General features: G+C 40.2%; 2 protein-coding genes across 4 annotated transcripts in view; one reads left to right on the top strand and one right to left on the bottom strand.

Moving 5' to 3' along the window:
* Positions 1-15,136, top strand: part of LOC131225904 (uncharacterized) — a 23,649-nt gene extending 8,513 nt beyond the window's left edge. For all 3 annotated transcript variants that reach the window (XM_058221515.1, XM_058221516.1, XM_058221514.1), the window contains exons 11-27: positions 1-25; positions 165-235; positions 358-531; positions 689-760; positions 4,488-4,589; positions 4,678-4,767; positions 10,237-10,312; positions 10,393-10,489; positions 10,600-10,669; positions 10,884-11,063; positions 11,540-11,662; positions 11,755-11,838; positions 12,304-12,488; positions 13,476-13,614; positions 13,727-13,786; positions 14,474-14,578; positions 14,727-15,136. The exon at positions 1-25 is cut by the window's left edge and continues 124 nt beyond it. In XM_058221515.1, coding sequence (XP_058077498.1) covers positions 1-25; positions 165-235; positions 358-531; positions 689-760; positions 4,488-4,589; positions 4,678-4,767; positions 10,237-10,312; positions 10,393-10,489; positions 10,600-10,669; positions 10,884-11,063; positions 11,540-11,662; positions 11,755-11,838; positions 12,304-12,488; positions 13,476-13,614; positions 13,727-13,786; positions 14,474-14,578; positions 14,727-14,840 — 1,767 coding nt within the window. In that variant the 3' untranslated portion in view covers positions 14,841-15,136. The remainder of the gene's footprint in view (positions 26-164; positions 236-357; positions 532-688; positions 761-4,487; positions 4,590-4,677; positions 4,768-10,236; positions 10,313-10,392; positions 10,490-10,599; positions 10,670-10,883; positions 11,064-11,539; positions 11,663-11,754; positions 11,839-12,303; positions 12,489-13,475; positions 13,615-13,726; positions 13,787-14,473; positions 14,579-14,726) is intronic.
* Positions 15,137-26,254: 11,118 nt separating this feature from the next.
* On the bottom strand, positions 26,255-70,723 carry LOC131224789 (uncharacterized). The gene is made up of 13 exons (XM_058220159.1): positions 70,381-70,723; positions 42,236-42,419; positions 42,023-42,091; positions 41,855-41,953; positions 41,173-41,252; positions 40,234-41,080; positions 39,402-40,084; positions 28,367-28,451; positions 27,895-27,946; positions 27,764-27,813; positions 27,632-27,679; positions 26,920-27,103; positions 26,255-26,558 (listed from the first exon to the last, which is right to left on the bottom strand). Exons 1-12 carry the CDS (start codon positions 70,629-70,631, stop codon positions 26,927-26,929), a joined length of 2,625 nt encoding a protein of 874 aa, XP_058076142.1. The 5' UTR covers positions 70,632-70,723; the 3' UTR covers positions 26,255-26,558; positions 26,920-26,926.
* Between the last annotated feature and the right edge of the window lie 1,366 nt (positions 70,724-72,089).

Here is a 72,089-nt window from a genome sequence, read left to right as displayed (position 1 = left end):
GAAGATCATGGTTTCTATTGCTCTGGTGATTCCCTTTTCTGAGATGTCCTTTCTTTTCTTTCTAATGAAACGTTTCTTGGCCCCTTCTATTTGTTCTTTTGCATGGTTTAGTTTCTACTTAATGCTGTGTGTTAAAACAATCCATCTTATTTTGTACTTGGCAGCTGATTTACTCCGTCCAGATAGTTCTGGAGGTGATGGTATTGACAAGCTTGCCACTAATGAACTGTTCGAGGTGTGCTCTGTTGTGCCTTTACTGTCCAGATCGTGTGATATTTTTCAGGGTCATTGTTTGTCTCTCTCTCTTTCTCTCTGTTTTTTTTTTTTAAATGTTAATTGCCTTCTTATGCTTCCTAGGTTCTGTCCAGTGAAAGTAAAAGAGGTCCTTTGATATTGTTTATGAAAGACATAGAGAAGTCTATCGCAGGCAATCCAGATGCACATGCAACTTTCAGGAGAAATCTTGAGAATCTACCAGAGGGTGTTGTTGTGATTGGTTCCCATACTCTCATAGACGGCCGTAAGGAGAAGGTGGAGAAGGATACGTTGTCTGCACTTTGTTAATTTGCTTTCAGAATGTTTATTGAAATTCTTTGGCCTTTGTTTTTGGCAAGTTCTTTTGGCGTAGAAGAATATCTTTGTGCCTTCTATTTCTACCCCTTTTTCCTGATACTATTGTATTGTGCAGTCACATCCTGGTGGGCTTCTTTTTACAAAATTGGCAAGCAACCAAACGGCACTGCTTGACTTAGCTTTCCCGGTATTGGCCTAAGATTTTCTTAGCTACTGTTGTTTAATTTTGATCGTTTGGTTGTTTAGCAACTGTGCATCTTATATATATAATTATTACATCATTATATATGATATTTGCATAGTTTCAGATTGGATTCGCTGTGCATTATCTTCTGATTTAATTTCATTCATAAATTTTTGGTACATGAAAAAGTTAAAAAGGGCAAGAAAGACAAACATCCACTGAGATAATGGATGGGCACTTCCTATTGTAAAGCCTATTCCTGCTAAATCTATCTTTAAGAAACGTCATTGCTATGGCATTGGCCTTGCCCATAATATAGCTAAAAGAACCCTTGACAAAGGAAAGCAAGGTCCTGATACTATTTTTGACGGATAAGAGAAATTTTATTAAAATAAGGTCCTCATATTGTTAATTTTTGATGGATAAGAGAAAATTTTATTAAAATAAGGTCCTCATATTGTCAGTCATAAAAATGCATTTCTAAGGAGGGGTGCAAGAATTGGATCCTCACCCTGCTGCATTAGATACCTGCTGATGCCAATGCGCTATTAGAAACAGTGTTTTGAATAGCATCGCTATGTAGTGTTAGCAAATGGCGTAAATCCCTTGTAGTGTACGCTACAAGGGTCATAGCGTAAGCGTAGCATGTGTAGTGTTGTAGCATACGTGTAGTGTATGTAGCGTACGCTACGTTTTTTTACTATATTATATATGATAATTGTATTTTGTACTTAATACTCTTAACCTGTAGGATTTTAATTTCTTTTCATTCTTGGGACTTGTTTTTTCAATTAGACATTATTAATTAAAGTGGTTTGCTTAGAAAGTTATTGATGTGATAATGATTTAATTTGGTTATATATGTGGATTGGCTTTTGATTAATGACAATTAATTACTTGTTTGAACATACTTATACTTGAAAAATGAATAATCTTTTAGGCATTTTTTATTTTTTCCCGCTTTCTCACTATTTATTATATTTTTTCTATTTTTAAATTAAAAAATAGAAGTAGCGTGTAGTGCTACGTGCTAAAGAGGGCTGAGTGCTACACAACACGCTACCGCTATTTACAACACCAATGAGAAACATAGGCTGATCCCCACCAAAATGCCGTAATGGATCCCAACCAGATCTATCTTCCGAGCTTGAGTCCTCGCAACATGTTGCTTAGTATTGCCGAACGTGCATTCAGATAACTATTTTCCATTGAGATAAGACACATTTAAACAGTTTTCCTTCTCATTATTCTTGTGTTCTCTCCTTGTTCTTTCCCTTAAAATGGAGGAAGATGGGCATGGAATCCCTCAACTGCTTTGTGAAATTAAAGAAAGAAGGAAATGGGCTAGAACCACAAAAGCTTCAACTAATAAAAGATCTCTTGCAAGTATTCTTGAGTTTTTACTGATGTATGACAATTAACCATTTGCTCTAAAAGCTTGAATTGATAGAGCATGGTGAATCAATCCCTTTATTTCATAGCCCATGCCCCACACACCATGGGTTAAGACCTCGGCCCCCCTTGTGGGCCCTACTTCACATGTACCACTCACCTCCCACGGGTGGGGCCTGCCTCACACGGGCTGCCCACCCCGAGTGTGCCCCTGTATCCCACAAGTCACCCCACTTGAGCCTGGTGTGAAAATGCCCTTGCATTCATCACCCTCGGTGAGGAGTCTTGAACGCGAGACCTCCCACTCTGACACTACTTCGATGCAGGACAATTAACCACTTGCTCTAAAAGCTCAAATTGATAGAGCATGGTGAATCAATCCCTTTATCTTATAGCCCAGGCGCCACATCCCATGGGTTAGGACTTTGGCCAAACCCCCCTCATGGACCCCACTTCACATGGGTTCCGCTTCACATGAGCCACCACCCTTACACGGGTGAGACTTGCCTCTCACAGGCTGCCCACCCCAAGTGTGCCCATGTATCCCACAGGCCACCCCACTTGAGCCCGGTGTGAAAATTCCCCTGCATTATTTACTCTATAAGTTTGTAATTGGTGTGTATGTATTTGCAACTCTAATCATGTAAAGGATGTGTTCTTCCGTAGTCATATTCCTCGGGTTGGAAAACGCCAACCCAATTTGAATTCAGCTTGGGTGGGGCTTGGGTAAATTCGTGTCGGTTTGGGAATAATCACATGTATTTGGGTTGGGTTGAGGTGAGGTTGGGTTGAGTATAGATGACTTTGGGTTGGCTTCAGGATGGGCACCTTGAGTTGGGTCAGGTTGTGGGTTGAGTCCTCTTAAGGTTGAGTAGTGCTAGGGTTGACTCTCGACCCAACCCAACCTGCCCAAATTGCATCCCTAACTTGGGACCTGTGGGTACCTGATGGACCTAGCCTGATTTTTAAGGGCCCTGAGCTCTCTTTGACCCATTGAGAAATAGGGTTGGGTTCGGGTCTTGCCTTTTTGGACCCGAAGCGAATTTAGGTTCATTTGGGTTCATGTGGGGTATTGTCCATCAACTTGGATCCATTTAAAATTGTGTAGGGTTGGGTCAAGTCGGGTCCAGTTAGTTTTAATAGTTGCTAGTGTGCACAACATTGCACTTATAAGCCATGTGTGTGCATATGAGGGTGCATCATCATATAAGCCTTTTCCTAATTAATTGGGGTTTGCTACATTAATAAATCATCATCATCATATAACCCTTTTCTACTCTATCAATGGCCACACCTTCAGTTAGACCATTGGTCAAGTCTTATCTTCCTACCTCCATCCACGTCCTTTTGGGCCTTCTTGCCCTTTCAGAGCCATCGACTTGTACCAACTCCTAACCGACGCTGTTCTTGGTTTCCATTACATCTTACCGAAACATCCAAGATCATTTCCCCTCGTCTTATTACCGATTGGTGCTACTTGTAAATTCTCTTGAATGCATTCATTTCTAATTCTCTTGCCTCTCATCCATCTCACCATCCTCATATCAGCTACACAGCCTATGAATATGTTGTTCCCAAGGTATTCCATAATGGTAATGGTTGCTGTAATGGCCATCAGCGTTACTGTTACGATATGGGCCATAACGGCTGTTACAGTCTTCTTCTTCTTCTCTATTCTTGATTCGCACCATTACCGTTACATAACGACCCCTACGGCATACCATGGTTGTTCCTCAACTGCCCAACATTCTGTCCTATAAAAGCATTGCTGGTCTTATAGCTATTCTATAAAATTTCTCTTTCAGTTTGAGTGGTGCATGCTGATCAGACGATCACATAAAACTTAGAGGCACTACCAAGTATTCTGAATATATGCCCTAAAAGAAGTTGCAAATTCACAGAGTGCATGCTACATCAAGGAGCTCTGATTGTGTGTAGGACCCAACCAGGCAAGACCCAAACTCATTTAGCTTAGGTACAGGTACTGTAGGACCCTACCGTTCACAGCCCCATTGACATTCCACCCATTACTCATATCCTTTTTGGTTCAGATAGACTTAGCATACTTCATTTTGTCAATCGACCTTTTCCAACTCTTTTCATGATTTTTTTTTTTTTTCCAAATTTGATATTTTTTAATTTAAAGAGTGGTCTAACTCAAAAGTTGTCCCTCAACAACACTTGGTTAGTTGCAGATAGACAGTCACATGCTACTTCTCATCTTTAGAAACTGTGTAACAAATTTACGTGATGCCTACTAACTGAATGCTTAGGATTTTTGATGAGGCTCACTCTCTTTTGAGTACTTGATATTTATATCTGCCTTGGTGTTTTTCAGGATAACTTGAGTAGGCTACACGAGAGAAGTAAAGAAATCCCAAAGACAATGAAGCAACTCACCAAACTTTTTCCAAATAAAGTGACTATACAACCACCACAGGTATGGACATACATTGAATTTTTACTGCTATATTATTGTGTGAATCTCTTGTAGAAAGAAGTTCATGGATTTTGAGGAACTATGGCAGGATGAATCCCTACTTTCAAATTGGAAACAGCAATTGGATCGTGATGTTGAAACTCTTAGGGCAAAGTCGAACATTCTTAACATTCACTCGGTGAGTGGTTGCCAACTGTTGTGCCATGGTATTAGAATCATCATTCCAAGTTTAGATATCTGCTGATGGTATGAAACCTTTTTTTTTTAATGTCTTTTTAAATATTGAAGAAATTCCAGTTGCTTCATGCAATGCATGTGCTAGTTTCCAATTTCACAAAAAGGTTATACGGAAGGCTAGATGAAGTCTAGATCTATTTTTGCAATGAGAGACATTCAGCATCTTAGGAGCCTCAACATGTTCCCATGATCGAATTTAGCTCAGTAAAGATAGACCAACCCTTCTAACCAAAAAAAAAAAAAAAAGATGAGAAAAATAAGGATAATTAAGACTCTTCTATTTACCATCAAATCTAGGGTTGTGAGATGGTGATTTATGTGATGGATCTAAAAAGATGACTATTCTGCAATAAATTGTTTTCGTTTTAAGCATGTCATGCTTTTTCTAGTAGAAATTATGTTTCTCACAGAAGCTCCTCTTGGTTAAGTCTTACACTGTAAAGCATTTGATTTCTTGTTAAATTTTATTCTCTATTACAAAGATATAATCATAAAAGCTTTTCCATGGTTTAGGTCACCTTATGTCATCTTGAGAGTCAAATTTCTGCTTCATTTTCTTGTGTCAGATTTTCATGTTCGTATTTGGCAATGGACATGCAAATGGTTTTTTTTTTTTTAATGGATATGTGCCAAGTTTATTAAAAAACAATGAAGCATTACAGATAGATAAGCAAGCAGCTAAAAAACAGCTAAACAAAACAGAAATAAACAGAAGACCATCTTCTATCACAAAGGTAGAAGATATATTTAGGAACCCCCGGCATAGCTAATATTTTCGCTTCCTCATTTGCTTCTCTTTTATCATGCAAAAAAGAAATTTGGCGATTCGAACACATGGTTTACATTGAATTTTGAGTAATCATGAACAAATATGAGTGTTTCTATGATCATTTTAGTTTCGTTTTTCTTGCAATTTGGAAGTGTTTCATATGGTACAATTGGAATTCAGATGGATTATAACTTTTAATCGGAACTGATTAAATTGTATTGGGATGCCCTTTTCTTCTTCTTTTTAATGGTAATGATAATTTTATTAGAACCAAGGAAAAATAGAAACACGCCGGAGTAAAAGAAGGAAAGAGGATGCTGAGAAGTTGTCCAACACCGTATGAGGCAAAACTCAGCACCCAAGGACCACCAATCTCTCTCTGGTACATCCAGTAGAAACCTCAAGACCCATCCTGATTGACCACTTTTCCCCTGCTCTTTGATAGACTTCTTCTGGCAATTACGACTTGTTGCTTGGTCCATTCCTTTCAAATCAATGGAAGCTGCACCAACAGAGAGTCTTCATAAATCTGTCTCTTCCTCCTACCGACTCCCCAATTCCATGCCTGAAAAAAAGAAAAAGAAAAAAGTGAACAATCTACATTGGCATCACTAGATGGTCTCACACAATGCAAAGAAGTCCATTTCTCTGTGGCAATAAGGTATGCAAAAAGGGTTATGTAACGGCCGTTACGTAACGGTAACGGTGGCCACTGTTACGCGTCATGGGGTCGTAACCGCTTTAATGGTTGTTGCAAAAAAAATGATCCATAACGGCCCCGTATCGGCTGTAACGGCTCCTTAACACTCTGTTATGGGGCCGATACAATTTTTCTTCTTCTTCTTCTTCTTCTTCTTCTTCTCTCTCTCTCTCTCTCTCTCTCTCTCTCTCTCTCTGAAAGAGATTGTAAAGTTGTTACGGCCCGTATCGTAACGGTAACGGTGGTTGCTGTTATGCCAACTGTCACAGTTAAGTAATACCTTATTTGACAAAGAACAACGGGTAGATAGGTCTTCCTCTAATTCTGCATTTCTCAGGCATGCAGTTCAACCATTTGTGATTATTCCTACTTTAGATGATTGATGGAAGAACCTTGTCTTTTCTGACTAGCTGACTAAACCCCAGAACTCTTGGAAAATCTCCATCATCACCTGTCCCTACCAATGACCAATGGAGTCTTAACTTTGAAGAGGCAAGCGACTTATTCAAGACCCTCCATCTGAAAGTTTTCTACAAAAACATGGATTCAACACTACCTTTCTCCCAACCACAAAACCATTGCAAGATCTTCACCTCTATTGTGTCTGATCTGTGCATTGTAGCGACATAGTCTAGCATAAACTTTCTTGTGTCTCATGCAAATGTCTAGAGAAGTGAATTTTGTAGCAATTTTATTAGCTGAGGAGCTTCTAGACTTTCCTTTTCTCTTACTTACCGAAGATTGAGAAGGATTTTCCCCATATAATTTGGACACGGATTGCCAGGAGACCCTGTCACCGGGTATATCCCTGGTGACCTGCCTCTTTGACGCCCACCGTGATATGTGTTTATCCATGCCGTCCATCCATGTTGCTAAATTAGGCAGATCCAAAGCTCAAGTGGATCACACCACAAGAAAAAGTATGGATTGAATGCCTACAGTTGAAAATTTCTTAGGGGCCACAAAAGTTTTGGGTCAATATGATATTTGTGTTTTCCCTTCATCTAGGTCTATGCGACCTGATGAACATGTTGGATGGCAAATAAACATCATGGTGGGCCCTAGAAAGGTTTCGACCGTGGGTATCATTATCCTCATGATTTCTTGTGGTGTGGTTCACTTGAGCTTTGGATCTGGCTCATTTTTGGGCTCATGCCCTAAAATGATCTAGTAAAATGGATGGACGGCGTGGATAAAACACATATATCATGGTGGGCCCCACAAAGTCGTGTCACTGGGGATCTCCCTCGGGACTGCCAGACCGGGCTGGGTCTCTAGGCAATCCGCTCCCATAGAATTCAAGCTGGGTGGGAGAAATGGAGATGTGCCTATGGAGATTTTTTAAAAAAAAACCTTTTAATGCAATTGTCATGTACCACTCAATCTAAAAGGGAAATTTTATAGATAGCTATAAGAGCAGTCATGAGAAAATGTAAAGAACAACATCTTCATAGGATGAGTGTAGTTGAATTGAGGATGTGGAGATAGATGAGTGGCAAGACGAGGTAGGATAGAATTCAAAGTATTCAATAACGGTAACGGTGACCATAATGACCAACTTTATGGGTGTTACAATACGGGCCATAACAGCTGTTGCAACAGTTGTGGTCGATTTATTTTAAAGGGAAAAATGTGTCGGCCTTACATCAGTTTGTTATGGGATTTCCATGAGCCTTTTTTTTTTGGCCCTAATCAGTCATTACGGCCTTGTATCGTGTAACGAGCACCACCTTACCATTATGTAACAGTCGTGACCTAAACCTTTTTGAATTCTATAGGATAGCTATACAGAACCAGCTATGCTTTATGGGACAAAATGTTGGACAATTAAGGAACAACATGTTTGTAAGATGTATAACTGAAATGGGGATTTTGAGATGGATGAGTGGCAAGATGAAGAAGGATAGAACTAGAAAGGAATGCATTTGAGAGAACGTAGAAGCACCCATAGGTAAGAAGATGAGGGATAGTAGATTTAGATGGTTTGGCCATGCACTATGGAGACCAAGAATTGCACCAGTTATTAGAAGTGAGTTGGTACAAGTTGAAGGCTCTAAAAGGGCAAGGAGAATGGCCAAAAGACGTGTGTGGAGGTAGTAAGATAAGCCTTGATGACCTATGGTCTAACTAAAGTTATGGTCATTGACAGAGGCAGAACGGGATTCGTGTAGCCAACCCCAATTAATTGGGATTAGTGTAGTGTGTTGCATAAGGTACATGATACTTCTATGTTCTAATTTAAAAGTAGGAAAATGTGATAAATAGTAAAGAAAAAGAAAGTAAAAAATGATAAAAATGCCTAAGATGTTATTCATGTTTTCAAGTATAAGCATTTTTTTTTTCTTACAAGGTCGACTAATGGGCTGAAATATCTCCCTTCAATGGCCTTTAGGATCGAGGGTATCGAAGAAGGGTTTTGGGTGGAGGGGCTTGTGTTGTATGTACGGTTCAAGAGAGGGTTTTTCGAGATCCTTTTTCTTTTTTAGTTTTAAGATGTTTTTACTGTGTGAGTTTCACACCAAATTTAAAAATGGTTCACCGCCATTTTAAGTGAAAATAAAAGAAGTTTTGGTTCTAACTTTACATTGTCAGTTTTTTTTTTTTTTTTTTTTTTTAAATTATTATTATTACAATGTGAGTTTTACACCATTTAATACAAACAAAAACTTAAAAAAAAACTATACATAGCAGTAGGGGTGTACATCGAGGCGAACCGAGTCGAGCTGGCCTCAGCTCGACTCGGCTCGTCCACTAGCTGACTTCAGCTCGAACTCGGCTTGGCTCAGTCCTCGAGCCTGACTGGCCAGCTCAGCTCAGTTCAGTCAGCGGCTCGGGCCAGTTTGAGCTGAGTTCGAGCCAAGATCGAGCCGAGTTCACCTGTGCAGCATTTTCACAGACACTTGGACTGCACCTTCAAAATCTCACTGTATTTGAGACAGCAGCAATGGTTTTACAGGTATTTTATCAAACACCTTCTTAGCAACATAAAAATCAAGAAAAAATGGGTATTGGTTTCATATACATACCTTCCTTGCCACCAGCCACACTTCGTTGAGTCATTTCATCAAACACTTGGTGAGCAACATCAATATCAAAGTAACCGAGTCACTGAACTGGTTCAATCTGAGTTCGATTTGAGCTGGGTTCAATCCGAGTCGAGTTGAGCCAGGGCCAACTCGAACTCATTTTCGAGCTCAAAAAATCAGCTCGACTCGGCTTGAACTCAGTTTTGAACGGAGTCGAATCGAGCTTTTTCAAGTCGAGTCGAGCGAGCTAACCGAGCTAGCTTGGTTCGTGTACACCTCTACATAGCAGCGTACGTTACATACGCTACACACTATGTAGCTGTAGCATATGCTACAGGGGATTTACGCTATTTAGTAATAATACGTAGCACTACGCTACGTAGTGTATGCTGTCACTACGCTATGACCGCTATTTGAAACAATGATTGGGATAAGACTTAGATGATGATGACAACGATTTGCTATCAGGGAGCTTGTAGGCCTTCTCTTTCCATTACTTAAGAGGTTCTAGAGACCAGAGTTCATATTTCAGTTGCTTACTGGTGCCTTATCCTGGTATTTTACTTTTTAAAATTTTAAATTTAAGCTTAATAAATTGCTTGCAAATTGTTTAGTAAAAGCTGCAGATATAATTAGTTCTGATTGCAACAATTCTCAGTGTCACTCATCCTCTACCCCAGGACCTGACTTATCATGAAAGCAATTAAAATTATTCATAACGACAAAGATAACTAGACTGATGCCCGGAGAACTCTCCACTGTCACCAAATAACACCTCTCAGTCTAATCTGGCATATCTAACCTCTAGTTTAATTTTGTTTCTCAAGATTTTCAGGGTTTGTTGTGGACTTCATGATCATCAGTGAGAGGTCATCTGTAATCATGCTAACTAAACTTATTACTTAATGTTTTCAGGTTCTAAACCGCAATGGATTGGAATGCAGTGACCTTGAAACACTATGCATAAAAGATCAAGCACTCTCAAATGAAAGTCAGTATTATCTTTAATTGGCATTTACTGTTTCTGCCTCATGAAATGCACCAATTTTTAACTGTATGGTTGATTTTTAGGCGTGGAGAAGGTAGTTGGTTGGGCCCTGAGTTATCACCTTATGAACAATACAGAAGTCTCTGCCAAAGATGCCAAGATTGTGATTTCCAGTGAAAGGTTATTATTTTCTTCATGATTGCTGTCATCTAGTGTGTCAAACAACTTCAAAATACACGGACCTCTGAATGCTAGCCTATTAACACTATTCTTGTTGAATTCTGTGGCAGCATTAAGTATGGGCTCAACATTCTACAGGCTATCCACAGTGAGTCTACATGTTTGAAGAAATCACTCAAGGTGAAATTGCTGCTTTATCTTTTTATGGTGCTTTTAATTTGTGCAATGGGAATTTACTTTCATTGATACTTGGCAATTCCATTGAAGAAAAAGGTCATGCTTGTAATTATGTGCTAAATTTTTTCTGCTTTGTTTTCTGAATTGATAGAAACTAATTAAAATCTATTTATTGTGAATTTTGACCTATAGGTTGTCATTCGTCTTTTTCTTTCAGGATGTCATAACTGAGAATGATTTTGAGAAGAGACTTTTGGGTGATGTTATTCCACCTAGTGATATTGGAGTTACCTTTGACGACATCGGAGCCTTAGAAAATGTGAAGGACACATTGAAGGAATTGGTGATGCTTCCTTTGCAGAGGCCAGAATTATTTTGCAAAGGGCAACTGGCTAAGGTATAAACTTTTCTCTGTTTTCAGAGTGCATTTCCTGATGCTTTAGGATATTCTTATGCTCTTGGTAAACGTTCTTATGGCTATAACATATGTAAATCTGTGTCTGTATAAGTAGATTTGGTTTAGGGTTCATTTGGTTGAACGAAGTATCATGTTACTTCATGGTTAATTAATCTAATCAGTCTAATTTGGTGCAAAATTTCATGATAATTCATGAAAGTTGGTGCCGGCAAACACACGCTTAAGTTACCCCCCCGGGTCATCTATCAGAGAAAGAAGAAGACTGCTTATAATCATGATCATGTGCAAAATTTCATGATAATTCATGAAACTTGGTGCAGCCAAAAACAAATACACCCTTAAGTTTATTTATTTATTTACCCCCTGTTATCTATCAGAAAAAAGGAAAAGACTGCACTTTCATTATCTCAAAGCTTAATAAAGTTCTCTCTTTTTCTTTTTCTTTTTTTTCCCAGCCTTGCAAGGGAATATTGCTCTTTGGTCCTCCAGGCACAGGGAAAACAATGCTGGCAAAAGCAGTTGCAACAGAGGCAGGTGCCAATTTTATCAACATATCAATGTCAAGCATTACTTCGAAGGTATTACTGTGAACCTGAATGGCAGCAGTGCATCTTTCAACATGGCTTTGGCTTCCTCTTGTATCTAATTTGCATGGTCATATCTCTGGCAGTGGTTTGGTGAAGGGGAAAAGTATGTCAAGGCAGTTTTTTCTCTAGCAAGTAAAATAGCTCCTAGTGTTGTTTTTGTTGACGAGGTTAGTTATTGTATCATTGCCATTATCTTCACTCTTTGTTGCTTGTTGAGAATTACTTCACTGCTGATGACTCTTGGTGGCTGCAACCAAGGTACTCCGTAACAGTAACGGTGCCGTAACGGCCACTGCATTTACCTTTACGATATGAGCTGTAACGGCCCCCGTAACAGTTGTTGCGCCCTTCTTTTTCTCATTTATTTAAAAAAACCTGAAAAACCTGTATCATCCTCATAATGGGCCTTTATGGGGGACGTAACGGATTGCTATGGCTAATTTTTTCTGTAATGGCCGTTACAACCCCGTAACATGTAATGGTTGCCCCCATTACCTTTACATAATGGCCTTTACGGCCGTTACATCACACCATGGTTGCAACAGTTTACCTTGCTCATCTGATATTCTGTTTGGCTCCAACTTCACGTGCTTCTCTTGATCTCCTGCTCTGGCTGTTTTCCTTTCTTATAGGTTGATAGCATGTTGGGCAGAAGAGAAAATCCTGGAGAGCATGAAGCCATGCGTAAGATGAAAAATGAGTTTATGGTAAATTGGGACGGTCTCCGTACGAAAGATAAGGAACGTGTGTTGGTCCTTGCTGCCACCAATAGGCCTTTCGACCTTGACGAGGCTGTTATAAGGAGACTTCCTCGAAGGTGAACATTTAAACATCTTAAAAGTTCACAGATAGTTCACGTATGCCTTATTATTTGATTTTGATGACACTGTTATAAGGAAAAGAGGTCCTCTGCAAGCAGTGCTGCAGGGGACTTCGTGCCAGCGAAATGGGGGGAGGTCGGTTGAGCTCCACATTGATGTGTATGTGGCATCCACACCGATCATTGGATGTGTCAACTGTTACGTCTAGGGTCCAAAAATCAGGCCCATCCATGATTCAGGTGGGCCACACGATTGGGAACAGTGTACCTGAATCACGATTGGACACCTAGCCTCGAAACTATTTCCTTTTTGCGGCCACCTCAATCACGGATGGGCCTGATTTTTCCCCTGGGCCTAGCTTTGGGTAAGGCATATCCGATAGTGGGAGTGGATGTCACATAAACATCACAGTGGGCCCCGTAAAAAATCAAGGGCAATCATCCCTTTCCCAACTGTTTCCCTTGGTGTGGCCCACATGAATGATGGATCAGCCTGACTTTTGGGTCCTAGGCCCAATGTGCAATGATGCATCTGAAGGTTGGAGTGGGTTTCGCATGCACATAATGGTGGGCGCCATAAAAAATCAAGGGTGAGCATCCCCCTCTCAACTGTTTCCCTCCATGTGGGCCATATTAATCACAGATCAGCCTGATTTTTCGGCACTAGGCCTAACATGGGGTGACACATCCAATGGTCAATGTGGATTTCACATACAAATCACAGTGGGCCCACCAGAGCTGGTCCCCCATTTGCTAGCACCAGGGGTCTTCCACAGCAATGCTCGCAGGAGACCATGACTCCTGTTATGAGGCTTCCTTGAAGGTAAACATCTAAATATTTAAAGTTCCGTAGATCTCATTAATTTGACTTTGATGAGGTGTCCTTGAAGGTAAACATTGGAGTATCTTACAACTTAGTTTCGTGTATATTCTCCGTGCTTAGTATGTCTTCGTTCTGATTAATTTGTTGAATGCATCTTACAGGTTGATGGTAAACTTACCAGATGCCCCAAACAGAGAAACCATTCTTAAAGTAATATTGGCTAAAGAAGATCTGGCACCTGATGTCGATTTGGAAGCTCTGGCAAATATGACAGATGGATATTCTGGAAGTGATTTGAAGGTCATCTTATGTTTCAGTTTAGTTTCTTTTACATTTTTGGTATCTTATCTTTCTACACCATTGGGAATGTTTGCATTTCTGAGGTTTCTGTGCTCCAATCTCTTGGTTTCAGAACCTCTGTGTTGCTGCTGCACACCGTCCCATACGAGAAATTCTGGAGAAGGAAAAGAAGGTATCATGCACTGATATTGTGGAGGTTTTCTTTGATGCTTTGAAATGGTTCTTTTCTAAGTTATATGCTTGTCCCATTCCCACATGAAATCCCCATATGTTATTCTCTTCCAAGTGTGTTAATTGAACCAGTTAAATAATTGCCCATGACAAGTTCGTTTGTGGGTCATTGGACACTGGTAGTCTATTTCCCATGGGATCTGTCAATGGTAGACACTCTGTGTTTCTTTGATGTCATGGGTTCGAGAACCTATGTGGTGTGTGTATTCAACTTTCAAAAAAAAAAAAAAAGGAAAAGAAAAGAAAAGAAAAAGAAATTAACCCATTAATTCCTTTCATGGGCCACTGAAAGCTTTCCCATATGACTAATTTCTTTTATATGGTTCTCTAAAAAAAAAAATTCTTTTATATGGTTAGCTATCTTGGTACGGTTATATTAACGCTAGACTCATTCGTGTGTTCTAGGGTCATTTATCCCATAAGCTAGGATGTAAAGTATTCCAAAAGACCGATAAGAAAAATAAAACTTAAAATGGTTCTCCCTCTGAATTATGTGGTGGCCTATGTGGTCCTCTACAGATATCTGAATTTCAAATGGAGATTTATGCAATCATTTACCGCCCATTATCACATGTGATTTTTTTCCCCTACATTCAGCCAGCCTGAAAGTTTTATGCCTATTTTGCAGGAAAGAAGCTTGGCATTAGCAGAGGACAGGCCACTGCCTGTGCTTCACAGCAGTGCAGATATCCGTGCCTTGAACACGAATGACTTCAGACACGCTCATGAGCAGGTAATTTTCCCAAAGATGTTTTCACATTTCAAGAATGTGAAAAGATTTATAGCAGCATATCTCTCATTTAGACGGCGACATAACGTTTAAAAAATTGTCTTATTGGTCGTTTGTCCATGGCCACTACAACTAAAATCAACATATACAGGTGTGTGCAAGCGTGTCATCAGAGTCTACAAATATGAGTGAACTTCTACAATGGAATGAGCTGTATGGAGAAGGCGGCTCAAGGAAGAAGAGTGCCCTCAGCTACTTCATGTAGGAGGTACCAATTTGTACAGCCCCCCAAACCCTTTTTCTTTTCTTCTTCTTCTTCTTCTCCTTCTTCTTCTTTTTTTTTTTTTTTTTTTTTTTTTTTTTTCCATTTTAAAATTATTTTCTTACACCTTCCTGTGGAGCCCCACCCCTGATAAGTGGTTAATATTGATGGGTATTCCATCTCAGGTTCCCATGTATTATATATATGATCGAGATTTTACTCTTGAGTATTTATATAAAAGAAGAAAAAGATTCTACCTCAGAGTATTTATATATAAAAAAAAAAGTTGACTTATTTCATTGGTGGTGCTGGTAAAAGTATGCTTTTAACTAAGAAGCTTGCTTGCATCCGTAACTGGTTTTTCTTTTCCTGTTTGGCTGGATACCATCAGCTTGTACATGCAATTCAATCAATTCAAATCCCCCCCCCCCCCCAAGTAGCATACAATTCAATCAAAGGGAGTAAGCATCACATTTTTTTTTCACCTTGTTTGGTGAAAAGGTCTTTTATTTTTTCACATTTTTTAAAGTTTTTTCAGATTTTCTTTGGTTTCTTATTGTTGCATTGGATCTTTCAAAAATCAATCCAATGTGCAATGGGGTTTTTAAGTCAACTGTTGAAATAGATATTACCATGCTATGCTGGGCATTGTATCTGTATTCATCATCTTTGACTGCTTATTTTAGAGCTTTGCAGTGTCCATGGCTCAATCTGCCACGTGTTTGCGATATGGACCTTGCATGAGTGGGCCCTAGTGCAGTGACCTGGATCAGATAATTGGGCTGGTCATCTTATAAGTAGCCACGTACGGAAGCATGGATGTTTTGTTTTTGTTGTTGGATGCTCAGTTGACTGAGCCTGATTTTCTGGGCCAGGTTCTCTACACGGCAGGCCCACCAGATGCATGGCTGATGTGTGTGGAGGTGCACATGGGCTTGTCAAGAGGCTTCCAAAGTGGCTGTTGGGTTATTGTCACTTTGTTATTTTGATGGATGGGTTGAGCCATAACAATGAATTCTTGTCCAGTTGTACTAAATACGATGTGGGATATGCTAGGCCAGATTGCATGGAATGCTTCTTTCCATAGGGTGGTTATGCAATGAATACAGTCAGTAATGGCCTGCGTTTGCTGTAACTTTGCTCGATGTTCATCCATTTCTTTTTGAAGCATCTGCTTGGATTTCCTTAGCAAAGCCCCCGCTGGAGTCCACAGTTGGGATGGTCTGAATGTTGTATATGCTTGCATGAATACGATCCACCATCCTCAATAGAGTATCATGCAGACATGATACTCTCAACGTTATTACCTCTCTAATCCCAACTATAGTCGATATGGACCATCCATTTCCCTTGCCATGGATCGGGCCATGATCACCCACCAAAGTGATTTCTTTTTTGGGGGTGATGGATGGGCAATCAGAGTTTGGTCCCATTTGTCAAGGGTAATGATTAGACTTTTTTTTCCCTGATAAATATGGACCATCCATTTACCTAGGCATTGATTAGATGCTTAGGATCATCCAACCAATGTGATTTTTTTTTTGAGAGGAATGGATGGATAATTGATGATAAGATACACGTTGGGGGTTTATATAAATTATTGGACCATTTGTAGAATTGATCGACATGGTCCACCTATCTCCCACATTTATTAGTTGAGTAGGATCCCCCAACTTTTAAGTGATTTTTGGAGACGGATGAGCAACCAAGATAAGACCCATGTGGAAGGAGGTTGGGATCTAATGATCAGACCATTGGTAGAATGATCAATAAAGACCATCCATTTCCCTACACATTTATTGGAAGATTCAGAATCACCTGATCAAAGTGATTCTTTGAGATAGATGGCAATCAAGGGTTGGGTTTGATCCACATACCATAATTTGTAGTATGATCAATGTAGACCATCAGTTTTTGTAACTATTGAATGGACTTGATGATCCAGTAACTGTTTTTTCTAATAATGATGGGCAATTAACCAAGCAATGATGGTCTAGATCCATGATAGGACCATTCCATTTCCCTAACCATTGGATGGATGATTAATAACATCTGAAAAATTGATTTTTACAGTAACGGGAAGGGTTGACCACATGATGGATGGATGGATGGATGGTCCGAATCATGATCAAATTGTTTTTAGTGTGCTCAATATGGGTTGTCCATTTCCTTAACCATTAAATGGACAATTAACATTGAAAGGGAAGTGATGCAGATATCCATTTCCTTAAACATGGGGACCATTCTTATGTTTTGTCAAGCCCCGAATTCGGAAACCGGGCTCACAAAATTTTCGATCGCCGAATCCGGTGCCGACAGCCTCCATAGAATCCCATTCTCGGCTCCCGGTACCCATTCACTAGGTTCCAAATCCTGGGATACTACAAGGAGGATTTATAATCATCAGTCTGATTCATAATGAGCATAACCCACGAACAATAACCACAAGAATACCATCACAAAATCCACTAATATAATCATTTGAGTACAATGCTGAAAGGGAAATACATAAATCGAAAATCGAGCTCCAAAAGATCGCTGCATGCTCCAAGCTCAACACTGATGCAACCTAACATCACCTGCACGCATCTATCGTGCATAAGCTTATAGAAAGCTTAGAGGGTGGTGTAAGTGTGTATACAAGGTAAGTGTCAAGTATTCAACATAATGACATCATCATATAAGACCAGAAATACCGGTAATCCATAAATCATACAATATCGGAATAAGCAGAAATATTGATAAGATCATGAATTATCAGAGTAAGCAAGAATATTGACAAAATCATACGATAACAGAGTAAGCTAAAATACAGACAAGTCCATGAGTCACTCAATGTCAGAATACGCAATATAGAACAATTATGCAAATGACGAATCAAAGATAGCCAAATATCAAATGCAGAGGATGCAATACAATATAAATTCCTGATGAGTAACACAAATAGCGTCGGCCATACCTAAACCATATAAATGCAGAGACACAATAGCCCAAAATGTCGTATGCTGCGAATGTTATATAATATGCGGTGCGAATGGAATGACCATACTGGAGTGTGAAGTCGGGAAGATAGTACGTAGTATCGCAGGCTATGGAGTCCATCACAAGGGACTTCTATCCAAACCAGTCCCATACCTAAATTTGGATAGTTAGACTCAATGTATTAAACTCCTGATCTCAGGTTAGTCGCGCGCCCCAACCGAAATCTTGACCATTGCGAAGGTACACGTAACAAATAGTTACGCACCACCAACCCGAGTGGATAGTGAATAAATGAATGTATGAATGAGTATGCAATTTCTGCTCACTAAATCCACATATCAATACAGTTCATCTCTGGGATCATCACTGGGGTTTAGTACACTCCAAATGGCACTGTCCCTCTCCTAGCCGCACAGTCCAAGTGAGCGTAAGAAACCTCGCTATCCGCCTGGCCAATAGTCTGCCAATACCTATCCGGCACGTCGATAGCGGACCCATTCACGAGCTGGTGAAACTCAGCCTAGTATTGCCCCTACCCTCGGGCGGGTAAGGCCACACCCCCTCCCAACCGACCACGATACAGTGGGAGACGCGGCCTCCTGGTATTCGGCACTCGGGCGCTCATGCATCCACTCGGTCTCGATGTTGGGGCGTCTCCTGGCCACGGAGGTTTAGGGATTTTCACCAAGGGACATCTATGGCGCCCGTATGCTAGAACCAAATATTTCCGGTGTTCCATTTGGCCATCCACGATATGCCTGTGGCGGGTACGGCCCTGATGTCGCTAGGGCGTACAGTAATCATAATGCGAGATGCATGAGTCATACAATCCAGTCATGCACCAATCCTGCACATACCGCGTGCTCATGTGAGATAACCTCCGCCTATCAGGGAGTCTCATAACAACATGCTCAATGACATATGATCAACCACATCTCATAACAAACATGCAGATGATGCGTATGGGCATGTATCATGATGCTATGCTGTCACATACTCATAACTGGTATCAACAACCGGCATCGACAATCGACCTCGACAATGTGGACGTTTAACCAACATTACCCTCAAGGAATGACCCACATAGGGCCAAACATATAATGGGCCCATGGCCTCACTCAAAGGCCTCGCATCATACAATCACAATGGGTCTTAAATGAAGGGATACATATACACAACAGGTGGGTTATACATCACATGGCCTAACATACATTACAATGGGCTCCTTCGCCGGATGTCATACATGCATCACAATGGGCCTCGATCACCTAAGCCTCAATCACCACGATCACATTCGAAATCTTACAATATGGCATACACGATCACAATTGGGCTCGATTAGTAATCACGCGATACATCGACAATTGGCCTTCAACCACTGGAACACATCATCATCTGCCTACGATAATCGGAATTCGATCACCACGATAATCGAAATCGACAATTCGGCCACATCAATTCGGGCTCGATCGATTATCGTAATCAAATCGATAATCGAAATTGGCATCGATAATGGGAATCGGCAAATCGGTCACGATAATCGAATTGATCAATAATCAGAATCGTATCGGGCCATGACAATCGGGATCAATCGATAATCAAATGATCGATATCGAAATTGGATGATAATCGATCAATCGATGAATCGATCCAGAATCGGTCACGATAATCGGGATCGATCGATAATCGAAATCTTCAAATCGGTCACGACAATCGGGATTGATCGATAATCAGAATCTTCAAATCGGTCACGACAATCGGGATCGATCGATAATCGATAAATCGACCATAACGGTCATAATCGATAATCGGCCACAATCGGCCATGGCAATCGAGATCGATCAATAATCGGAATCGGCAAATCGGTCACGGCAATCGGATCGATCGATAATCGAATCGCAAATCGGTCACGCATAATCGGATCGATCATAATAATCGACCGCAAATCGGTCACGACAATCGGGATCAATCAATAATCAGAGTCGGTAAATCGGTCACGACAATCGGATCGATCAATAATCAGAATTGGCAAATCGGTCACGATAAGCGGATCGATCGATAATCAGAGTCGACAAATCAGAGTCGGTAATCGGGATCGATCAATAATCAGAGTCGGCAAATCAGTCACGACAATCGGATCGATCAATAATCAGAGTCGGCAAATCGGTCACGATAATCGGATCGATCAATAATCAGAATCGACAAATCAGAATCGGTAATCGGGATCGATCAATAATCAGAGTCGGCAAATCGGTCACGACAATCGGATCGATCGATAATCAAAATCGGCAAATCTGTCACGACAATCGGATCGATCGATAATCAGAGTCGACAAATCAGAATCGGTAATCGAGATCGATCAATAATCAGAGTCGGCAAATCGGTCACGACAATCGGATCGATCAATAATCGGAGTCGGCAAATCGGTCACGACAATCGGATCGATCGATAATCAGAGTCGACAAATCAGAATCGGTAATCGGGATCGATCAATAATTAGAGTCGGCAAATCGGTCACGACAATCGGATCGATCAATAATCAGAATCGGCAAATCGGTCACGACAATCGGATCGATCGATAATCAGAGTCGACAAATCAGAATCGGTAATCGGGATCGATCAATAATCAGAGTCGGTAAATCGGTCACGATAATCGGATCGATCAATAATCAGAATCGGCAAATCGGTCACGACAAGCAGATCGATAATCAGAGTCGACAAATCAGAGTCGGTAATCGGGATCGATCAATAATCAGAGTCGGCAAATCGGCCACGACAATCGGATCAGCATGAATGAGCTTAATAAGGCCTAAGGGAAGGTCACAATGAGGACATCCAACCATTATTGCCCATCAATGTGGACATTTAACCAACATTGCTCCCAAGGAGTGGCCCTCGTAGAGCCAGACATATAGTGGGCCCACAAGGGCCTCATGTACATCACCATGGGCCTAACTCAGGGGCTGAATACACATCACGAAGGGCCTCACTCATGGGCCACATATATGTCACATTGGGCCTCGCCCATAGGCCTCGAATACATCAGGTGGGCCGAATCAATGGGCCGAGTCGAATGGGCTGGAAATACATCTCAATGGGCCTCATCATATGGGCCATAAACACATCACACCATGCCTTGCCCATGGGCCTCGAACACATCACAACGGGCCACAACCCATGGGCTTCAATTACACAATAGGTGGGCCCTACACATGGGCATAATATACATCACAGGTGGGCTCTACACATGGGCCTCATATACATCAAGTGGGTTGCACCAATGGGCCGCACTAATGGGCCGAATCCAATGCATTTTGGGAGATCCAACCTATTCATAAGTTAGCATAGAGATAGGTGAAGTGAGAATCAAATATCAGCTTGGGCGGGAACCACTATGGCTCCCAAGAAGCTTTAAACAGTGGATGCTACTGTACCCCATTATTATTGTAAATGGTGGGGTTCACTTGATCTTTAAATCTCACTCATTTACTCCATGCCATAAAATGATCTCACAAATGGTTGGACTATTTGGATACAACACATGTATTATGGTGGGTCCCATAGATAAACGGCACGGATAGAATAGGTGGGACTATGGAACTGGTCGCCGTGTACAGCAGCTAGCAGTGGGGTACATTTGCTGCTATGCATAGCAGCAAAATAGTTGCCGTGTACAAGCATTCAGCTGCTGCTGGCCCACCCTTAAATATATACAAGGTATGTATTTTAATATATATGTATCTCTGCTGCTAGTGCAGCTTTACAAATTAAGGAGAGGGCAGAGGTGGGTCCCACGCAGGGCCCACCCTCATATATATTTTAATATATACACCTAATATTATATTATAATATAATATGATATGTATTATATTATATTATATGTTAATATAATACAATACAATATATTAATATATTATATTATATACACAACGTCCAGGCCCTGGACGGCCTGGACATACACATATATCAACTTATCATGGTGTCCCCACACGTGGGGTGGGTCCCACCGTCCATAGACAGTGGACGGCTCGGATATATACGGTGGTGTGGCCCACTAAACTAGATGGACGTCGTGCATGGGTCCCATGTACTCCACCGTCACACACACCTTCCTGCCACCTGCGTGGTAATCAATGCCCATACCTCAGCGTTGAAACGAGGTATCCTTCACTCTGTCTACCACCTGAGCCATGGGACGTGGGTCCCACGTTGAAACGAGGTGTCTTTCACTCAGTTTACCAGTTGGGCTATGGATTTGGGTGTGGAAAATGGACCCCACAAGGATGTGACCCCACTGTCCAGGGCAGTGGACGGTCTGGATAAAACACATGCATCATGGTGTGGCCCACCAAAGTAGACGGATGGAGGGAGTGGATGGGTCCCATGGACCCCACGACCAGTCAACACTCACACCAGTACTCTCCTGTCAGTACACACTCCAAGTTAGCCAACACCACAGGGATCAATACCAAGACCTCCAGTGTTGCAACGAGGCATCCTTCACTCGGCCTGCCACCTGTGCTGTGGAGCTGGGTGGGCCCTCATCAGATCACACTTTACTGGCAGCCATCCCCACTGTTAGCCACCTCAACGTGGGCCCCTCCTATGGACGGTTGGGATGGCATATAAATATCATGGTATGTCCCACATAGATAGAGTTCACTGGTAGATGACATAGATGAAATACACACATCATAGGTGGCCAAGATCATAGAAAGAGAGAGGGAGAGGGAGAGAGACATCGGCAATATCGGAGGGGCCCCGCCACTATAGGCCCCTCTTAAACATAAGCATACATCAAGGTGGGTCCCACATATATGGACCCTTAAATCAAACAAATGAATGAAATACAAAAAAATTCAAAATCACCCACCGATCGGTCTTCTTCTTTAGCTCCTTGAACTCCTTAGCTCATTCTTTAAGGGTGAATGATGAAATTTGAAAGGTGGAGATGGGAGATGAGAGGGGTAGAAGGTGGGCCATACATAACTCTTTAATCTCTTTGGAAGCCATGGACGTTGGCTCTCTTGGGAGTTGCTTGAATGGGGTGAAGAGAGAAATGAAAGAGTGATGAAAGTTGTAAGGATGGATGACATGGAGTGTATGGGTGAGGGATGGGGCTAATTGACTTTTTGGGCATGAGATGAGATAGGGTATGGGTAGCATTGCCTTGTTGGCATGAAAGATATGGGAGAGGTAATGTCTTGGTTGACTTATGGGTAGAGATTCCATTCTCTCAACCAGGAATCTTTCTGGAAACGGCGCACACGATTCCCGCGGTGTTTCCTCGATCTATTCTCAGGCCCACAACTCCTGGCCTGGGTATCGCACCGGCACGCGAGACGCGGTATCGGAATCGCGACGACGATGCGGTCGTTAAGGTGCAAGTCTCGAGTTGAGCTAACTCTAGAATATGAGATACGACTCAGGGATGCGCGCAAATGCTATTTACATGTCGCGAGTCGCCGTAATTCGACCAGAGGACCGTGGAAGCTTACGGAATGGTACGGTATAAGATACGTGCCTCACATGTTTGAACCCAACCAAGGTACTTATCATCACATGCACCAACATGCAATTGTGATAATCCCTGGCAGGTACAGTACTTAAAAAGAAGTTATGCAAAAACTAGTTGAAATATGTACGACATCCATATGCCATTGAAAATTCATCACTAGCGAATGCCTTAAACATCCTAAAACACTCCACGACACATCATTCAAATCCCTACGTTTTGACTACGATTTTCACGCTTTTTTTTATTTGATCCCAAAACAATATCATCTGTTCAAAAACTCGACTCGATGTGTGGTTTTGTCGGGTTGACTCAAGACTCAAGACTCAATATTTAATAATGTTATTCATAAATGCTTTTAGTAATCATACACCGCAAAATATAAAATATTGTGGAAGAAAATACGGGTGTTGAAAATGGCCTCTAATGGCAACTTCCTAAGTCACTACCATTAAGCTGAAGTCATCAAGTTGACTCAACGAGTCAGGCTTACAACCAACCTTCATGGAGGCTCGGCCACTCTGTCAAGTTTCGTTTCGAGTCACCAAATTTTCAAACTATGATGCTAAGTAGCACAACTATACTATTAGGGCTGCAACTTAGGTTCGGTTTAACCTGAACCGTACTGAACCAACCCGAGTTTGTCAGGTTGGGTCCTATTGTCAGGATCCTTGGGTTGACCCTGAGCCCAACCCAAGTTGCACCCCTAGTATCGAAAACAAGGTTTAACATTAGTATTGCTTGATACATACCAGTATCACCTATGAATGAGAGGGATATATCAGCCCGAAATAGGCTATTTATGTTTGGTGTACGAAATGTATTGCTTGATACGGGTGACACAGGGCCATCTTTGTTTGTTCGTGTTGTTGTATGCTATTTTTCACAGTTTCTAGAAGAACCAATTGGGAAAGGATGAGTATTACTGCACAGGAAGTATATAATATGTTTAAGATATTTGAGGATACTTTGTGAATGAGAACATGTCGTGAAAATAACACCAGCAGTTCTTTTTCCTCAAAGGTGCTTTGCAGTTACTCCTTTCTAACTGTAAATATTTCCTTTTTGTTTTCTTGTCTGAAAATCTTTTTGTAAGGAAGTCAAGGTACAATCAATTTTCCAAAGACAAATCTTACCCTCTGATAATAATCTCCTGATCATTTTAAGGAACATTTAATGAGTTGGCTGAATAGGTGACCATTCTTCTCATAGCTTAGTCATATATTCCAACCTATCTGCCTATCTCGGTTCGTGGGGTCAAAGTTATTAGGTTGGAATTGAGCTCTCGGTTCCTAGGGTCAAAGTTATTAGGTTAGAATCAAGTTGCACAGTCAGTTATAGCCCACGCATATCACACGGGACCGAATTTTGAAATGAGAGACGAATCCAGTTGCACAGTAGGTTCTTGCACCCCACACATATCACATGTGGCCAAATTTTTATTAGGTTAGAATCAAGTTGCACAGTCAGTTCTAGTATCCCACGCATATCACACGTGACCGAATTTTGAAATGAGAGACGAATCGAGTTACACAGTCGGTTCTAGCACCCCACACATATCACACGTGACCAAATTTTGAAACGAGAGACAAGGTGTACGTACAAATACCTGATACAACGATTTAAAACTTTGATCAACAAAGATCAGCCAAATTGTAATGAATGAAATTAATGCATAGATTCAGAAAATCGCTCTTCCACATCATCAAGGGATAGTCCTACTACGTACCAGGACTGGAATCCTCAACTGTTTTACAAAGTGAAACACCCACGTCTGTGCGGCCGTCGCGCAAAGTAAAATCCAACCGTCTCTCAGGTTCTACCCTTCGATGTCCCCAAGGCAAAAAAGTAGCTAGATCCACGACTCAGATGGGCCATACCACATGGTACCATGGGGATAGGATGCCAACCGTAGGTTTGTGTGGGGGGAAAACATGGTGTGTATCTTTCATCAAGCCTGTTAATTAGGTGTAACTCACAAGTACGAAGAGAAGATACAAAAGTCAGCCTCTACAAAATTGAGTTGAGCCACACCGTGTGATCTTGGTAATTTTGGAGCAGTTTAAATCGCTCCCATTGTCGTGGCCCATATGATTTTGTAATTGGCCTCGTCTTCTGTAAGTACGGTCCAAATAGTGGTTCTCAGCTGATGAACGGAGTGGATTTTACATATATGACATGGACTCCACAGAAATTGGGTCTCTTAGGTGCTGCCTAAAACAGTTGTAACACGATTCCAGTCCCAAGTAGCATGTGTAGATCCAGAAAACAAGCCGCCAAAATCATCACAGAAACATAAAAACTCAAGAGCCAAAAAAGATAATTGATGAAGTCCAGTTAGGTCAAGCCCCAAAATCAATGTCTTAAAAATTCAGCAAATGGTTGGGCCACACCATATCAGAAGTAACCCTGTCATCAGTGTACTGCGTATTTAACATATTAGATTAGCACAACAGTTTGATGTGTGTATGCAATGCAAGATAAGTAAAAAGGAAACAGGCACCTATGGACAGTACACAAATGTATTAGGTATTGATGCAACAGATGCAAAGGTTTTAGATTTGGTAAATCGTTGGCCCGAGTGTTCCTACAATATGCCAGCCTTGCATGGTTTAGTGATCCGAACCATCAATATTATGGGCTACACTGTGGATGGCCCATGCATATAAAAATTCCTTGATGGGAAAACAATAACCCTTCAATTAGTGGCCAGCAACTAGAAGGTTAAGGAAGGAAACAAAGAAACAGTCCACACTCAACCAAACAAAGCCCGATCTTGACAATATGATCATCCAATCCCGAGGACTTGTGGTGTGTGAATGATTCACACTTTGGCCCATCATCTCAATGGTTTGAATCACCTGAACAATGGGCCCCACTTGCATAAGTGGAAACCTGATCCTACAGCATAAACTCTTACTCAGAGCAAGTGTAATACCTGTATGGGTATTCCAGAGTACAGTAGGTTATATAATAACTTTACAGTGTATTGCTTTACAAAGTGAATATAGTAAAACATTCTAGATGACGACCAAGCAAAACTACAAAGGAAAAGAAAATGAAACTACAATGATATAAGAGATCTGATGCTTTCGAAAAAAAAAAAGACTAGAAAAAAAAAATGGTTGATGGCACCTGCATCCTTCTCATTTTGGTAGTTGAGATGAAGGTTGCTCGAGCTGGAAACTCAAATCTATTCCAAGGAAATGATTTGGCTGCAATTACTGCCGATACAAATGAAAACAGATTGGCGTGAGCTGTCTTCATCAAGTGTACTTGCATCTTGTTCTGATGGGTTCCTTTCTAATCCAATACCAAATCACTTTACAGAGGCTTTCTTTTTTCAATAAATAAGAAATTACCAAATTGCAATGACCATTATCTGTCTGTATTGAGGGATAACAATCCAAATTGCGATCGCACTAGTTTCAAGTTGGATTTGGAAGGAACCAAACTGCAATTTGAGACCATCCTCATTGTGATTGATAAAAGGAAACATCATTGCAATTCAGTGATTCCCCTTTATCAAACTCAATTTCCATAACTTCGTTTTCATCCAAATGAAACCTGCAATTTGTACTTCACCTCAATCTCAAACGAGTTGCACTACAGCAGCCACCCGCAAGGCTCCGCCTTGGAGGAGATCAGCCAGCTCATCAAATAACAAAGCTGTACGCCAACCCCATCCCTTGGGAGCTTTTGGCAGCAAGGTGCCCGGCTGTTTGAAGCTTCCAAACACCATTACTTCTCTCTTCGACGGACAAATTAACTGGATAAACGAAGACATAAGAGGTCAATGTTTCACTGCAGAATCTTATTCCACCTTTCTTCATTGGGGAAAATCAAAACATGCATACAGCACAAAGATTTAATTATCCTGTGTGGGCCAAAATTGGACATGATGCAACATAGTCCATGGAATGGAATCTTCATCTGGTGGTTCCCTATGGGAATGGGCCATGTTAGAAAAATCTCACCAACAAGACAATCTTAATCATCAGATCAGTGAGCTACAAATGGTTGGTAGAAAGAAATACTGGTACTGCTTAGCATTAGGCAGGAAAAATTCCACTAATCTGACAGGTAAGATTGCCCAAAAGGTGCAATTTTTGGGCATTGGCCAATCGACAATGTGACCCCCCTGATGAACAGCTTGGATTACCAGATCATGTACTGTGTGTGTTCTACTTTTGTGCAGACTACAGTATTATATGAAAGTACACTGCCACATGCTAGAAGACCCCTTGTGTATTTGGCATGAAAGAAAGAAAAAAAATCCAGCTTAAAATGGTGTTACCTGATACCGAGCTGTAACCTTTTCCCGAGAATCTACATACATATGAACCTGCAGAAAGCAAGCGGCAAGAAACATTCTTCATAAATGCATTTGCAAATTGTTGCTCTTTAGTTTTGTACGAAAAAGACTGACCTTTCTCAGGGAATCTGTCATCTCTGCCTTGCGTCGATGAAGAAATAACCCTGAAATACAGAATATCTAACAATCAACATGGGACATTTCTTTCCATGATCCAATATCTCCTATATTGATTGAAACATTACCAAGAGTACGGCGTCCTTGAGGATCTTCGTCATTAAAAGCCTGAACGCTAACCTACAAACGCAGAAATGGTTTTTATCAAATTCATGCAATAAGTATGAAGAGATTTGCTAAGCCCCCAAATGCCTCTGCATGAAGCCATGTGTGCCAACTTGGCACATTGTGGGACTTCTGAGGCATGTATCAGGTGGGCTTCACATGTAGATTACCTGTCTAACAAATCAGGCCAGTCAACTCATTGGATGGTGGTCAAGCGATAGAAGGCTTAATGAGAGTTTAGCCAATACGTGTGGCCCAAGATGAGTGAGCTGACCTAGCTTTGGACCAGGTCCCGGATGATGCATGGTCTGGATGCCACTATATATGCCAAGTGGGCATGTGTCCCGACATGTGGATGTGCATGACAGCTTAACAGGAGGAAAGTAGATATTGGAAGATGGCTGAAAAGAACAAATACAGGTCAATGTTAAATACCTTCCATAATGAACCTGCATAAAATACTTCTGGCGAGTGCTTTACTTGACCATCAGTAAGCCTGTGCACATCCTCAAATTCTACCCTGAAATTTCAGTAGAAGAAAATTTTAACCAGCAGAACATAAAGTCGATAATTAATGTGTGGGGGGGGGGGGGGGGGGGGTGCAGTTGGAAGCAACGAATGAGTTGAGCAAAAACATCCTAATTAAGAAGCAAATGAGGACTGTCACAGGTTAGAAATTACTAATGAGGCCAATGAACTAGATAACATGTTGGAACTGTTGGATAAGTTTGGAATATGGTTAATTCGTGAAGCCAAACCCTTAAAAGAGTCCCAGTCCCTAATAAACAACAAATACATGATTAAGGACCCCCAGCAGAAGAATCAATCTTATTATAGAAGCAACGATAGTTTCTTTCACCCCAAATGGCCCGGGGGTGGCTAAAAGGGCTAGCCTCCATCTCTTTTTGCCAAGCTTTCCCCCTCCACCTACATGTCAGGAATGGAAGTGGCTGTTGATGGAGTACTGCATAACCCATGAAACCTCCGCAAGGGACAGGATGCTAGGCCAAATGACCGAGGCGAATGTGCAGTGAAGGAACTGATGGTCAACAGATAGGGACTGTAAATGGGTCAATGGACCCGATGGGGTACCTAGACCTGACCCATTTGTTAAATGGTGTGGGTCTGGGTCCAAGAACAGACCCAATTGCTAAACGGGTCTGGATCTGATTTCCTTTATATTAGGCCCGACCCGATCCCATTTAGTAAATGGGCCCTTCCAGACTCTAGACTATGTTGCAAGGGACCCATCCAGACCCGGGCCTGTCCAAACCTGATTTTAAACCCGGTAAAAATGGTTGCATACCTTGAAAAAATTTATAAACATTTTCCTTTGAATGATATCTAAGATAATTTCATGTTCTTGGACAAGGCTTGCAGTAAAGTTCAAGATGTAGCCCACATGAAGGAGAGTTCACGGGGACTATGCGCCATGGCCAAAGTGGAGCAACTGACCAAATAAATATAATCATCTCTATCATTCCGATCTTTACCCGTGCCATTATTTGCATTTTTGTTATTATGAGAAGTTGCTAAATTTAATTTTTATTATTAATTGGCATTGATTAATTTTGATATAAAATCAAGTTGGGCCACACCCGCTAGACCCATTTATAAGTGAGTCTGGTTCAGGGTCTAGATATCCCTTAACCAGACCCGTTAGACCTGGCCCATTTATAAATGGGTCTGGCTGGATCTCTCTCTACCAGACCCAGACCCATTTATAAATGGGTCTGACTTAGACCCGACCTAGACCCGCCCATTCAATAAAAAGGTTTGGGTCTAAAATTTGGACCCAGACCCATTTAGTAAATGGGTGGGTTTGGTTTTGGCTAAACTCGACCATTTACAACCCTTTCGACAGACTCCGCATTGGCAAGGCAGAGTAGACACATGTTAGGGAGAATGAGGCCTCTTCTACGAAGGTTATTGATCGTGAGGAGATGGTTCCTTGCTACCAACCACACAAACGCAGCTATCTTCGGAGGGGCATCATATGACCATATCGAGCTAGTATGGTTGGAGCTACCAAAGGACTCAGCTTGAGATAAAACTCCATAGAATGACCACACCGAGAAAGCTCTTGAAATTTTGTGATTCCAGAACAAATGAATCTTTAAACCTGGTAGATAAGACGATCCCCTGCAAACAAGAAGGAAACTGACTAGGTCATCTATTTCAGAATCCAAGAGATTCCGCCTGGAGGGACGAGTCCAAACCCCATCAGAGCCATGGCCCGAGAAATAGTCAGCAACAGAAACGTCTGCCATGGGGCAAAAGATTAGCCATGTACTTTGTTTTATTCCAACTAATTTTAAGACCTTTAGATTCTAAAGCATCCCTCCACAGTTCTAGCTTTATGTTTTTACCCCCTCCATCATTTCATCGATCAAAACTATGTCATCTGCAAACAACATACAGCATGGGACCTCTTCTTATAAATGCCTTGTTAAATTGTCCACATCCAATGCGAGACCCTTTAGGAACCGACATCAAAATAATAGAGGAAAATTTAACCACTGAAGAAGAAAGTAAAGTGACTCTAAATTTTTAACCACACAGGGAAGAAAAAAAAAAAAACAACGTCAATCCAATAGGTGTGAATGAGAAACACAAAAGCCACCAAAGTACATAATGAACTGGATAATATCAAAGCTTTCTCACTCGAATAGGAGCCTATTCCTCCAAGAAATTGAACGACACCTCAGGGGTAGAACATGGAAGGTGAGGTGGGGAACAAAAGGCCTCACTAGACCAAAAGGACCAGACTAAAACATACCACCTGTGCATTGCTCGTCAGCATAGGTCTACTTCAACTTATCCATACAACAAACACATCCCGAACAGAATATGCTCATTGGACAGCATGAACTATGAACTAGACTACATCACCACCACGCAACTTGAAGCAACAGTTCCAGCAGCTAGGATTGGGATAGAGGTTTTCAACCCTAGTGGCAAATGCGATGTAGGGTGGACAAAAAAAAAAGAAAAAGAAAAGAAGAGGAACACCAACTTCTTCACCACAAAATCAAACAATTCAAAAGGGAAAAACTGACTTTTAGGGTTTTCTCCTTTGCAAGTGAATATTGTCCCTGAAAAGAATCCTACTTTTCTTTATTCAATATTCCAAGGCATCTGTTAGTATCGACTGCAAAACCATGTGGGCCTTTGTGTGCACATTAAAGACACAATAACCTAGTCTTAATCTCAACCCCTGAATATACTTTAAAAATCTTTCAAAAATATTGTAGTGTATTGTGGAGCATTACTTTGGCACGTATTGTAACACATAGCATATCAAACCCACATTTACGGAAGTATTAACAACTACTAAATCCTTAAACACTCAAAACTAACCCCTTTTTGTGGACTTGAAGACGTTATATACTTGTCTAGCACTAGATGGACCACAATCATCCAATCTGATCATGGCCCAATTTAGGCTGCATCAAACCACCCATTGAAGTGACAGGAAGGAGCATGACGAGGACATTAGAGCACCATTCAAGGTCTACTAGAGGGCGAGATCATCACTAGTTTTCCTTTGCATTGATGACCACCACGTGGGCTCGAGTGGACCGAATGGCATGTTTTGAAGACCCCACGTGCATTTGATGCATCTTCGAAGACCCTACACTAGGAAGATACATGTGGGCTGCAATCTTGAGGAGTTCGGACCATTGGACTAAGTACCCGCATCAATTGGACCATTGGATCGCGCACGATGGGCCTTTGGACCACTCTTAATCATGGGCCATCCTAATCGTGGACCACCCCATTGGCCATACATAATTTAGGATAGTTTACATTTACTTGTTTTTGTCATTTATTTTATTATTTTTGGACTATTTTATACTTGAGATAAAAATAAAAATAAAAATAAAAAATTATGAGAATTCTTTCCTGAGAAGTTTTTTGTGATTTGGAGTTTGGTGTGGTGTGATTTCATTTCCCATTCAACTGAGGTGCGAGGCTTCCCATCCATCATCTTCCTTCTCTCTTCCTTTCAATCCAAAAGAGGTATTTTCTTAAAACTTCATCTTTCTTCCCTTCCCATCCAAAACCATCTTTTTCTTCAACTTTTCATCATTCAATTTCAATCCCAACCGAACCCTACCATTGAGGACCCCAAAACCCTAGCTAATGGCACACACGTGTGACTATACGGCCACACGTGAGAGCCCCTAGGCTGGCCATATGGTCCAACCTTTTTCCCTCTTGGATTCTCTTTTACCCCACATCAAAACCTCATAATTCCCCATCCCTAACCTACCCAAAACCCTAGATCCCCAATTTCCAAATTTCTCTAATTTCTAAAAACCCTAATTTCAAAATCCCCAAACCCTAGAATCCCAATTTCCTTAATTAACCTAAAACCCCAAACCTCCAACCACTTAAATCTCTAATTCCCCTCAAGTAATACCCATGCCCCAAAATCCCTTAGCCAATTAAACCGTCTAAACCATAATTTTACCTTTTCCCCCAAATTCCTCAAACCCTAGGTAGTAATAGTCATTCCCTTTTGAATAGACTTATTCCTATGCTAATTAGGTGTTCTTACATCCATTAGATCCTAATTTCTAGTATTTAATGATCATGAATGGCGTAGTTTCTTAATCGTGGCCTAAATTATTCATAGTTTCATGTTGGATTCTTGAGATATTTGATAATTTTGGTGTGATTTTGATTATTTAATTTAATTTGTTGATTGATCACACTTCATCGTTTATCCACATGCATGCGTCCTGCATCAAACTTGGTATCAGAGACAGGTTTAGCATAGGTTATTTGTGTCGCACCTATGTTAGAGTCACATCTAGGTTGGAACTTTACATACAAGGTCGTTAGCACATCCATTGCATGTAGGGTTTAGGATCATATTGCTGAATTTTCAGTTAGTGTTTTCAGATTATACTATTGTTGAATTTTCAGATTGGTAATCTCCGATTGTCCTGTTGGTGAAATTCCGGAGTAGTATTTTCAGATTGATAGCTTGCTGATTTTTCTGAATAGTGTCTTCATTATGTCCAATTTGGTGTCTAGGTTAGTCATAACATCACCCTAGGATATAGGTTTCCCTTGAGAGTTTACCTTGTGTATGCCCACTCGGTTTGGACGTGGTTTTGGCCTTCATTCCACCATGAATCTAAAGCAGATTGACGGAGCCCTCAACGCCATCAACAACCGTCCGACGACCATTGAGGCTCACAATAGGACCATCGCTACTCAACTGATTGTGACCAATGCGCATGTCAGCCAATTTAAAGCCTCCTTTTAGGAAAAACCCCGACACCAGGGAAGATGTCGAATCTTAAGCCGGGGATCAAGTTGAAGGACGAGGACGTGGTCGCGGCCAAGGGGTTGACCGTAGTCGAGTGCATGTGCAACACATCGTAAGGAACGTCATGACCGCCATGACCCGGATGCACATGTCATGAAGAGCATGAAAGTGGATGCTCCTAGTTTTGATGGTCGCTTGGATCCCAAGGCATTATTTGCTTGGATGGCAGACATGGTCGACTATTTTGAATGGTATGATATTTCTTATGCTTGTCGCGTAAGATTTGCCAAGATAAATTTGGCGGGCCAAGCCAAACTATTTTGGACCAACACGGAGCATAAGATCGAGAGGTCTAGAGATGCCCTAGTAGCGCACTGAAGGAAAAATATCTCCCTCTCTTAATTTCATAAGCTCTTAATCGGTGGCAATCCCTTCGCTAGGGAAATATGCCTGTGTCCAATTACATTGCCAAATTCGAGGAATACATGATGAAATGTGCCATTGAGGACCCGATGATCACACTCTCCCATTTTAGAACGGGCCTCTGATTCGACATTCAGCGAGGACCGCTTTCTTGGGATATCGACACCTTGGAGCAAATGTACCAAGTGGTACAAGACCTCGAGCTTTACCTCAAGCAGCAATTTTGGAGACGATTTGACAGGTGCCACGGGTATGGCCACTTCGCTCAACAATGCCCCACCAGAGAGCCATGCAAGGCACTTGTAATTGGTGGGATGGTTGAGGATGAGCAATGTGAATTTGAAGATGAAAAGGTTTACAAAACTGAGGTGAGTCCTCGCAATAAAGAAGATGGAGCTGAGACTGTGCCACTTGCAGTTATTAGACGCGCCTTGGTCCAGATTGTAGAAAGTGATGATTGACATATGAATGCAATTTTTGCCACATTTTTCACACCTATGCCAAGTGTGGTGGCAAAAATTGCAAGGTGATCATTGATAGTGACAGTTGCACCAGTGTAGTCTCTACTAGCACCATGGATCGCTTAGGTTTGCTAGTCGTTCCTCACCCTCAGCCCTATCGAGTCTCATGGGTTGCACTTTCGATTTCGGTTTCTCAGCGTTGTCTCATTCCCATCCAATTTGGTTATTATACGGACACGCTGTGGTTTGATGTTTTGCCTATGGATATAGCCACATCATCTTGGGTAGGCCCTGGTTGTATGACAGGGCCACAACACTATTCGACTGCTCGAATACGTGTTCATTTATGTATGATGGCAAAATGATTATCTTGAAGCCTCTCCCACCCAAAAGCACCCCGGAAAAGGTGGATGTCAAGAAATGTGATCCTGAATATGGGGGGAAATTCTAGTTTGAGTCTCTCTACAAAAAAAATGCCAAAGAGTTTGATAGGGAGACTAAAATTGATTTAACGGTGTATGCCCACATGGCAATTGAGGTCACACCTAAGATTAATATGGATATGCCACCTGATGTTACACCCGAGGGTAGTGTAGAGTTATCACTTGAGGTGAGTCCGATATCGGGGAAGTCTAGTGATGTTGTCCCATAGGACATATCAGGTGAGCTTAAACCAATGCGGGGGGACACTCATGCGTTGACTTTACTAAACCTTCCTCACGATCAAATGAGTCCTCGTGGAGGAAATGGATCTGGAAAGACAAGTAGATGAGCTTAGGACCCATATAGATGTCATAACCATGTCAGTGTCCCATAGGCCCTCAAAGTCGGCACATGAGTTTGCACGTCACATACATAATTTGCATAGTGAGATAAGGAAGTGAATTAATTTAAGTAATGAAAATTACAAAGCACTAACTGATTCTCATTGCAGATTTCAAAAATTCCAAGTAGGAGACTATTATGGTTCGTATGAGGCCCAAACGGTTTCCACGGGAAGTCGTTAAAAAATTACGAGTGCGTAGTGCAGGACCATACAAAATACTGAAGAAATTGGGTCTTAATGCGTATATAGCAGACCTTTCACCCACTATGGGAATTAGTTCTACATTTAATGTGAAAGATTTAGTACGATATAAGGGTTCTACTACTTCACCATCCGATCCATTTTTCAGACCCTTACATAAACCATGACCTAGTCCCTAACCCATGGCCATTACCTAAACCCTCTTCACAACCTTTACCACCCATACCATCGATACCTAAGAGGAGAGGAAATAAAGGATATTTTAGATGAAGCGGTTTCCACTAGACATGGTGGCTATCATAAGTACTTGGTCAAGTGGAAGGACAAGCCGGTGTTAGACTGCATGTGAATTACAGAGACAGAGCTTCTATGACTCGACCCTGCATCCTAGAACGTTATCGGAGTTTTATTTCGCCAGAGGCAAATCTTTCTCAGCAGGGAATAGTTGATAAGGACAACAGAGCACCATTCAGGGTCTACCAGAAGAGGTGGAGATCATCACCAATTTCCCTTTGGATGGATGACCACTGCGTGGGCTCGAGTGGGTCGAGTGGCTGAAGACCCCACATGCATTTGATGCACCTTCGAAGACCCTATACTAGGAAGATGCATGTGGGCTGCATTCTTGAGTTTGGACCATTAGATTGAGTGCCCACATCAATTGGACTATTGGATCACGCATGATGGGCCTTTGCACCACTCTTGATCGTGGGCCGCCCCATTGGCCACGCATAGTTTAGGATAGTTTAGATTTATTTGTTTTGAGTAGTTTTTTGTCATTTATTTTATTATTTTTGGACTATTTTATTTTTTTACTTGAGATATATTTTTTTTATGAGAATTCTTTCCTGAGAGAGTTTTTCCTGTAAAAGTCTCGTTTTGAGACTATAAAAGAGAAGGGGGGACGGAGAGCCCCAATGCCATTATTTTGAAAAATAAACTGTGTTTTCTCTTCTTCATATGATTTGGAGAATACTCCATGTGATCTGGAGCTTGGGTGTGGTGTGATTCCATTCCTATTCAATGGGGGGGCAAGGCTTTCCTATGTATCATCTTCCTTCTCTCTTCCTTTCTATCCAAAAGAGATATTTTCTCAAAACTTCATCTTTCCTCCATTCCCATCCAAAACCATCCAAATCATTTTTTTTCTTCAACTTTTCATCATCCAACTTCAACCCCAACCGAACCGAACCATTGAGGACCTCAATACCCCAACCAACGACCCACACGTGTGACCATACGGCCGGTCCAACCCTTTTCTCTTTTGAATTCTCTCTTACACTACATCAAAACCCCTTGATTCCCCATCCATAACCTTACCCTAAACCCTAGATCCCCAATTTCCAAAAAACCCTATAATCTCAATTTTCCTAATTAACCTAAAAACCCAAACTTCCAACCACTTAAATCTGTAATTCCCCTCAAGCAATACCCATATCCCAAAATCCCTTAGCCAATCAAACCGTCTAAACCATATTTTAGCTTTTCCCCCAAATTCCTCAAACCCTAGGTTAGCATATATTCTAATCGAGCAAACCTTAAGTAGTAATAGCGATTCCTTTTGAAATAGATTTATTCATATGCTAATTGGGTGTACTTTACATCCATTGGATCCTAATTTCTAGTGTTCAATGATCATGCATGGTGTAGTTTCTTGGTTGTGGCCTAAACTATTCATAGTTTCAGGTTGGATTTTTTTAGATATTTGATGATTTTGGTGTGATTTGTGATTTTGATTATTTAATTTAATTTGATGATTGATCTCACTTCACCGTTTATCCATATGCATGCGTCCTGCATCACAGCAACTAGGAGAGTTAGTTTTCTTTCCTGAAACAGGAGAAAGGGTTACATATGGTACATATCCAGTCTTCCATATTCTTTCCAGGTTAGCAAGGGTTCGGTCACGATATCCACAAAGAAGCAAATCACTTTGTGGAAAGAACCTTACATGTCATCCATATCATTATCCATAAATGGCTAATGAGAAAACATTCCCCCATTTAACCTGTAGAACAGAAATTTCACAAAAATCTGTGAACATCCTATTTTTTGCATCTCAAAACAAGAAAAAAAGAATCCCTATTGGAAAGTCCCAACATGCAACCAACTCAACAGATCTACATCATAAAAACTTTCACACTATATCAATACAATTATTCCAACCCTTACCCACCGCCCACCTTACAACAATATCTCAAACATAACTAATCCACTTGACACTTTAGCAAGCATCTACCACTCCTCTCACTCCATATTGACCATAAGCCTGTGAGGAGACAAAGCCTCCAAACTGCCGTTTTGTCCATCTTCATATACCTTCAAAGGCAAAGAGATGACTAAGCGAACAAAGAAGGCCAACAAGTGGAACTTTTTCTTCTTGGGTGAGTCCCCCCAATGTAGTACTACTCTAATAGAATTTCTAAACATCAAAGCTAAACTTCATGTGTAGTACTACTCTAGAAAAGGCAATCAATTGGATTACGAAGGAAAATAAGATAGGGATATCTAGGGTTTTCATCTGCACTGCCGTTTCGTCCATCTTCATATACCTTCAAAGGCGAAGAGATGACTAAGCGAACAAAGAAGGCTGGGATTGTGGGGAAGTATGGCACGATATACGGGGCCAGTTTTAGTAAGCAGAATTTTTTTTAAAAAAAATGGAAGCGAGGCAGCATGTGAAATACTACAATTTTTGTGGGAAGTATGCCTTGAAGAGGAAAGCTGTTGGAATTTGGGGCTGCAAGGATTGTGGTCAGGTGAAAGCTGGCGGTGCTTACACATTGAATACTGCCAGTGCTTGAGATTATCACTAGTTTGGATTTCGAATTCTGAATGCCCATAGTTGTTATGTGACCAAAATTTTGGTTTGGGATGATTACTATTAGTCTTTGAGAGAGCAGCTTTGGACTGATAATACTTCCCAGTATTCTTGGATGGTGGTCCTTACAATAAATAAGGGACATGAATTGCATACTGACCCTGCCAGTAGCACATCACTACTGGTTGGTGATATGTGGGCTCCACACCGTCCGTCCATTTTGCCAGATCATTTTAGGGCATGAGCTAAAAAATGAGGCAGATCCAAAGCTCAGGTGGACCACACCACAGGAAAACAGTGATGACTGAACACCCACCATTAAAAACTTACCTAGGGCCCACTGTAATGTTTAGTTGCCATCCAACCTGTTGATTAGGTCCCACAGACCTGGATGAAGGGAAAACACAAAAATCAACTTCATCCAAAACTTGTGTGGCCCCCAAGAAGTTTTTAATGGAGGGCATTCAATCACCACTATTTCCTGTGGTGTGGTCCACCTGAAATTTGGATCTGCCTCATTTTTGGGCCCATGCCCTAAAAAGAGCTGGCAAAATTGATGGACGGCGTGGATAATACACATACATCATGGTGGGGCCCATAGAGCACTGACCAGTTGTGTCGTCGCTACTAGCAGGTTCAGTATGCAATCCACGTCCATAAATAAGCCCACAGTAACAGCGTAACTGTGATAAGACCAAAAGGGGGTATTTTTCAAGGATTGGTTGCACAAAATAGAAACAAGAGCAGGTGCAGCACTTGTGTTCAAAATTATCAGGAAGCACGAGTACAATGAAGCAGAAAATTAAAGAAACGCATGCTTATTATTATTAGTTTTTGACAGGCATGTGCTTTATATTTCAAGAAATCAGGTTTTTAACAACAGCCTGGAATTCCACACACTGACTATGACAAAATTCAAGTACTTCTTGGAGGGAGAGTCATTGTGTGGGTGCATGCACATCCATTAGCAATCAACGGTGCCTACTGCACCTTCAATCAAGGGCCTTCCTGATTGGTAATATATAGTAACCACTGGACATCCTATATGAGGACCTATGTAGGATCAGTATCTATTAATTTATTGCGGTTTGTATACAGAGTTGAAGAAAATATAAAATGGATGCTAAAGTTTGAAGCATGTAAAGTCCCGTGTACTCTTGAGTTCCTAAGAAAGGTTCAGGTATAATTTCAATAGAAAACTGTTATTACAAAATAAATAAATAAATAACAAAAAGAAACAATAACAATAACAACAACAACAACAATATTAAAGACAACTGTTAGTAATAATAATAAAAGACAACTGTTAGTGCAAAACGTCAGGTAAAGAAAACTTGCACTAAAATGGCTGACTTGAATCTATTTGTGATGGAACTATGTAAACATAAACTTCACCAGACCTATTTGCATTTCAATAGTAACATGAAAAAAAGGGGCTCAGATAATTCACTCACCCAAAGCGAAAAGGAGGGAAGTGACGCAAAGGTGTTTTCATATCCAAGGATATGGAAGAACCCTCAGCATTTTCCCACTCGATTCCAAGGGCATGCTCCTGCGATTCTAGCATCTGCACAGGAATACCGCTAGAACTTGGACCAGCAACCCCAGGAAATCGACTCTGCATTTCTGGTTCGAATGCTCTCTCGGTTTGCTCAGCATGTGCAGGATTCACATTGTTGCCTTGGCTAAGCCCAACCAAAGCCGTCAAGCCATCTCCTGACACATCTCCATTCAGATCAACTCTTGCTTCTGATTCATCATTAGCTGGTGACTGCTGGCAATTTCGGTTGCCGAGACCGAAAGGGACACGAGAAAACACAAAACGTGTTGGAGGCCAAGCTGCTGCAGGCACAAATGTAGTTCCTCGCCCAATACCAGCAAGCCCATCGATGGGCCCTCTTACATGCACACGTACTGGCCCAAATAGGCCATTTCCTTCACCTTGAGCATCAGCAAGGTATATATTCCCCATGTTAGCGGGTGCACTGTTTCGATCATGTTCTTGCCTGTAGTAACCTGCAGGAGATCCCCCACATGAAAATCCATGTTGTTGTCTACAGGCACATGCCATGCTCGTAAGGCAGCAATTTTTGCAGGTATCCGCACCTATTTCTTGTACTCTATGACTTAGAAGCATCTGCATAAAAGCCAAACAGATCTGAAACTTCAGATTCCCACCATTTCTAGCTACTAGCAACATGATATAACAAAAGATATGTCCAGGACTAGTTACGTGTGCCAGCAACTGAAGCATAAGTCCTATAGAAAGGGATTTTAATTTCTGACCTGTAACCAGAGACCATCATTCACGGCTTTGCAAGGGAACCCCAGTTCTTCCAGCTGCTTTCTGACATTTAGCAGTGCCTCAAAAGACATGTTACAGTACAGAAGAGAACCCCCTTCAAAAATATTGATAAATGCATCATATTCTTCACCACGTACACCACAGTTCCCCTTGGCACAACTCTTTACCTGTCTTCTGCCAACTATTCTACCGCCCCATGAAGGAGAAGGCATACTGCATCTTCCCCAGTCAGTAGGAATGACCCCGTTAGAGGAAGAGGAGGTCGCTGAAGTGCAGTCCCTTGATTGGTCCCGAGACAGCCAGATATTATTATTTAAATGGTAACATGTGCTTTCCTCAGATGGTCCTTCCATGGCATCTCCATTATTCCCCATTCTATTTGCTTCAATGTTGTTCTGCATTTCAACATAAGCACTTGATGTTCTGATTGCATCTGAGTCAGAAAATGAGTTACTCTGGGAAGAGGATTGTTCCATCTTGCAGGAATATCTTGACTCCAAAATCGGCTGAGAGTATGCTTCTTGTCGAGCTTGTAGTGATGTGGAATCAGCAGCAGTAGTGTGGAAGTCTACAACACAGTCCGCAAGCTCGACCAGAATATTATGAGCAGTTTTGTGTCCTTCAAGATTATCTTGTAAATTCATATGTCCAAATTCAGTTTCCATTAGCTGTTTACCGGTGCTGCCATGCACCACGTTCTTCTCCTTCAGCACAGAAGGATCGGAATTTGCACTTGTTCCTATTTCAGAACTTGAACTAGCTTGCTCAGTATGATCTGCCTTGAAAAAAGCACCTTTTGCAAGTAGTGTGTATAGAGCTAGTTCAAACCTTCAAAGGAATAACATGGAAAAATACACATTCAAAGGGATTACAATTGAGAATCACGAAGCCCAATAACATGCAGGTAATGTCTCCCTTACCGTTTTTCTTCACTAGGCACCCATAATCTATCCGAGGTGAGAAGAGCATGCAAAGTGGGAGAAGAAAGTTTTGGAAGCACCTAGCCATCACAAGGCCAGATTAATCAGAAAAATAAAATAAAAATCAAGAGAGTTTAACCAAAACAAATTCTAAAAGGAACAAGAGCGAGGGAGGGAGGGCGAGGTTCAAATTCCGAGTCCAACATATGCAGACCTAGATCACCATGTGACTTAGGTGCAGAATAATGGACACACAAAATTACTTAGGGGCATGATGAGTCCCATAAAACATTCTCAGAGCTCGTGGAAGGAAAACTTGGACAGAAAAAGAAGGAAAAAACACATAAAGGCCAATTCACTTTTTTGTTCCTTCGATCTGTAAGGGTGCTGTATCAATGTACACTTCCCATATTTTCTGATATTATTACCTCTAACTTGAAGTGTGCTAAAAGTTGAAGAGTCCATTAAATCTAGTAAGTTAATTTCCCTGGCAAAAGACGAAATCTAAAGGCTTGCTTTGAGCATTAGAAATTCTATCCAATACTTTAACATTTTCTTCCTTGTTACTGCATCTCTTTCTACCATTTCTCTTAGCACTAAACTGGAGTGGAGGGACTTAGAAAGGTAGGGTTCAATTTTCAAACTCGTCGTCTACAATTTAATAGTAATATCTGTTGCATACCTCTCTCAACTCCATGGTGCCACTTTGACATAAGTAGCCCCAACAAGCATTTCTAACATGTTCTCCATGCATACCATAATCTTGGCTCTCTGCAAATACCTGAATGACAAAAGGGAAGCAGTTAAAACTCAAAATAAAAGCAAGCAAGAAATAGAGCTAGAGGTGGACCTGATATGCTAAAAAGTTTGAAGTCCATAGTTCAGAAATGATGAAGTCCGTGCAAATTGAACATAAATCCTGCATTCAACATGCATGGAACAGAAATAGCCAGAACAGCTGTTAAAAAGAAGAAATAAACAAAGGAAAGTAAATTCAGGATTATAAGTGTCAGACCATGGTACTAGTAAAACTGATGGCCATAGGGTTCTATTCAATGGGCACCTGAAGATCCAGAAAGGATGCAGCAGCAAGAACACGGAATGCATTGTTGTCATTAAGCTTAGGATGGTGCCCATAGAGATAAGCCAAGGCCATTGCAATTGCATCAGCATTAACATTGTCATCATCGATATGCAAGGTCAGTACTGGTGCGCCAGCTTCCTTCCAGGGGCCGTGAAGCATGTTCCTGCCACACATGCGATATGTTAGCAAAAATAACCTACGCCACTTAGACACAGATGTGTCAGTGTTAGACATGGACAAGAGGGATTGGGTCACTCATGGGGGACCTTTGAAAATCCGACACACCAACAAGTCCACATAGATTATATGGACACATAAGGTACAGGGAAATGTTATGCATAACTAGATATCCAATAGAAGAATATTAATTGTATATAAATACTGTTAATGGCTGTCTGATGTGTGTCCAACATGTGTTGGACAGAGCAATCTTTTAGATAATGGAGTGTCCTAGTCCTGTAGCAGCTTGTAACCTATGGACAACCATGTAATTATGAAAAGCTTTCTAAAGTCACTTATGGGTGTCAGTTTGTGCATAATTGTGAATTGATAATTAACAAAGAACATTTATTTTAACATTCCAATAAACCGTGTAAAATGGATTGAATTCCCTTTGTATGCATGAGGACAAAAACTTGCCCTATGTAAGACAATCAGTAGCCAAATCAACCACTTAGCTAATTAAATAGGATCAAATGCTGATATCAAGTTGCCAAAAGAGAGAAAACTTGGTTACCTACCCATTCTGAGCTCTATCTGCTTGGTTTAAAACATCTGGCAATTCGAGCTTGCAAATTTTAGGATATTTTTCATCCACTAAAAGCATGGCTGCTCCATTAGTTTTCTCAATGGCAAACTGCTGTAGATGCCATTTTTTATTTTTATTTTTTTATATCAATGAGAGGAGATTTTATTAAGAAGAAATGAGAACATACGAAAACATGGGATATTTATTCCCAAAAGCAATGACTGTCTCGAGCTAAAAGGTCCACCTCTGAGATCCCTTCCCTAGAAGCTTGGTAATCTCAAACAAGCAATTTGCGGAAAATTTCCAACAAATGGGCTGATCTCCAAGGGAAGGCTGCCACTGTACTTGCCTACCGAAGTTGGAAGAATCACCTTCAATCACCACCTGGTCCACGAAGAAATGGAGTTCTCTTAGCCAGTCCAGAGGGATAATAATCCCTGCCTTGCTCAAATGACAAAATCCAATTGTGACTGAGTTGTACCTCTTGACAGACCCACACAGACTGCAGATGATACTGCCAAATCCAGATTGTCCCTGATTGTGCAGGAGCTCCTACCACTAGTGAGATTTAACTTCCAAACTGGGTAGGGTTCCACCTCATAGTTCTTCCAACGCTCTGCGCCTTCTCATCAACCACTTCCAACCAACCCCTTCTGAGATCATATCAAACAGTAGAGATATTTTCTTTGCAACCCAAGATTCATTCGGTAATCCTACCTTCTGCATGTACTCATTATCTAAAGATGCCACAATTTACCATGATAAAAGCATTCAGCCTGTCATTGCTACCGAGGATGAAAGCCTCCTTGAAAAACATAGAATATGTCCCTCCTTGGAAGTATAAACACAATTGGTATCGTATGGATAGGATCCCTATCAATTATGCCATCACCCTACTCTTAATTATATAGAACCTGTTCATACGAAAATTATATCAAAAGGTATACGCATGAAATCTCGTTTTTGGCATGTTTGAAGGAAGCTATCTACAGCATAGCTAAACTAGTAACATCTATCCTCTAGAATGAACATAATTTATAACATCTACGAGCTTACTAACTGTAACATATCATTTGAATTACAGTGTAGAGAAGAAGCAGATTTCAGCTCTTAGGTTTTCATGGGCCTACAAGCATCTAACATCTTACTATAGATTAACCATACTTTATTAAAGACAAGAAATTGCAACATTAAGTATGAAGAACCCACGCCAAGGAAAAGGCAAGTAACCCCATCCTTAGCAAGTGAATTGGCTACCATATTACGGATTTGTGTACACAGTAATGTAGGCAATGGAGATTTTTAAGCATGATATCTCTGAGCTCATCAAAGATAACCCAATTCCACAGGTTTGAATTCACCATGGAAAGCCAATGGGAAACCATTTTTAGAGCAGAAAGCAGTGGCTAACTGTAACATATCATTTGAATTACAGTGTAGAATGAACATAATTTATAACATCTACGAGCTTACTAACTGTAACATATCATTTGAATTACAGTGTAGAGAAGAAGCAGATTTCAGCTCTTAGGTTTTCATGGGCCTACAAGCATCTAACATCTTACTATAGATTAACCATACTTTATTAAAGACAAGAAATTGCAACATTAAGTATGAAGAACCCACGCCAAGGACAAGGCAAGTAACCCCATCCTTAGCAAGTGAATGGGCTACCATATTACGGATTGGTGTACACAGTAATGTAGGCAATGGAGATTTTTAAGCATGATATCTCTGAGCTCATCAAAGATAACCCAATTCCACAGGTTTGAATTCACCATGGAAAGCCAATGGGAAACCATTTTTAGAGCAGAAAGCAGTGGCTAACTGTAACATATCATTTGAATTACAGTGTAGAATGAACATAATTTATAACATCTACGAGCTTACTAACTGTAACATATCATTTGAATTACAGTGTAGAGAAGAAGCAGATTTCAGCTCTTAGGTTTTCATGGGCCTACAAGCATCTAACATCTTACTATAGATTAACCATACTTTATTAAAGACAAGAAATTGCAACATTAAGTATGAAGAACCCACGCCAAGGACAAGGCAAGTAACCCCATCCTTAGCAAGTGAATGGGCTACCATATTACGGATTGGTGTACACAGTAATGTAGGCAATGGAGATTTTTAAGCATGATATCTCTGAGCTCATCAAAGATAACCCAATTCCACAGGTTTGAATTCACCATGGAAAGCCAATGGGAAACCATTTTTAGAGCAGAAAGCAGTGGCTAACTGTAACATATCATTTGAATTACAGTGTAGAATGAACATAATTTATAACATCTACGAGCTTACTAACTGTAACATATCATTTGAATTACAGTGTAGAGAAGAAGCAGATTTCAGCTCTTAGGTTTTCATGGGCCTACAAGCATCTAACATCTTACTATAGATTAACCATACTTTATTAAAGACAAGAAATTGCAACATTAAGTATGAAGAACCCACGCCAAGGAAAAGGCAAGTAACCCCATCCTTAGCAAGTGAATGGGCTACCATATTACGGATTGGTGTACACAGTAATGTAGGCAATGGAGATTTTTAAGCATGATATCTCTGAGCTCATCAAAGATAACCCAATTCCACAGGTTTGAATTCACCATGGAAAGCCAATGGGAAACCATTTTTAGAGCAGAAAGCAGTGGCTAACTGTAACATATCATTTGAATTACAGTGTAGAATGAACATAATTTATAACATCTACGAGCTTACTAACTGTAACATATCATTTGAATTACAGTGTAGAGAAGAAGCAGATTTCAGCTCTTAGGTTTTCATGGGCCTACAAGCATCTAACATCTTACTATAGATTAACCATACTTTATTAAAGACAAGAAATTGCAACATTAAGTATGAAGAACCCACGCCAAGGAAAAGGCAAGTAACCCCATCCTTAGCAAGTGAATGGGCTACCATATTACGGATTGGTGTACACAGTAATGTAGGCAATGGAGATTTTTAAGCATGATATCTCTGAGCTCATCAAAGATAACCCAATTCCACAGGTTTGAATTCACCATGGAAAGCCAATGGGAAACCATTTTTAGAGCAGAAAGCAGTGGCTAACTGTAACATATCATTTGAATTACAGTGTAGAATGAACATAATTTATAACATCTACGAGCTTACTAACTGTAACATATCATTTGAATTACAGTGTAGAGAAGAAGCAGATTTCAGCTCTTAGGTTTTCATGGGCCTACAAGCATCTAACATCTTACTATAGATTAACCATACTTTATTAAAGACAAGAAATTGCAACATTAAGTATGAAGAACCCACGCCAAGGAAAAGGCAAGTAACCCCATCCTTAGCAAGTGAATGGGCTACCATATTACGGATTGGTGTACACAGTAATGTAGGCAATGGAGATTTTTAAGCATGATATCTCTGAGCTCATCAAAGATAACCCAATTCCACAGGTTTGAATTCACCATGGAAAGCCAATGGGAAACCATTTTTAGAGCAGAAAGCAGTGGCTAACTGTAACATATCATTTGAATTACAGTGTAGAATGAACATAATTTATAACATCTACGAGCTTACTAACTGTAACATATCATTTGAATTACAGTGTAGAGAAGAAGCAGATTTCAGCTCTTAGGTTTTCATGGGCCTACAAGCATCTAACATCTTACTATAGATTAACCATACTTTATTAAAGACAAGAAATTGCAACATTAAGTATGAAGAACCCACGCCAAGGAAAAGGCAAGTAACCCCATCCTTAGCAAGTGAATGGGCTACCATATTACGGATTGGTGTACACAGTAATGTAGGCAATGGAGATTTTTAAGCATGATATCTCTGAGCTCATCAAAGATAACCCAATTCCACAGGTTTGAATTCACCATGGAAAGCCAATGGGAAACCATTTTTAGAGCAGAAAGCAGTGGCTAACTGTAACATATCATTTGAATTACAGTGTAGAATGAACATAATTTATAACATCTACGAGCTTACTAACTGTAACATATCATTTGAATTACAGTGTAGAGAAGAAGCAGATTTCAGCTCTTAGGTTTTCATGGGCCTACAAGCATCTAACATCTTACTATAGATTAACCATACTTTATTAAAGACAAGAAATTGCAACATTAAGTATGAAGAACCCACGCCAAGGAAAAGGCAAGTAACCCCATCCTTAGCAAGTGAATGGGCTACCATATTACGGATTGGTGTACACAGTAATGTAGGCAATGGAGATTTTTAAGCATGATATCTCTGAGCTCATCAAAGATAACCCAATTCCACAGGTTTGAATTCACCATGGAAAGCCAATGGGAAACCATTTTTAGAGCAGAAAGCAGTGGCTAACTGTAACATATCATTTGAATTACAGTGTAGAATGAACATAATTTATAACATCTACGAGCTTACTAACTGTAACATATCATTTGAATTACAGTGTAGAGAAGAAGCAGATTTCAGCTCTTAGGTTTTCATGGGCCTACAAGCATCTAACATCTTACTATAGATTAACCATACTTTATTAAAGACAAGAAATTGCAACATTAAGTATGAAGAACCCACGCCAAGGAAAAGGCAAGTAACCCCATCCTTAGCAAGTGAATGGGCTACCATATTACGGATTGGTGTACACAGTAATGTAGGCAATGGAGATTTTTAAGCATGATATCTCTGAGCTCATCAAAGATAACCCAATTCCACAGGTTTGAATTCACCATGGAAAGCCAATGGGAAACCATTTTTAGAGCAGAAAGCAGTGGCTAACTGTAACATATCATTTGAATTACAGTGTAGAATGAACATAATTTATAACATCTACGAGCTTACTAACTGTAACATATCATTTGAATTACAGTGTAGAGAAGAAGCAGATTTCAGCTCTTAGGTTTTCATGGGCCTACAAGCATCTAACATCTTACTATAGATTAACCATACTTTATTAAAGACAAGAAATTGCAACATTAAGTATGAAGAACCCACGCCAAGGAAAAGGCAAGTAACCCCATCCTTAGCAAGTGAATGGGCTACCATATTACGGATTGGTGTACACAGTAATGTAGGCAATGGAGATTTTTAAGCATGATATCTCTGAGCTCATCAAAGATAACCCAATTCCACAGGTTTGAATTCACCATGGAAAGCCAATGGGAAACCATTTTTAGAGCAGAAAGCAGTGGCTAACTGTAACATATCATTTGAATTACAGTGTAGAATGAACATAATTTATAACATCTACGAGCTTACTAACTGTAACATATCATTTGAATTACAGTGTAGAGAAGAAGCAGATTTCAGCTCTTAGGTTTTCATGGGCCTACAAGCATCTAACATCTTACTATAGATTAACCATACTTTATTAAAGACAAGAAATTGCAACATTAAGTATGAAGAACCCACGCCAAGGAAAAGGCAAGTAACCCCATCCTTAGCAAGTGAATGGGCTACCATATTACGGATTGGTGTACACAGTAATGTAGGCAATGGAGATTTTTAAGCATGATATCTCTGAGCTCATCAAAGATAACCCAATTCCACAGGTTTGAATTCACCATGGAAAGCCAATGGGAAACCATTTTTAGAGCAGAAAGCAGTGGCTAACTGTAACATATCATTTGAATTACAGTGTAGAATGAACATAATTTATAACATCTACGAGCTTACTAACTGTAACATATCATTTGAATTACAGTGTAGAGAAGAAGCAGATTTCAGCTCTTAGGTTTTCATGGGCCTACAAGCATCTAACATCTTACTATAGATTAACCATACTTTATTAAAGACAAGAAATTGCAACATTAAGTATGAAGAACCCACGCCAAGGAAAAGGCAAGTAACCCCATCCTTAGCAAGTGAATGGGCTACCATATTACGGATTGGTGTACACAGTAATGTAGGCAATGGAGATTTTTAAGCATGATATCTCTGAGCTCATCAAAGATAACCCAATTCCACAGGTTTGAATTCACCATGGAAAGCCAATGGGAAACCATTTTTAGAGCAGAAAGCAGTGGCTAACTGTAACATATCATTTGAATTACAGTGTAGAATGAACATAATTTATAACATCTACGAGCTTACTAACTGTAACATATCATTTGAATTACAGTGTAGAGAAGAAGCAGATTTCAGCTCTTAGGTTTTCATGGGCCTACAAGCATCTAACATCTTACTATAGATTAACCATACTTTATTAAAGACAAGAAATTGCAACATTAAGTATGAAGAACCCACGCCAAGGAAAAGGCAAGTAACCCCATCCTTAGCAAGTGAATGGGCTACCATATTACGGATTGGTGTACACAGTAATGTAGGCAATGGAGATTTTTAAGCATGATATCTCTGAGCTCATCAAAGATAACCCAATTCCACAGGTTTGAATTCACCATGGAAAGCCAATGGGAAACCATTTTTAGAGCAGAAAGCAGTGGCTAACTGTAACATATCATTTGAATTACAGTGTAGAATGAACATAATTTATAACATCTACGAGCTTACTAACTGTAACATATCATTTGAATTACAGTGTAGAGAAGAAGCAGATTTCAGCTCTTAGGTTTTCATGGGCCTACAAGCATCTAACATCTTACTATAGATTAACCATACTTTATTAAAGACAAGAAATTGCAACATTAAGTATGAAGAACCCACGCCAAGGAAAAGGCAAGTAACCCCATCCTTAGCAAGTGAATGGGCTACCATATTACGGATTGGTGTACACAGTAATGTAGGCAATGGAGATTTTTAAGCATGATATCTCTGAGCTCATCAAAGATAACCCAATTCCACAGGTTTGAATTCACCATGGAAAGCCAATGGGAAACCATTTTTAGAGCAGAAAGCAGTGGCTAACTGTAACATATCATTTGAATTACAGTGTAGAATGAACATAATTTATAACATCTACGAGCTTACTAACTGTAACATATCATTTGAATTACAGTGTAGAGAAGAAGCAGATTTCAGCTCTTAGGTTTTCATGGGCCTACAAGCATCTAACATCTTACTATAGATTAACCATACTTTATTAAAGACAAGAAATTGCAACATTAAGTATGAAGAACCCACGCCAAGGAAAAGGCAAGTAACCCCATCCTTAGCAAGTGAATGGGCTACCATATTACGGATTGGTGTACACAGTAATGTAGGCAATGGAGATTTTTAAGCATGATATCTCTGAGCTCATCAAAGATAACCCAATTCCACAGGTTTGAATTCACCATGGAAAGCCAATGGGAAACCATTTTTAGAGCAGAAAGCAGTGGCTAACTGTAACATATCATTTGAATTACAGTGTAGAATGAACATAATTTATAACATCTACGAGCTTACTAACTGTAACATATCATTTGAATTACAGTGTAGAGAAGAAGCAGATTTCAGCTCTTAGGTTTTCATGGGCCTACAAGCATCTAACATCTTACTATAGATTAACCATACTTTATTAAAGACAAGAAATTGCAACATTAAGTATGAAGAACCCACGCCAAGGAAAAGGCAAGTAACCCCATCCTTAGCAAGTGAATGGGCTACCATATTACGGATTGGTGTACACAGTAATGTAGGCAATGGAGATTTTTAAGCATGATATCTCTGAGCTCATCAAAGATAACCCAATTCCACAGGTTTGAATTCACCATGGAAAGCCAATGGGAAACCATTTTTAGAGCAGAAAGCAGTGGCTAACTGTAACATATCATTTGAATTACAGTGTAGAATGAACATAATTTATAACATCTACGAGCTTACTAACTGTAACATATCATTTGAATTACAGTGTAGAGAAGAAGCAGATTTCAGCTCTTAGGTTTTCATGGGCCTACAAGCATCTAACATCTTACTATAGATTAACCATACTTTATTAAAGACAAGAAATTGCAACATTAAGTATGAAGAACCCACGCCAAGGAAAAGGCAAGTAACCCCATCCTTAGCAAGTGAATGGGCTACCATATTACGGATTGGTGTACACAGTAATGTAGGCAATGGAGATTTTTAAGCATGATATCTCTGAGCTCATCAAAGATAACCCAATTCCACAGGTTTGAATTCACCATGGAAAGCCAATGGGAAACCATTTTTAGAGCAGAAAGCAGTGGCTAACTGTAACATATCATTTGAATTACAGTGTAGAATGAACATAATTTATAACATCTACGAGCTTACTAACTGTAACATATCATTTGAATTACAGTGTAGAGAAGAAGCAGATTTCAGCTCTTAGGTTTTCATGGGCCTACAAGCATCTAACATCTTACTATAGATTAACCATACTTTATTAAAGACAAGAAATTGCAACATTAAGTATGAAGAACCCACGCCAAGGAAAAGGCAAGTAACCCCATCCTTAGCAAGTGAATGGGCTACCATATTACGGATTGGTGTACACAGTAATGTAGGCAATGGAGATTTTTAAGCATGATATCTCTGAGCTCATCAAAGATAACCCAATTCCACAGGTTTGAATTCACCATGGAAAGCCAATGGGAAACCATTTTTAGAGCAGAAAGCAGTGGCTAACTGTAACATATCATTTGAATTACAGTGTAGAATGAACATAATTTATAACATCTACGAGCTTACTAACTGTAACATATCATTTGAATTACAGTGTAGAGAAGAAGCAGATTTCAGCTCTTAGGTTTTCATGGGCCTACAAGCATCTAACATCTTACTATAGATTAACCATACTTTATTAAAGACAAGAAATTGCAACATTAAGTATGAAGAACCCACGCCAAGGACAAGGCAAGTAACCCCATCCTTAGCAAGTGAATGGGCTACCATATTACGGATTGGTGTACACAGTAATGTAGGCAATGGAGATTTTTAAGCATGATATCTCTGAGCTCATCAAAGATAACCCAATTCCACAGGTTTGAATTCACCATGGAAAGCCAATGGGAAACCATTTTTAGAGCAGAAAGCAGTGGCTAACTGTAACATATCATTTGAATTACAGTGTAGAATGAACATAATTTATAACATCTACGAGCTTACTAACTGTAACATATCATTTGAATTACAGTGTAGAGAAGAAGCAGATTTCAGCTCTTAGGTTTTCATGGGCCTACAAGCATCTAACATCTTACTATAGATTAACCATACTTTATTAAAGACAAGAAATTGCAACATTAAGTATGAAGAACCCACGCCAAGGAAAAGGCAAGTAACCCCATCCTTAGCAAGTGAATGGGCTACCATATTACGGATTGGTGTACACAGTAATGTAGGCAATGGAGATTTTTAAGCATGATATCTCTGAGCTCATCAAAGATAACCCAATTCCACAGGTTTGAATTCACCATGGAAAGCCAATGGGAAACCATTTTTAGAGCAGAAAGCAGTGGCTAACTGTAACATATCATTTGAATTACAGTGTAGAATGAACATAATTTATAACATCTACGAGCTTACTAACTGTAACATATCATTTGAATTACAGTGTAGAGAAGAAGCAGATTTCAGCTCTTAGGTTTTCATGGGCCTACAAGCATCTAACATCTTACTATAGATTAACCATACTTTATTAAAGACAAGAAATTGCAACATTAAGTATGAAGAACCCACGCCAAGGAAAAGGCAAGTAACCCCATCCTTAGCAAGTGAATGGGCTACCATATTACGGATTGGTGTACACAGTAATGTAGGCAATGGAGATTTTTAAGCATGATATCTCTGAGCTCATCAAAGATAACCCAATTCCACAGGTTTGAATTCACCATGGAAAGCCAATGGGAAACCATTTTTAGAGCAGAAAGCAGTGGCTAACTGTAACATATCATTTGAATTACAGTGTAGAATGAACATAATTTATAACATCTACGAGCTTACTAACTGTAACATATCATTTGAATTACAGTGTAGAGAAGAAGCAGATTTCAGCTCTTAGGTTTTCATGGGCCTACAAGCATCTAACATCTTACTATAGATTAACCATACTTTATTAAAGACAAGAAATTGCAACATTAAGTATGAAGAACCCACGCCAAGGAAAAGGCAAGTAACCCCATCCTTAGCAAGTGAATGGGCTACCATATTACGGATTGGTGTACACAGTAATGTAGGCAATGGAGATTTTTAAGCATGATATCTCTGAGCTCATCAAAGATAACCCAATTCCACAGGTTTGAATTCACCATGGAAAGCCAATGGGAAACCATTTTTAGAGCAGAAAGCAGTGGCTAACTGTAACATATCATTTGAATTACAGTGTAGAATGAACATAATTTATAACATCTACGAGCTTACTAACTGTAACATATCATTTGAATTACAGTGTAGAGAAGAAGCAGATTTCAGCTCTTAGGTTTTCATGGGCCTACAAGCATCTAACATCTTACTATAGATTAACCATACTTTATTAAAGACAAGAAATTGCAACATTAAGTATGAAGAACCCACGCCAAGGAAAAGGCAAGTAACCCCATCCTTAGCAAGTGAATGGGCTACCATATTACGGATTGGTGTACACAGTAATGTAGGCAATGGAGATTTTTAAGCATGATATCTCTGAGCTCATCAAAGATAACCCAATTCCACAGGTTTGAATTCACCATGGAAAGCCAATGGGAAACCATTTTTAGAGCAGAAAGCAGTGGCTAACTGTAACATATCATTTGAATTACAGTGTAGAATGAACATAATTTATAACATCTACGAGCTTACTAACTGTAACATATCATTTGAATTACAGTGTAGAGAAGAAGCAGATTTCAGCTCTTAGGTTTTCATGGGCCTACAAGCATCTAACATCTTACTATAGATTAACCATACTTTATTAAAGACAAGAAATTGCAACATTAAGTATGAAGAACCCACGCCAAGGAAAAGGCAAGTAACCCCATCCTTAGCAAGTGAATGGGCTACCATATTACGGATTGGTGTACACAGTAATGTAGGCAATGGAGATTTTTAAGCATGATATCTCTGAGCTCATCAAAGATAACCCAATTCCACAGGTTTGAATTCACCATGGAAAGCCAATGGGAAACCATTTTTAGAGCAGAAAGCAGTGGCTAACTGTAACATATCATTTGAATTACAGTGTAGAATGAACATAATTTATAACATCTACGAGCTTACTAACTGTAACATATCATTTGAATTACAGTGTAGAGAAGAAGCAGATTTCAGCTCTTAGGTTTTCATGGGCCTACAAGCATCTAACATCTTACTATAGATTAACCATACTTTATTAAAGACAAGAAATTGCAACATTAAGTATGAAGAACCCACGCCAAGGAAAAGGCAAGTAACCCCATCCTTAGCAAGTGAATGGGCTACCATATTACGGATTGGTGTACACAGTAATGTAGGCAATGGAGATTTTTAAGCATGATATCTCTGAGCTCATCAAAGATAACCCAATTCCACAGGTTTGAATTCACCATGGAAAGCCAATGGGAAACCATTTTTAGAGCAGAAAGCAGTGGCTAACTGTAACATATCATTTGAATTACAGTGTAGAATGAACATAATTTATAACATCTACGAGCTTACTAACTGTAACATATCATTTGAATTACAGTGTAGAGAAGAAGCAGATTTCAGCTCTTAGGTTTTCATGGGCCTACAAGCATCTAACATCTTACTATAGATTAACCATACTTTATTAAAGACAAGAAATTGCAACATTAAGTATGAAGAACCCACGCCAAGGAAAAGGCAAGTAACCCCATCCTTAGCAAGTGAATGGGCTACCATATTACGGATTGGTGTACACAGTAATGTAGGCAATGGAGATTTTTAAGCATGATATCTCTGAGCTCATCAAAGATAACCCAATTCCACAGGTTTGAATTCACCATGGAAAGCCAATGGGAAACCATTTTTAGAGCAGAAAGCAGTGGCTAACTGTAACATATCATTTGAATTACAGTGTAGAATGAACATAATTTATAACATCTACGAGCTTACTAACTGTAACATATCATTTGAATTACAGTGTAGAGAAGAAGCAGATTTCAGCTCTTAGGTTTTCATGGGCCTACAAGCATCTAACATCTTACTATAGATTAACCATACTTTATTAAAGACAAGAAATTGCAACATTAAGTATGAAGAACCCACGCCAAGGAAAAGGCAAGTAACCCCATCCTTAGCAAGTGAATGGGCTACCATATTACGGATTGGTGTACACAGTAATGTAGGCAATGGAGATTTTTAAGCATGATATCTCTGAGCTCATCAAAGATAACCCAATTCCACAGGTTTGAATTCACCATGGAAAGCCAATGGGAAACCATTTTTAGAGCAGAAAGCAGTGGCTAACTGTAACATATCATTTGAATTACAGTGTAGAATGAACATAATTTATAACATCTACGAGCTTACTAACTGTAACATATCATTTGAATTACAGTGTAGAGAAGAAGCAGATTTCAGCTCTTAGGTTTTCATGGGCCTACAAGCATCTAACATCTTACTATAGATTAACCATACTTTATTAAAGACAAGAAATTGCAACATTAAGTATGAAGAACCCACGCCAAGGAAAAGGCAAGTAACCCCATCCTTAGCAAGTGAATGGGCTACCATATTACGGATTGGTGTACACAGTAATGTAGGCAATGGAGATTTTTAAGCATGATATCTCTGAGCTCATCAAAGATAACCCAATTCCACAGGTTTGAATTCACCATGGAAAGCCAATGGGAAACCATTTTTAGAGCAGAAAGCAGTGGCTAACTGTAACATATCATTTGAATTACAGTGTAGAATGAACATAATTTATAACATCTACGAGCTTACTAACTGTAACATATCATTTGAATTACAGTGTAGAGAAGAAGCAGATTTCAGCTCTTAGGTTTTCATGGGCCTACAAGCATCTAACATCTTACTATAGATTAACCATACTTTATTAAAGACAAGAAATTGCAACATTAAGTATGAAGAACCCACGCCAAGGAAAAGGCAAGTAACCCCATCCTTAGCAAGTGAATGGGCTACCATATTACGGATTGGTGTACACAGTAATGTAGGCAATGGAGATTTTTAAGCATGATATCTCTGAGCTCATCAAAGATAACCCAATTCCACAGGTTTGAATTCACCATGGAAAGCCAATGGGAAACCATTTTTAGAGCAGAAAGCAGTGGCTAACTGTAACATATCATTTGAATTACAGTGTAGAATGAACATAATTTATAACATCTACGAGCTTACTAACTGTAACATATCATTTGAATTACAGTGTAGAGAAGAAGCAGATTTCAGCTCTTAGGTTTTCATGGGCCTACAAGCATCTAACATCTTACTATAGATTAACCATACTTTATTAAAGACAAGAAATTGCAACATTAAGTATGAAGAACCCACGCCAAGGAAAAGGCAAGTAACCCCATCCTTAGCAAGTGAATGGGCTACCATATTACGGATTGGTGTACACAGTAATGTAGGCAATGGAGATTTTTAAGCATGATATCTCTGAGCTCATCAAAGATAACCCAATTCCACAGGTTTGAATTCACCATGGAAAGCCAATGGGAAACCATTTTTAGAGCAGAAAGCAGTGGCTAACTGTAACATATCATTTGAATTACAGTGTAGAATGAACATAATTTATAACATCTACGAGCTTACTAACTGTAACATATCATTTGAATTACAGTGTAGAGAAGAAGCAGATTTCAGCTCTTAGGTTTTCATGGGCCTACAAGCATCTAACATCTTACTATAGATTAACCATACTTTATTAAAGACAAGAAATTGCAACATTAAGTATGAAGAACCCACGCCAAGGAAAAGGCAAGTAACCCCATCCTTAGCAAGTGAATGGGCTACCATATTACGGATTGGTGTACACAGTAATGTAGGCAATGGAGATTTTTAAGCATGATATCTCTGAGCTCATCAAAGATAACCCAATTCCACAGGTTTGAATTCACCATGGAAAGCCAATGGGAAACCATTTTTAGAGCAGAAAGCAGTGGCTAACTGTAACATATCATTTGAATTACAGTGTAGAATGAACATAATTTATAACATCTACGAGCTTACTAACTGTAACATATCATTTGAATTACAGTGTAGAGAAGAAGCAGATTTCAGCTCTTAGGTTTTCATGGGCCTACAAGCATCTAACATCTTACTATAGATTAACCATACTTTATTAAAGACAAGAAATTGCAACATTAAGTATGAAGAACCCACGCCAAGGAAAAGGCAAGTAACCCCATCCTTAGCAAGTGAATGGGCTACCATATTACGGATTGGTGTACACAGTAATGTAGGCAATGGAGATTTTTAAGCATGATATCTCTGAGCTCATCAAAGATAACCCAATTCCACAGGTTTGAATTCACCATGGAAAGCCAATGGGAAACCATTTTTAGAGCAGAAAGCAGTGGCTAACTGTAACATATCATTTGAATTACAGTGTAGAATGAACATAATTTATAACATCTACGAGCTTACTAACTGTAACATATCATTTGAATTACAGTGTAGAGAAGAAGCAGATTTCAGCTCTTAGGTTTTCATGGGCCTACAAGCATCTAACATCTTACTATAGATTAACCATACTTTATTAAAGACAAGAAATTGCAACATTAAGTATGAAGAACCCACGCCAAGGAAAAGGCAAGTAACCCCATCCTTAGCAAGTGAATGGGCTACCATATTACGGATTGGTGTACACAGTAATGTAGGCAATGGAGATTTTTAAGCATGATATCTCTGAGCTCATCAAAGATAACCCAATTCCACAGGTTTGAATTCACCATGGAAAGCCAATGGGAAACCATTTTTAGAGCAGAAAGCAGTGGCTAACTGTAACATATCATTTGAATTACAGTGTAGAATGAACATAATTTATAACATCTACGAGCTTACTAACTGTAACATATCATTTGAATTACAGTGTAGAGAAGAAGCAGATTTCAGCTCTTAGGTTTTCATGGGCCTACAAGCATCTAACATCTTACTATAGATTAACCATACTTTATTAAAGACAAGAAATTGCAACATTAAGTATGAAGAACCCACGCCAAGGAAAAGGCAAGTAACCCCATCCTTAGCAAGTGAATGGGCTACCATATTACGGATTGGTGTACACAGTAATGTAGGCAATGGAGATTTTTAAGCATGATATCTCTGAGCTCATCAAAGATAACCCAATTCCACAGGTTTGAATTCACCATGGAAAGCCAATGGGAAACCATTTTTAGAGCAGAAAGCAGTGGCTTCTGCTTCCGGAAGGTGAGCAGCATTATCCATCCTCAAGAAAATGGATCTACCATTGCCAATCCAATCCCCCACAATGCCTCCAATGCTGTTGCCAAAATCAGCTTGACATGGAACATCTTGAAAGAATGGACCAACTGAAAAGTGAGGATTTGATTTTATTGTAAAGGGCTTCATGGGGTTACACCTTGCTGGAAAAATGCAATTATTACTTTCTTTCCACAGGCTAAATCATCGTCGTCACCATCTAAGCCTTATCCTAATTAATTAGGGTCAGCTACATGGATCCTGTTCTGCCAATCCACTCTATCAAGGGCTGTACCTTCAGTTTGACCATAGGTCATCAAGTCTTTTCTTAATACTTCCTACTACCACCATCAACATCCCTTTGAGCACATTCAACTTGTACCAACTCACTTCTAACCGGCACAGTTTTTGGTCTTTATTGCACATGACCAAACCATCTACATCTACTTTTCCTCATCTTTTTACCTATTGGTGCTACTCCAAAGTTCCCTCAAATGCCTTCTAATTCTATCCTTCCTCATCTTGGTACTCATCCATCTCAAAATCTTCATTTCAGCTACACTCATTCTATGAACGTGTTCTTCAACCGGCCAACATTTAGTCCCATAAAGCATGGCTGGTCTTATAGCTATCCTAAAAAAATTCCCTTTCAGTTTGACTAGTACATGACGATTACATAAAACTCTAGAGGCACATCTTCATTTTTTCCACCCAGCTCTCATGACTTATTGACCCAAGGTATTGAAAGTGGTCATTTTGGGAAACTTCTAGGTTAGCAGTCTTAACTAATTCCTCATTTTCACATATGTTGTCACTAAAATTCCACTCCATTGATGGCTGATGCTTTGCTATGTGTGATCTACGGGTATTAAGAGGAGAGGTGTGATGACATGTGCCTCATTCGGCCAGAAAATGAAGCCCCTTCCATTTCAGCACCAGATGGCTCTCCTGTTATGCACGTTTCAGGTCCAACACGTGCAACAGACTCATGTATTAATTCAAAAGCATCCGTCCCATACAGCAGAGGAGGTTCAAGAGTCGTCTTGCTTAGAGGAAGAGCATATCCCTCTTTGAAGGAACCCATCACCGAGAATGAGGATCAAGATCGATCACCATTAGGTAAGCTGGAAGATTACCAGGATGCTCTGCTAGATTAGACGATAGATTCACATTCAGAGGAGGCAAAGATGAACATCGAGGCAAAAGAGAAACAAGAGAATGAATCAGCACTGGTTGAAGTAGAAGTTCGATCAGAAGAAAACCTAAATGTGACAAGTGAGGTGCTCTTTGAGTCAATTGATGTTACTCTGCTACAAATTATAGGCAACAAGGTCGAGAGCCATTTTAGAGACGAGATCCATCCCTCAAGCAAAGAGAATGATGTCTCCTCAGAATCTGCGCTCAACCTCATCTTAGAGGATGAACTTGATCGGACAAGGAATGTTATTGACAGAGTGGGAAGGAAATTAGGAATGTCATTCCAAGGTCGGGACAAGGGTGAAGTTGCCTTAATCTAGTTTATCGAGCAACGGGGTAATGCGTGGCGTGTTCCAAAAGGCCAGAGAGAATTATTGCGACTTGAAACATCTATAAACTGTGTTAGGAAATAAATTGGGTAGGTCCCATAGGGGCAGAAGGGCGAGGTCTGTCTCTCGATGAATATGTTAAGCTGGAATATCAGGGGTCTAGGGAGCAAGGAGAAGTGGCGCCAGGTCAAAGAGATTTGTAGGAAGTCGAAGGCTTAGATGGTCACGCTTCAAGAAAGAAAGCTCTCTTCTATGAACAACAATTCTCCTTGGCGCCAGGTCAAAGAGATTTGTAGGAAGTCGAAGGCTTAGATGGTCACACTTCAAGAAAGAAAGCTCTCTTCTATGAACAACAATCTTTTGGAAGAGATATGGGCCTGAGAAGAAGAAGAAGATGAAGAAGAAGAAGAAGGAGCCTATTTCACAACTTCAATTCGCCAATGATACCATTATCTTCTACAACGCGGATCCTTTCATGATAGACAATCTTTACAAGACTGCGGTGTGTTTTGAGGTGGTTTCGGGCTTAAAGATCAACCTGGGCAAGAGCGAGATTTAAGCTCCACTTATGTAAAGAAGTGTCTAATCTCGTAGCTATCTTCGGATGCAAGGTTGGTGCTCTCCCCTCTTTTTACTTGGGCCATCTGTTGTGCATTGGCAAGGCTGTCGTGCACTAATGGGATAAGTTGGTTGGGAGGATTGAAAGAAAACTTTCAAAATGGAAGAGTCATTACTTGTCCTTGGGTGGTCGCCTAACACTTCTTAAAGCAGCCTTTGCCAACATGCCTCTCTATTACATGTCCATTTTCAAATGCCCTCTTGTTGTTCGGGAAAGATTGGAAAGGCTAAGGAGGGTATTCTTTTGGAGGGGATCAGAAGAAGGCAACAAACTCCACCTCTAGAAGATGTTTGCAAGCCGAAAAGGGAGGGAGGGGTTGGTTTAAGGGATCTCCATAACATGAATATGATGCTTCTCGGGAAATGGCTTTGGCAGCTCGGAACAGAGGAAGTCAGTCTATGGAAGATAGTTGTTGCTAGCAAGCATGGGTTGAAGGGAATTGAAAGATTCCTATCTCTACTGGGCCGCTAGTATCTGGAAGTTGATTATGTCTATGAACACAGAGTTCAAGAAAGGAATATCATATTCTGTAGGAGATGGTTCGAGAGTTAGAATTTGGGAAGATGGGCGGTTCGGTGACTTGCCCCTATTCCAAATCTTTCCTAATTTGGCTCGGGTTGTGACTTCGAAAGATATCAAAGTTGTGGACTGTTTTTCCAAAAAAAAGGTTTAGAAGCTTTCTGGAATCCTCCATGTAGAAGGAATCAGGCAGAGGTTGAGGAAGAGCTGCTCTCTCTTCTAGGTCAGCTTCGTCTTGTTATTCCAACCGGCGGAGGTGATGCCATGGTTTGGAAAGGCCACAATTCAGGAGTATTTTCGGTCAGTTCTTTTTGCAATATGATTAAGCTAGTTGAAGTGAGAAACGAGAGAGATCATGCCTTTCACTTTTGGTCATATGGAGCCCCTCCCAAGTTCACGACTTTTATAAGGCTGGTGGATAGGAAGAAAATTTTGACGATAGACAATTTGCAAAAGTGTTCTATGATTATCCTTAATATGAATTCCCTTTGCAAGCAAGCGGTGGAGTCAATCGACCATCTCTTCATTCATTGTCTCTTCACTTCCAAGGTGTGGTCTTATTTTCTTTCTTCCTTCAACATGTTGTGGGCCATGCTAAGTACCGTTAGGGACCTTCTTTGGGTCTGGCGCGGAGGAGGTTTGAGAAGCAAGGAGCTATTTGGCAATTAGCTCTTCCGGTTGTTTGGTGGGCGACGTGGATTGAGAGAAACAATCGCTGCTTTCGTAACTCGTCATGTTCAACAGAGGCAGTGGGGGCTAAGGCTTCAGTGTTGGTTTCCGATGGGCCTCCATGTTGAAAGTGTTTGAACACTAATTGATGAGGACATCACTTCACGTACACCCTTGCATACATATCAAACGAGGAGGTGGGCCACACCGATTTTCCTGTGGCTAGGGGGGTATCCGTGATCGTGTTGAAGACGCCATGTGCATGTGTGAGCATCTGGAAGACCCCACACTAGAAAGATGCACATGGGCAGCTTTATGGATTGATCCAGGCCGTTGGATTGGAGGGACGTGACGACTGACAATTGAATCATATGATCGAGCCATTGATTGTGGATCGTCTCCATTAGTTTTTCTCAACTTTTATTAGTTTATAGGATTTAGTTTTGTTTATGTTATGTTTAGACACCATTATGAGTGTTTTTAGTTGACTTTAGTTAGACTAGGTCTATTTTCGTCAAAATTCACAAAAAACAGGTGTTTATTGTAATTTTTGAACTTTCTTGAATCTATAAAAGAAGGTGGGCATGTGACCTTCTCCCTCATTGGATTTTGTGATTAAAAAAAGAGAGAAAAGCTCCTGCTTTCTTCTTCCATCTTCATGCGATTTGAAGATACTTCTATAGGATTTGGAAGGGAGATTGGTGCAAGGCTAATCTTCATCAACGAAGGTGCAAGGTCTCCATCTTATCCCCACACCATCTTCTCTCTTCTCCTCCATCAAGGTATTTTCTTCGAATCCTTCGATTCTCTCATCCTGAGCCTTCATCCTTTCATAAACCCACATTTCATTTACTTATTCACAATCCTAAACCCTAACCGACCTAACCCGTCCATCCCATGCCACACGTGTGACCATACAGCCACACATGTGAATCCTTCGGGTTGGTCGTACGACCACGCCTTACCCATTTTGGCTTTCCATCATCCTTATATAAAAACCCCTTTCTTTCATTCCCAAAACCCTAACCCTAAACCTAAAATCCCTAATTTTCCCACTTTCCCAAATTACCCAAACCCTAATTTTTACCCTAGGTTTATTAGGTTTTCTACTTTGAAATAAACTATACCCTATGCTAATTGGATGTCCCTACATCCATTAGATCCTAGTTTCGTTTTATTTAACGATCCTGTATGATGATGTTGGTAACTTAAGCTAGGATCATGCATGATGTTCTTTAAGTTTTCATGGGATTCGTGATGATTGTGGCAATGCTTGTTTTTTTTTGTTAATTATCTTAATTCTGCTACTTGATATCACATGTTATTTGATTCATGCATCGATCCTGCGTCACTAATAGTTTGGTTTTTTTTGTTGTTGTTGCTCTTTGTTTTTTTTTTCCTTTTTTGTATTCCTTAATGAAATCTTTGTTACCCTTCCAAAAATCAAATAAAATTGCACTTCATATATTGTGCTTAGTCTAAGTAATTTTAAATCCTTTAGATTCTAAAGCACCCATCCATAAATTTAGGTTTGTGTTTGTGCCCTCCCTCCTTTTGTCAATCAAAACTATGTCATCTACAAACAACATACACCATGGGATCCCTTCCTGCAAATGTCTCATTAACTTGTCCATAACCAATGCAAAAATGTACAAGCTCAATGCCAATCCCTGGTGCAAGCCTACAGTTTTTGGGAACTCAATTGTCATGCCACTAATGGTCCTCAAACTCCTTACATTTGTTACTGCTCCCTCATGCTAGATAAGATGAAGAGTGTGGGGATGTGCCATTGGATCTTGTCTCTCTTCTTGTATGGGCTGTTGAACCAACTATAGGACAAATTATCCATTGCACACATCACCCCATGACGAGCAAAAAATTGGAAGAATTTGTGGGAAATAGGGGAGGTCGCCAGGCAAAAGAGAAGAGATGATTAACCTATTCTTTTGAGGTGTTGTGCATGAGGCAAATATTAGGGACTCTATGTTGACAATGTTGGAGATGATCAAGAATTACAATTTTATCCACAACAACCATCCAACAGAAAGCAGCTAAACACAGAGAAACAGGTTTGCTCCAGGTACAAGCGCATGGAATGATGCTTGCCTGACTGGATGATCACCAAGAAGAAATCCCAAGACAAGAAGTCCCCCTTTATAGGACCATTTTCAAGTCCTGGTGTTCTCTTTCCCAAGAGTAATATGCACCTTCGGCAGTTCAGTAAGTTACCCAAAATCAACATCCCCATCTTTAAAATACCTTCAAAAGATAATCTCCCACACAAGTTTCCTACACATGGAAGTATGGGAATTGATGATGTGGCCCTTTTTTTATCATGAGTCATGAGTCTAGTGTATTGGTATCGTTATAAGTTTCGTTGGTTGGGGATACGGAAACAACATTGATATTACCAATAATATTGCCAATAACCGGAAATGTGGGGAAACATTGGGGAAACACAAGGAAAACGGTGGAATTTTTCAGTGAAACTTGAGGAGATGTTGAGATAATGATAATATTGCGATGTTATCAATATTATCGTCGACAATTTGAACACTGCATACAACCATGCGCCCATAAAAAATTTGAAATGGAATTTTTTTTTTTTTAATAAACAAAAATTTGACAATATTGATACATTGGCGATATTATTGAAATATCAGACAACAATACATTGATGATAAGTGACACCTAGAATTTACACAATCGAAAATATTGGTGATACAAGAGACACCTGGAATTTACACAGTAAAAAATATTGGTGATACTTAGCGATACATCACCGATGCCTGGAATTTCTAATACTACTAGTGTTATCGGTATTGCAAGCAGTGTTATCGGTGTCGCCGAGCTAGAGATACAGAAAATGTCGGGGATATTTCGATAATATCGGGGATACTTCAAACAATAGTCATGACCATCCTAAGGAGGCAAGGGAAAGTGAAGGGGTGAGTAGCATCAGCAATCCAAACAAGAAAGGGAGACACGCTTTAACTACTTTGCCTACACTTGAGCAAAATAGGGAGATATGCTGCATAATGCAGCACAATGGTTGCCATTCTATGTCAGGGCACCAACATCTAACCAAAATGGATGATTTCCTATGAGCAAACTGCTAACCATCATGCTGCATTATGCAGCAGCATGTCTCCTACTATTGTTCCTCAACTAGGGAACTACTTCTAAAAATAGAAATAAACCTAGAAAAAAGAATCTGAAAAATACCCCAAAAGTTCATTTTTCTATCAGCAAAAAATCCATTCATGGAAAAAACAGTAAACCCATCATAGCTTACAATTAATCTTTAACAGGGTTTTCTAACCCACGCGTATTCTACAGGTTAATATCCTGTGTGCTTCACAGAAATAGGAAATGCCACATGACACTTCAGTTATCCGAACTGTTCAACAGGTGGGCCACTATAATAAAAAAATTGCACAGACGACAAAATCCCATCAGTCTGGTAGGTGAACCTTTTCCCATTCAGTACTTTGTCAATACTCTTTTTTACCATCCATTTACTAAGAAGATCCAATCGGTGAGCTTTTTCTACCAATCACAGCAAGACCCACCAAACGAATGGTCAGGATTACAAACCTGAGTTCCACCGAAATCTCACACAAAATACATACCATAGCTGAGCCCCATAATTATTCAGCAGACCAAAATATAATTTCAAAAACAATAACAACAACTTGGCACATAACTATCGACTGTGTTTGGACACTCATTAAACACACTACGATCAACTACTCTGCCCTACTAGGCTACTACATAGTGTTATCATCATGTCGCCTTCCCAATCTTCTACTTTGAGGTCAAAGTCAAATGACCCGGGTTGGAAGTACATGCATTATCGAAGTGTCGGTGATAAGTCCCATGTAGTGTGTGACCTATGCAGATACATAAGTTCCGGTGGTATTGGCCGGCATGAACAACACCTTGTGCACGCATTAGGAGCAAATGCAAGAGCATGTACCAATGTTACTCCAGAAATCCGTAGGGAAATCATGGAGTATATGGACAAGCATGCTTGAAAAAGACCTGACACATCGGCCATACAAGAAGAATTTATGGATAGAGAAGCTTATTAGGACATAAATGTAGTAGATTTAGATGAATCTACACCACCTACATCCATAGGGCAATGTACACCAGCCGCCAAAAGGGCCCGTGGGCATGGGCCTATGGATAGGTAGTGTAGACCGCATCCGGAAGATGTTGTTGACCGAAGGAGTAAAAGACATGCCCAAACCACTTTAGAAAACTGGTATAAGAAGGATAGAAAAACCACGATTCAATACATTATAAAGTGGTTGCATCAAGCTAGTGTAGCTTTTAACACCATGAAGATGAAGAGTTTTAAAGTAATGGTTGAAGCTATAGGTCAATTTGGACCTGGCTCGAAACCCCCTTCCTATCATGAAGTGAGGGAAAGTTGCCTTAAAAAGGAGATGGAGTTTACTAGAAGCTTTATCTCCGAACACGAAGAACGTTGGAAAATATATGGTTGTTCGTTAATGGCCGGTGGATGGACGAACAGATCCAGTTAGACATTGATAAACTTCCTTGTAAATTATCCAACTGGGGCAATGTTTTTAAAGTCCGTGGATGCATCGGCCCATTCCCACACGACCGATTATTTATTTAAATTTTTAAATAGTGTAGTTGAAGAGGTAGGAGAGGAATATGCTATCTAAGTTACCATGGACAACGCAACTAATTATGCAGTTGTCGGTCACCAACTTACGAAGAAGAGACGATGTTTATTTTGTACACCGTGTGCGGCACATTGTGTCGATTTAATATTAGAAGATATAGGTAGGCAGTAGCTTAAAGTAATTGCTAGGGCTAGCAGAATCACGACTTTTATGTACAAACATGCCCTTCTTCTCCATCACATGAGAAGCCACCTTGGGTGCAACTTGCTTCATCTAGCCGTAATCCAATTCACAACAACTTTCTTAACACTACAAAGATTACGTTCAAATAAAGTTGAACTTAGGCCCTTTTTAGTTTCGGCCAATTGAAACAATGGATCATGGTCAAAGATGGTTGACGGAAAGTTAGTCCAACAAACCATTCTTTCGCTCAATTTTGGGCTCAAGTAGTAAATGACTTAAAATCATTGGGATAGGTGGACGGTGATGAAAAGCCACTCATTGGCTATATCTATGATGCAATGGAGAAGGCTAGAAACAAAATAATGGAACACCTCAACTATAAAGAACATTATTACCAGCCCATCCTAAATATTATAGATGCTAGATGGGGCGGCCAAATGCCATCCCATTTGTATTCAGTTGCCTATATCCTTAATCCAGCTGTATTATTTGCGTCCGTCGATCAGACTGCAGTAATCGCATTCCATATGGTCGGATTTCTCGACACTTTAGAAAGAATGGTTCCAAACAAAGAACATGATAAAATTTCTCAGGAACTGGATTTCTACCTGATGAGTGCAGGGATTTGGTCAAGAGAGATTGTTATCAAGCATAGAAGCATGATATTGCCGATAAGTATGCAATTCTATGAAGTTCTACAACTTACAATGTAAGAAGTCTAAGGGAGAAAGTATCTAACTTAAATTTATTTGCACAGCTGATTGGTGGTCTGTATGGAGTTGACCCAACTAGGAGGGATCCAACACTACAGTAGCTAGCCAAGAGAATTCTCGACTTTACATGTTCTTTGAGCGGTTGCAAGTGCAACTAGAGTACAGAGTCGGTAAGTTTTACAACTTAAAGTTCTATAATTCACTTCCAGTTTCAAATTTCAATACTAAATTGCTAATATTACACATTCTAAATATTAATGCAAATTCATACAAAAAAAGAAATCACTTCGAACAAAAGTAACTCAACGACCTAGTCTTTGTACAGTATAACCAGAAGTTGTGGCCTGTGGGAAAGATTCTAGGCCAGGCAAGAAAAGCCTGGATTCTATGATCCTATCAGACTAGATGATTGGGAAGTAGATAGTGAGTGGCTTATGGAGACAGATGATCCAGTCTTTGCCAGCAAGGACCTTACACGGGCCCAAGTTGAAGACGCTGCTTATGGATCGACACTTGGCGAAGTTCTCAATGGCGAAGAAGAGGAGCCAGAGGGGCAAGCAGTAGCACGAGGCTTGCGCCTAACAGTTAAGAAGAAGACGATGATATTGAGATTGAAGAAGTACAAGAATAAGATACTCAACCATTACACGTGCATGATCAGTTTGTGCAGACAAATGATGAAGAAATAAAAGAAAATGAAGTGTACGTTGAAGAAGGAGATGATTTTGACAACGATGATAATGATAGTGATGGTGGTGGTGTGCCACCGTGGGAGAGGGAACAATGCATATAGTAAATCTATAGTTTATACTTCATAGATTTTGTTTATCAATAAAAGTATTAGGTTTTTATTAACAAGTTGTTGATTTGTTGACTTGTTATTAATAGCTTAGATAGTATAGGTAATATTAGTATATTACACAAATTAGTTTGAAAATTGATGGGAGTGGTTAAGTCTTTATGGGGAAAAAAATAGATTTTACCCATTTTTTCCATTTTTTTTCAATTTTCTTTTTTAAATTTTCCAAAAAAAAAAAGAAGAAAAAGTATGCGATTGTGCAGTCACATAAGTGATCCAATAGGTTGGACGACATACAATCGCTTATGCGATTTAATAATTCCTATGGCAAGGAGGAGCTCACCAAAGCAAGTTTCATCTTCTAAACTAGGGGGAGGTTTATAGACCTTTTTGTGAAGGTAGGGCTGGCATCTGTAACCTCAAAGAGGTCAACTCCGCCATCGTAGTAAAATGGGTGTGGAGATTTGAGGTGGAGGTGGACAACTTGTGGTGGAAGGTTATTGCGGGAAAGTATGGAGTGGCGAGCTCTGGAAGTTGGACCAAGAATTCATCCTTATACAGAGCTTCCTCCTACTGGAGGTCCATTGTTCATGTGGCGAGTGAAGTTTTGCTAGAGATCGGAATATCTCTCAGCAGTGGAATCAAGGTGAGTCTTTGGGACAACGTTTAGCAAGGGGAGTCTACCCTTATATTGCAGTTTCCCCGCATCATGAGGTTTTGAACTAGGCCATTTCAGTGGAATTTTGCTTTTCCTTCAACAATAATGGGGGCATGTGGCTTCTACCCTCCTGCAACTTTTTATCTGAGGTCGAGGTTGAGGAGATGGCGAGATTACGATTGACCCTGGAACGTACTAGTCCTAATCTGGCAGTATGGGATGAGCCTATCTGGTTAAGGGATAAATCAGGTGGATTTATAGTGTGATCATTTCTCAATGTTATTTAAGAATCTAGCCTCGACATCAAATGCTCGCATATGAGGTTCATTTGGCAGTATCAAGCTCCCCTAAAGGTGGCAACATTCGCTTGGCTTGCAGGTAGAAACAAGATTTTGATGGTAGATAACCTCAAAAAGAGAGGGATTGTATTGTCAAACATTTGTCCCTCGTGCATGAAGGATGAAGAACCAGTGGCACAAGTTTTGTTGAGGTGTCCCTTTGCCATTAGAGTGTGGGATGGCATTCTCTCCGCCTTTATGGTGCCTTGGGTCATGCCAAACTCTATGGAGGAACTCTTTTTGTCTTATTCGCATGCAAGGGGTCCTGGTTATAAAGAAAGGGCGGGGTTGGCGTCTGGCTTTGTTGGCACCATTATAGTGCATCTAGTGGGAGAGAGATGAAAGATGCTTCAGGGACAAAAGTGAACCCTTGGTGTCCACAATTAGACAGGTGTTTTTGTTTATAAGGGAGTGGGTTTGTAACTCTGGGGGTTGCTTGTTTTTGTATCAGGGAGTGGGTTTGTTTTTGTTTGTTCTTTTGCCGTCTTTTTTTAGCCCTTGGCTCTTTCAATAAAATTATCAATTCTTTTTTTTTTTAAAGCAATAATTCAGCTCCATATAGAGTAAATGACCTAAGTGGGGCGGACTGCCGATTTTTTATTATTACATCTCTGAATTTCAATTGGGGGTTTGGAAGTCATTATAAATTAGTGCACTGCTACCTGCATTTGGTAATTTTTGTAACAACAATGACGATAACAGCAGCAGCAGCAGCAGAATGGTGCATAATCTTAGGCTGTGTTTGGATGCTCAATCAGATTAAATTGCAATAATTCAGTTCCATAAAAGAGTAAATAACGAAAGTGGACCTAACCCAATGCTTAATGATTCAGATTCATAAAAGAGTAAAATGAAGAAAGTGGGGCTACCCCCAAGTTGGGGTTGCTATCATATTAGAGTTTTGGCTGTCATCATAGATTAGAACACCACCACCCACATTTGGTCATTTCCCTCTATAACAAACCAACAACAACAACAAAACGATGCATAATTGGCTGTTACCCCCAAGTTGTCGTTGCTACCATCACCAAATTTATATTAGGGTTTTGGCTGTCGTTATAGATTAGATCACCACCACTCACATTTGGTCATTTCACTCTATAACAAACCAACAAACCAACAACAACGACAATGGCACCGACACCGACAACCACAACCACAACCACAATTGTAGGCTATGTTTGGATGCTCAATTGAATTAAATTAAATTGTAATAATTCAGTTCCATTGAGAGCAAATAACAAAATAGGGGTACCCCAAAAATATGATTACTATCATCATCGAATTTCAATTATAAAGTAGAACAGTGCTACCGGCATTTGGTCATTTACCTCTATAACGAACTGACAGGAATTGCAATTCAATTCGACTGAGAATCCAAATGCGTCCTCCATGAACAGAAAAGAAATTTCCCAGGACAATCAACGAAAGAAAACAAACGATAATGAATTGCTTCAAAAAGAAAAGGGAGAACGGTCTGGATTTTGAAATCTGACCTGAAGTAGGAGCTGCGGGAGAGGATCAGACGGTGGAGATGGTAGGTGGAGCCCATGGCATGAACGACGATGTCGGAGAACAAGCCGGAGTTGAAGCCCTCAATCTGGATGTGGTCGCAGAGGGAGGTGAGGTTGCAATCGAGGGCCCGCAGTTCGCTGCTGCTGCGATCGTTGTCCGATTGCTGGGCCGGAGCAATTGGCATCTTTCCATTGGTGCCGTACGATCGGGGTTTAGGGTATTGGGATTCCATCACCGTTCCTTTCTATCTCTTCTATTTCTCAGAGATGGAAAGCCATTGGAAGAGAGAGAGAGAGAGAGAGAGAGAGGATTTTGGATGGGCAGTGGGAGGGGGAAACTGACACGGGATGAAGGAAGGGGAGTTATTTGATACTCAGGCTGAGCATGACAGTTGATACGCAGGCACTTCGAAATGATACATTTGGCACATTTTTGATCAATTTTAACCGTCTAAATTGTGAAATAAACTTTATTTTGTGCCAAAATATGATTGGTTTCACAGTTCTAATCTCTGATTCCTTGAAAGTTTTTTTGTATAAACACGACCATTGGATTTTTTTCCATTTTAACCGTCCAATAAATGTCCACCAAACAGAAGGTCAGATTTTTTTTTGGTTAATGATACATCTAAATTTGTATGGAAACTTTTGAACGGTTTGATTTAAGTTACTTGTATGGTACGAATGCAAACTTTCAAGTAAATTATAAGTGCATGCGTATCATGTATCGCACTCTGCCAGAGTATCAAATTTTCTCACGACAGAATCCGGAGCTGTAGGTTCCTGAGACATTGGACCGTGAATAGCGTCCTGATGCGGCCAACCCGCACGAGTGAGGCCCATTTCCATGATCCAGGCCGTTGGTCAGATGGAAAGCATCGTGGATGGATGATATAGTAAGATCATGAGCCTTTCACTTGTGGTCTGTATTAGGAAAATAGTAAAGAAGTAGTTCGTAGAAAATGTCAAGGATTGAATGGATGGATTTGGAGTATTTTTCATTCCGTCCATGGTAGGGCCTAAGAGCATGGATAGCATCTTGATGCATTGATTCTTAGCCTTTTTAAAGAAGTTCCTGCGCCGGGAACCTAGGTGGGGTCCACCGTGATGTCGGTGAGAAATATACCTTGTACATCCGTTTTGTGAGCTTATTTGAAGCAAAAAAGGAGCCGGATCTAATACTTAAGTGGGCCGAAGACGTGAGGATTGAACGTCCACAGTTAAAATATCTGTGAGGCCATGGAACTTTTGAATCAGGCTAATATCTGATTTTTAAATTCATCTAAGTAGGAATGACGTTATCAACGGTATGGATAGCATTTAAACATCACTATCAACCACAGGGAGGTTTCAACAGTAAGAATTTTCCTACCCACTTTTTCTTTTACTGTGGCCCACTTTAGTCTTGGATTCTCCTCGCTTTTGGTATAAGTTCCAAAATGAGCTCGCAAAACAGATGGACGGGGTGGATTTATCACAAAAATCACGGTGGCCCGGCTAGCCCGTTTCCGCCCTACTCATTCTCCTTTTTACGTGGGATATTCCCGACCATTCAAATTATGGGTCCCATTGTGTGGATGAAGTATATATCTAGAATCAACGTGATCAAGAATCCTAAATGTCCAGTCAAGGGCTATCAAATGGAGGGTTAATAGTAAAATGGTACAAGTAAATGTGGCCGAGTTCCCTGT

Source organism: Magnolia sinica, chromosome 14, assembly GCF_029962835.1.
Source record: "Magnolia sinica isolate HGM2019 chromosome 14, MsV1, whole genome shotgun sequence".
NCBI lineage: Eukaryota > Viridiplantae > Streptophyta > Magnoliopsida > Magnoliales > Magnoliaceae > Magnolia > Magnolia sinica.
Note: the sequence above shows the minus strand (reverse complement) of the source record. Positions and strands in the feature narration are given on the sequence as shown.

Coding starts and splice junctions, on each gene's coding strand:
- LOC131224789 (XM_058220159.1), bottom strand. CDS start 70,631: ATGGAATCCCAATACCCTAAACCCCGATCGTACGGCACCAATGGAAAG. Junction 42,092..42,235: donor CATCCTTTCTGGATCTTCAG/GTGCCCATTGAA, acceptor TGTTGAATGCAG/GATTTATGTTCAATTTGCAC. Junction 41,954..42,022: donor CAAACTTTTTAGCATATCAG/GTCCACCTCTAG, acceptor TTTGTCATTCAG/GTATTTGCAGAGAGCCAAGA.